At 40.7% G+C, this 72089-nt stretch overlaps 3 protein-coding genes and 1 long non-coding RNA gene across 4 annotated transcripts; 2 read left to right on the forward strand and 2 right to left on the reverse strand.

Annotated features, from left to right (window-relative positions):
- Window positions 1–11873: 11873 nt before the first annotated feature.
- On the reverse strand, window positions 11874–13255 carry LOC147336253 (uncharacterized). Its single transcript, XM_086285313.1, has one exon. The coding sequence runs from the start codon at window positions 13253–13255 to the stop codon at window positions 12068–12070; it is 1188 nt and encodes a 395-aa protein (XP_086141439.1). The 3' UTR covers window positions 11874–12067.
- Window positions 13256–33078: 19823 nt separating this feature from the next.
- Window positions 33079–34182, forward strand: LOC147336254 (uncharacterized). The gene is made up of 3 exons (XM_086286156.1): window positions 33079–33199; window positions 33244–33808; window positions 33949–34182. Exons 1-3 carry the CDS (start codon window positions 33079–33081, stop codon window positions 33995–33997), a joined length of 735 nt encoding a protein of 244 aa, XP_086142282.1. The 3' UTR covers window positions 33998–34182.
- Window positions 34183–34476: 294 nt separating this feature from the next.
- On the reverse strand, window positions 34477–35100 carry LOC147336255 (uncharacterized; the record flags this gene model as incomplete). Its single annotated transcript, XM_086286157.1, has 1 exon — window positions 34477–35100. A coding segment is annotated over exon 1 (624 nt), but the record flags the coding sequence as incomplete, so codon positions are not given.
- Window positions 35101–55749: 20649 nt separating this feature from the next.
- LOC147336256 (uncharacterized) lies at window positions 55750–58631 on the forward strand. Its single transcript, XR_015128259.1, has 3 exons — window positions 55750–56202; window positions 56553–56601; window positions 58066–58631. It is a non-coding gene; the product is annotated as an uncharacterized LOC147336256 (long non-coding RNA).
- Window positions 58632–72089: the final 13458 nt, after the last annotated feature.

Here is a 72089-nt window from a genome sequence, read left to right on the forward strand (position 1 = left end):
CGTGCACTGAAGTTTTAGATAAACTTGGCTGAAACCGTTAAATAACTAACCAGCCTGTACCAGCGATCTGTTTCAGCTGATCCCTGCAACCGTGCACTGAAGTTTTAGATAAACTAAGCTGAAACCATTAAATAACTAACCAGCCTGTGCCAGCGATCTGTGTCAGCTGATCCCTGCAACCGTGCACTGAAGTTTTAGATAAAATAAACCAAACCGAAACCATTAAATAACTAACCAGCCTGTGCCAGTGATCTGTGTCAGCTGATTCCTGCAACCGTGCACTGAAGTTTTAGATAAACTAAGTTGAAACCATTAAATAACTAACCAGCCTGTGCCAACGATCTGTGTCAGCTGATCCCTGCAACCGTGCACTGAAGTTTTAGATAAACTAAGTTGAAACCATTAAATAACTAACCAGCCTGTGCCAACGATCTGTGTCAGCTGATCCCTGCAACCGTGCACTGAAGTTTTAGATAAACTAAGCTGAAACCATTAAATAACTAACCAGCCTGTGCCAGCGATCTGTTTCAGCTGATTCCTGCAACCGTGCACTGAAGTTTTTTATGATAAACTAAGTTGAAACCATTTAAATAACTAACCAGCCTGTGACAGCGATCTGTGTCAGCTGATCCCTGCAACCGTGCACTGAAGTTTTAGATCAAATAAACTAAGCTGAAACCATTAAATAACTAACCAGCCTGTGCCAGAGATCTGTGTCAGCTGATCCCTGCGAACGTGGACTGAAGTTTTAGATCAAATAAACAAAGCTGAAACCATTAAATAACTAACCAGCGATCTGTGTCAGCTGATCCCTGCGACCGTGCACTGAAGTTTTTGATAAAATAAACTAAGCTGAAACCATTAAATAACTAACCAGCGATCTGTGTCAGCGGATCCCTGCGACCGTGCACTGAAGTTTAAGATAAAATAAACTAAGTTGAAACCATTAAATAACTAACCAGCCTGTGCAAGGGATCTGTGCCAGCGATCTGTTTCAGCTGATCTTTGCGAACGTGCACTGAAGTCTTAGATCAAATAAACTAACCTGAAACCATTAAATAACCAACCAGCCTGTGCGAGCGATCTGTGTCAGCTGATCCCTGCAACCGTGCACTGAAGTTTTAGATCAAATAAACTAAGCTGAAACCACTAAACAACTAACCAGCCTGTGCCAGCGATCTGTGTCAGCTGATCCCTGCAACCGTGCACTGAAGTTTTAGAGAAAATAAACTAAGTTGAAACCATTAAATAACTAACCAGCGATCTGTGTCAGCTGATCACTGCGACCGTGCACTGAAGTTTTAGATCAAATAAACCAAGCTGAAACGACTAAATAACTAACCAGCCTGTGCCAGCGATCTGTGTCAGCTGATCCCTGCAACCGTGCACTGAAGTTTTAGAGAAAATAAACTAAGTTGAAACCATTAAATAACTAACCAGCGTGTGTCAGGGATCTGTGTTAGCTGATCCCTGCAACCGTGCACTGAAGTTTTAGAGAAAATAAACTAAGTTGAAACCATTAAATAACTAACCAGCCTGTGCCAGGGATCTGTGTCAGCTGATCTTTGCGACCATGCACTGAAGTCTTAGATCAAATAAACTAACCTGAAACCATTTAAATAACTAACCAGCCTGTGACAGCGATCTGTGTCAGCTGATCCCTGCAAGCGTGCACTGAAGTTTTAGATCAAATAAACTAAGTTGAAACCATTAAATAACTAACCAGCCTGTGCAAGGGATCTGTGTCAGCTGATCCCTGCAACCGCGCACTGAAGTTTTAGATAAACTTGGCTGAAACCATTAAATAACTAACCAGCCTGTACCAGCGATCTGTTTCAGCTGATCCCTGCAATCGTGCACTGAAGTTTTAGATCAAATAAACTAAGTTAAAACCATTAAATAACTAACCAGCCTGTGCCAGCGATCTGTGTCAGCTGATCCCTGCAATCGTGCACTGAAGTTTTAGATCAAATAAACTAAGCTGAAACCATTAAATAACTAACCAGCCTGTGCCAACGATCTGTGTCAGCTGATCCCTGCAACCGTGCACTGAAGTTTTAGATAAACTAAGCTGAAACAATTAAATAACTAACCAGCCTGTGCCAGCGATCTGTTTCAGCTGATCTTTGCGAATGTGCACTGAAGTCTTAGATCAAATAAACTAAGCTGAAACCATTAAATAACTAACCAGCCTGTGCCAGCGATCTGTGTCAGCGGATCCCTGCGACCGTGCACTGAAGTTTTAGATCAAATAAACTAACCTGAAACCATTAAATAACCAACCAGCCTGTGCCAGAGATCTGTGTCAGCTGATCCCTGCGAACGTGGACTGAAGTTTTAGATCAAATAAACAAAGCTGAAACCATTAACTAACTAACCAGCGATCTGTGTCAGCTGATCCCTGCGACCGTGCACTGAAGTTTTAGATCAAATAAACTAAGCTGAAACCATTAAATAACTAACCAGCCTGTGCCAGGAATCTTTGTCAACTGATCCCTGCAACCGTGCACTGAATTTTTAGAGAAAATAAACTAAGTTGAAACCATTAAATAACTAACCAGCGTGTGCCAGGGATCTGTGTCAGCTGATCTTTGCGACCATGCACTGAAGTCTTAGATCAAATAAACTAACCTGAAACCATTAAATAACTAACCAGGCTGTGCCAGAGATCTGTGTCAGCTGATCCCTGCGAACGTGGACTGAAGTTGTAGATCAAATAAACAAAGCTGAAACCATTAAATAACTAACCAGCGATCTGTGTCAGCTGATCACTGCGACCGTGCACTGAAGTTTTAGATAAAATAAACTAAGTTGAAACCATTAAATAACTAACCAGCCTGTGCCAGCGATCTGTGTCAGCTGATCCCTGCAACCGTGCACTTACGTCTTAGATCAAATAAACTAAGCTGAAACCATTAAATAACTAACCAGCCTGTGCCAGCGATCTGGGTCAGCTGATCCCTGCGAACGTGGACTGAAGTTTTAGATCAAATAAACAAAGCTGAAACCATTAAATAACTAACCAGCGATCTGTGTCAGCTGATCCCTGCGACCGTGCACTGAAGTTTTAGATAAAATAAACTAAGTTGAAACCATGAAATAACTAACCAGCCTGTGCAAGGGATCTGTGCCAGCGATCTGTTTCAGCTGATCTTTGCGAACGTGCACTTACGTCTTAGATCAAATAAACTAAAATGAAACCATTAAATAACTAACCAGCCTGTGCGAGCGATCTGTGTCAGCTGATCCCTGCGAACGTGGACTGAAGTTTTAGATCAAATAAACTAAGCTGAAACCACTAAATAACTAACCAGCCTGTGCCAGCGATCTGTGTCAGCTGATCCCTGCAACCGTGCACTGAATTTTTAGAGAAAATAAACGAAGTTGAAACCATTAAATAACTAACCAGCCTGTGCGAGCGATCTGTGTCAGCTGATCCCTGCGAACGTGGACTGAAGTTTTAGATCAAATAAACTAAGCTGAAACCACTAAATAACTAACCAGCCTGTGCCAGCGATCTGTGTTAGCTGATCCCTGCAAATGTGCACTGAAGTTTTACAGAAAATAAACTAAGTTGAAACCATTAAATAACTAACCAGCCTGTGCCAGGAATCTTTGTCAACTGATCCCTGCAACCGTGCACTGAATTTTTAGAGAAAATAAACGAAGTTGAAACAATTAAATAACTAACCAGCCTGTGCCAGGGATCTGTGTCAGCTGATCTTTGCGACCATGCACTGAAGTCTTAGATCAAATAAACTAACCTGAAACCATTAAATAACTAACCAGCCTGTGCGAGCGATCTGTGTCAGCTGATCCCTGCAACCGTGCACTGAAGTTTTAGATCAAATAAACTAAGCTGAAACCATTAAATAACCAACCAGGCTGTGCCAGAGATCTGTGTCAGCTGATCCCTGCAACCGTGCACTGAAGTTTTAGATCAAATAAACTAAGCTGAAACCATTAAATAACCAACCAGCCTGTGCCAGAGATCTGTGTCAGCTGATCCCTGCGAACGTGGACTGAAGTTGTAGATCAAATAAACAAAGCTGAAACCATTAAATAACTAACCAGCGATCTGTGTCAGCTGATCCCTGCAACCGTGCACTGAAGTTTTAGATCAAATAAACTAACCTGAAACCATTTAAATAACTAACCAGCCTGTACCAGCGATCTGTTTCAGCTGATCCCTGCAACCGTGCACTGAAGTTTTAGATAAACTAAGCTGAAACCATTAAATAACTAGCCAGCCTGTGCCAGGGATCTGTGTCAGCTGATCCCTGCAACCGTGCACTGAAGTTTTAGATAAACTTGGCTGAAACCATTAAATAACTAACCAGCCTGTGCCAGTGATCTGTGTCAGCTGATCCCTGCAACCGTGCACTGAAGTTTTAGATAAAATAAACCAAACCGAAACCATTAAATAACTAACCAGCCTGTGCCAGCGATCTGTGTCAGCTGATTCCTGCAACCGTGCACTGAAGTTTTAGATAAACTAAGTTGAAACCATTAAATAACTAACCAGCCTGTGCCAACGATCTGTGTCAGCTGATCCCTGCAACCGTGCACTGAAGTTTTAGATAAACTAAGCTGAAACCATTAAATAACTAACCAGCCTGTGCCAGCGATCTGTGTCAGCTGATCCCTGCAACCGTGCACTGAAGTTTTAGATCAAATAAACTAAGCTGAAACCATTAAATAACTAACCAGCCTGTGCCAGCGATCTGTGTCAGCTGATCCCTGCGAACGTGGACTGAAGTTTTAGATCAAATAAACAAAGCTGAAACCATTAAATAACTAACCAGCGATCTGTGTCAGCTGATCACTGCGACCGTGCACTGAAGTTTAAGATAAAACAAACTAAGTTGAAACCATTAAATAACTAACCAGCCTGTGCCAGCGATCTGTGTCAGCTGATCCCTGCAACCGTGCACTGAAGTCTTAGATCAAATAAACTAAGCTGAAACCATTAAATAACTAACCAGCCTGTGCCAGCGATCTGGGTCAGCTGATCCCTGCGAACGTGGACTGAAGTTTTAGATCAAATAAACTAACCTGAAACCATTAAATAACCAACCAGCCTGTGCGAGCGATCTGTGTCAGCTGATCCCTGCAACCGTGCACTGAAGTTTTAGAGAAAATAAACTAAGTTGAAACCATTAAATAACTAACCAGCCTGTGCCAGGAATCTTTGTCAACTGATCCCTGCAACCGTGCACTGAATTTTTAGAGAAAATAAACTAAGTTGAAACCATTAAATAACTAACCAGCGTGTGTCAGGGATCTGTGTCAGCTGATCTTTGCGACCATGCACTGAAGTCTTAGATCAAATAAACTAACCTGAAACCATTAAATAACTAACCAGGCTGTGCCAGAGATCTGTGTCAGCTGATCCCTGCGAACGTGGACTGAAGTTTTAGATCAAATAAACTAAGCTGAAACCACTAAATAACTAACCAGCCTGTGCCAGCGATCTGTGTCAGCTGATCCCTGCAACCGTGCACTGAAGTTTTAGATCAAATAAACTAACCTGAAACCATTTAAATAACTAACCAGCCTGTGACAGCGATCTGTGTCAGCTGATCCCTGCAAGCGTGCACTGAAGTTTTAGATCAAATAAACTAAGCTGAAACCATTAAATAACTAACCAGCCTGTGCCAGCGATCTGTGTCAGCGGATCCCTGCGACCGTGCACTGAAGTTTTAGATCAAATAAACTAAGTTGAAACCATTAAATAACTAACCAGCCTGTGCAAGGGATCTGTGTCAGCTGATCCCTGCAACCGCGCACTGAAGTTTTAGATAAACTTGGCTGAAACCATTAAATAACTAACCAGCCTGTGCCAGCGATCTGTGTCAGCGGATCCCTGCGACCGTGCACTGAAGTTTTAGATCAAATAAACTAAGCTGAAACCATTAAATAACTAACCAGCCTGTGCCAGCAATCTGTGTCAGCTGATCCCTGCAAGCGTGCACTGAAGTTTTAGATCAAATAAACTAAGCTGAAACCATTCAATAACTAACCAGCCCGTGCCAGCGATCTGTGTCAGCGGATCCCTGCGACCGTGCACTGAAGTTTTAGATAAAATAAACTAAGTTGAAACCATTAAATAACTAACCAGCCTGTGCAAGGGATCTGTGTCAGCTGATCCCTGCAACCGTGCACTGAAGTTTTAGATAAACTAAGCTGAAACCATTAAATAACTAGCCAGCCTGTGCCAGCGATCTGTTTCATCTGATCCCTGCAACCGTGCACTGAAGTTTTAGATAAACTAAGCTGAAACCATTAAATAACTAACCAGCCTGTGCCAGCGATCTGTGTCAGCTGATTCCTGCAACCGTGCACTGAAGTTTTAGATAAACTAAGCTGAAACAATTAAATAACTAACCAGCCTGTGCCAGCGATCTGTGTCAGCTGATCCCTGCGAACGTGGACTGAAGTTTTAGATCAAATAAACCAAACCTAAACCATTAAATAACTAACCAGCCTGTGCCAGCGATCTGTGTCAGCTGATCCCTGCAACCGTGCACTGAAGTTTTAGATTAAATAAACCAAAGCTAAACCATTAAATAACTAGCCAGCCTGTACCAGCGATTCTGTGTCATCTGATCCCTGCAACCGTGCACTGAAGTTTTAGATAAACTTGGCTGAAACCATTAAATAACTAACCAGCCTGTACCAGCGATCTGTGTCAGCTGATCCCTGCAACCGTGCACTGAAGTTTTAGATAAACTAAGCTGAAACCATTAAATAACTAACCAGCCTGTGCCAGCGATCTGTGTCAGCTGATCCCTGCAACCGTGCACTGAAGTTTTAGATAAAATAAACCAAACCGAAACCATTAAATAACTAACCAGCATGTGCCAGCGATCTGTGTCAGCTGATTCCTGCAACCGTGCACTGAAGTTTTAGATAAACTAAGCTGAAACCATTAAATAACTAACCAGCCTGTGCCAGCGATCTGTGTCAGCTGATCCCTGCAACCGTGCACTGAAGTTTTAGATCAAATAAACTAAGTTGAAACTATTAAATAACTAACCAGCCTGTGCCAGCGATCTGTGTCAGCTGATCCCTGCAACCGTGCACTGAAGTTTTAGATCAAATAAACTAAGTTGAAACCATTAAATAACTAACCAGCCTGTGCCAGCGATCTGTGTCAGCTGATCCCTGCAACCGTGCACTGAAGTTTTAGATAAACTAAGCTGAAACCATTAAATAACTAACCAGCCTGTGCCAGCGATCTGTTTCAGCTGATCCCTGCGAACGTGGACTGAAGTCTTAGATCAAAATAAACTAAGCTGAAACCACAAAATAACTAACCAGCCTGTGCCAGCGATCTTTGTCAGCTGATCCTTGCAAACGTGCACTGAAGTTTTAGATAAAATTAACTAAGTTGAAACCATTAAATAACTAACCAGCGTGTGTCAGGGATCTGTGTTAGTTGATCCCTGCGACCGTGCACTGAAGTTTTAGATAAAATAAACTAAGTTGAAACCATTAAATAACTAACCAGCCTGTGCCAGGGATCTGTTTCAGCTGATCTTTGCGAACGTGCACTGAAGTCTTAGATCAAATAAACTAAGCTGAAACCATTAAATAACTAACCAGCCTGTGCCAGCGCTCTGTGTCAACTGATCCCTGCAACCGTGCACTGAATTTTTAGAGAAAATAAACTAAGTTGAAACCATTAAATAACTAACCAGCCTGTGCCAGGGATCTGTGTCAACTGATCCCTGCAACCGTGCACTGAATTTTTAGAGAAAATAAACTAAGTTGAAACCATTAAATAACTAACCAGCCTGTGCCAGCGCTCTGTGTCAACTGATCCCTGCAACCGTGCACTGAATTTTTAGAGAAAATAAACTAAGTTGAAACCATTAAATAACTAACCAGCTTGTGCCAGGGATCTGTGTCAGTTGATCCCTGCAACCATGCACTGAAGTTTTAGATAAACTTGGCTGAAACCATTAAATAACTAACCAGCCTGTACCAGCGATCTGTTTCAGCTGATCCCTGCAATCGTGCACTGAAGTTTTAGATCAAATAAACTAAGTTAAAACCATTAAATAACTAACCAGCCTGTGCCAGGGATCTGTGTCAGCTGATCCCTGCAACCGTGCACTGAAGTTTAATATAAAATAAACTAAGTTGAAACCATTAAATAACTAACCAGCCTGTGCAAGGGATCTGTGCCAGCGATCTGTTTCAGCTGATCTTTGCGAACGTGCACTGAAGTCTTAGATCAAATAAACTAAGCTGAAACCACTAAATAACTAACCAGCCTGTGCAAGGGATCTGTGTCAGCTGATCCCTGCAACCGCGCACTGAAGTTTTAGATAAACTAAGCTGAAACCATTAAATAACTAACCAGCCTGTACCAGCGATCTGTTTCAGCTGATCCCTGCAATCGTGCACTGAAGTTTTAGATCAAATAAACTAAGTTAAAACCATTAAATAACTAACCAGCCTGTGCCAGGGATCTGTGTCAGCTGATCCCTGCAACCGTGCACTGAAGTTTTAGATAAACTAAGCTGAAACCATTAAATAACTAGCCAGCCTGTACCAGCGATTCTGTGTCAGCTGATCCCTGCGAACGTGGACATGTGACACACACACACGCACGTATGACTTTGCCAGTTTCAGCTGAAACAATTTCAGTGTTTCAAACCATGTTCCAGAGTTTTTAGGTCACCGTTCATGAGGTTTCAAGAAGAAAATGAAAGACAGATCTGAATGTTTGAAAGTGTTTTGGAAAAACTATGTAAAGATTAGATGAACAATACTCAAAGGATAAATTCAACTGTTTTATTTTGTTAGATAAGTTGAAAAAAAAGTTAAACAAGCAAGTAAATAACGAAACAAGGTTAAATGAGGTAAGAACAAAAAGTTAACAAGTAAATAAAGAAACAAGGTTAAATGAAGTAAGAGCAAAAAGTTAACAAGCAAATAAAGAAACAAGGTTAAATGAGGTAAGAACAAAAAGTTAACAAGTAAATAAAGAAACAAGGTTAAATGAAGTAAGAGCAAAAAGTTAACAAGTAAATAAAGAAACAAGGCAGAGGAGAGAAACCCCAACAATCCCCTCTGAGCAAGCACTAGGCGACAGTGGGGAGGAAAAACTGCCTTTAAACGGGCAGAAACCTCCGGCAGAACCAGGCTCAGGAGGGGGCAGTCAACTGCCGGGACTGGTTGGGGGGGTGAACAGAGGTGGAGCAAGACGAGGCTACATCAGTTGAAGAAGCAGTATTGTCCCTCTTCCGGAAAAAGCTGAAGAATCTTTTCTTCTTTTTCATGGACTTTTCCACGAGCCCCTTTTTCTCCAGGATGAGGGTTCTCAACTCATGGATGGTTTCGGTGTTTTGCTCCTCAAGTTTCTTGCATGTTTGTTCCACCTGTTCTAATGTTGCTCGTGTTTCTTCAAGCTGTTCTTTGAGCTCTTTGGATGTTGCCTCCTGTGTCAGCTTTGCCTTCTGCAGGTCTGCATTTCTCACTTGATCTTCTTTGTGCAGGCCTTCTAGCTGCTCATTTCTTTTCTGGGTGTCGCGGAGCGTACACTGCAGGTCTTCATGCATTTTGTCTTGCTTTTGCTTTTGCGCCTGCATTTCTGTGTTTTCCCGCTTCAAGTTGTTGAATTCCAACAATATCCCCTTAATGAGCTCTGAGTTGTTTTTGGCCATTTGATCGATCCTTTTTTGCATCTGTGAGCATCGTTTTTCCAGAGTTTCCTTTTCTCCCTGCAGCTCACTTGTTTTGACCTTCAGTTCATTACAGAATCCTTGCAACTTTTGATTTTTACTCTCAAAGTCCTTGATAGTGCACTTTTCTTCTGACAGTCTTTCTTGCTGTTGCTCCTTCTCTTGAAGAAGGTCTTTATTTTTTTCTTCAGCTTCATCAAGCTTTCTTTGGAGCAGGTGATTCTGTTGGTCCATGTATTGGAGATCCCACTCTAGCTTATCAATCGTGGCTTTCCTGCCTTGAAGCTGCTCGGACATTTCTTTCACTTCAGCGCTCTTTTGCTTGTTTTCTTTGATGAGGAATACAATCTGCTCTCTGGCTTGAGCAAACTTGATCCCCCAGCCCTCATTAATAATGTTGATGTCGGGCTGGCGCTGTAGTGTTTCTTCCAGGTGTTTGTTTTGTGCTTCCATTTGTAAGCACTTCTTCTCCAGGTGAACTTTTTCTTTTTCAAGTTGTTGAATTTTGTTCTGGAGATGGTTGTTTTCACTCCTACTCTCCTGTAATGCCCTTTGGGTGGATAAGAGGCCATTTGGAGAAGTTGGCCGGCCACACAAGGAAGGAGAGGCGGCGTAATCGTTTTGTCTCGGTTGCCGTAATCTTGGATACATGCTGGCGTTTGTATCCGATGACTCTGAGAGGTTTCCGAATGTTTCTGTAGTGAACGTTTGAAAGCTGCGAACACGAAGGCTGCGAAGTAACGAACTAAAAATTGCTGTTTGTCACCCCTATTTAAGGAAAAACTTCCTTGTGACATCATCACTCCTAAGCCAATCAGGTTGTCACATGACATTCTGGAATGTGGAATGGGGATATATATTTTTTTTTAAACAGTTTTCAAATTTAACTTAATATTTAAGTGTTTCTTACTTGACCTGCTTAGTCGATTAAAAAGTTAATTGCCACGAACACCCCTAATGTTATATAACAGACCACAGAAAAAAGACAGCTTTTTTCTGCGTGACAGAGCTATAATAAATGTTTTGTTTTTTTAATGATCCTACTTTTTATAAAAGGGAACATTATTTAAAGAATATGTATTTAATTAAAAAACTCTGTATTCATCTAAAGGGTATAACAAGAAGGGTGAGCTTCCTGCTCCAAAATGAAATGACCAAAATAAATGTATTTCTCTGCAATTACAAACTCTGTGTAAACAGTCTTGGTGTCAAAATAAAGCTAACGCTGGTGAGATGTCATCAGAGCTGTAAATATTACTGCAGATGTTACTATGTCAAAGTTACTGTGACTCAAACATAGAAAAATGTCTTTTTCATTTCCCTCACCTAATTTTTCAAAGTATTTTATAGCATATAACACCTTTGAAAATATGCTTTGGTTCCCATTTAACTCCAGAACATCATAAATCAAAATATGGATATTACCTGTCCACAGATTCATGGTGACGTAACTGCTCTTTTAACTGTTTGGTGTCTTTGCTTTGTTTGGTGTTTGTAGAAATGGTTTACATGAGCTTTTAGCTGAGACTCAGAGGTTTCTGTGGACACTACTCATGTCAGCACTTATATTTCTGACCTCGTGTTATAATCGATTAAACGCGATCTCCTCCCTTTTGCCCCCATTTTTGATGGTGTGGGTACAAATGATCAGGCATGACATTCTCATAATAAATCAGATAAGATACTGCAAATAGTTAATCCTGCATTTGTGTGATTGAAAAGTGTGTGCAATGACACTGTTTTAAAGATTTAGCCTAAATCATTTTGGCGTGAATGAGCCTAAACATGATGACCGGACTAGTGACACCATATCACCTGTGACACACACACACGCACGTATGACTTTGCCAGTTTCAGCTGAAACAATTTCAGTGTTTCAAACCATGTTCCAGAGTTTTTAGGTCACCGTTCATGAGGTTTCAAGAAGAAAATGAAAGACAGATCTGAATGTTTGAAAGTGTTTTGGAAAAACTCTGTAAAGATTAGATGAACAATACTCAAAGGATAAATTCAACTGTTTTATTTTGTTAGATAAGTTGAAAAAAAAGTTAAACAAGCAAGTAAATAACGAAACAAGGTTAAATGAGGTAAGAACAAAAAGTTAACAAGCAAATAAAGAAACAAGGTTAAATGAGGTAAGAACAAAAAGTTAACAAGTAAATAACGAAACAAGGTTAAATGAGGTAAGAACAAAAAGTTAACAAGCAAATAAAGAAACAAGGTTAAATGAAGTAAGAACAAAAAGTTAACAAGCAAATAAAGAAACAAGGCAGAGGAGAGAAACCCCAACAATCCCCTCTGAGCAAGCACTAGGCGACAGTGGGGAGGAAAAACTGCCTTTAAACGGGCAGAAACCTCCGGCAGAACCAGGCTCAGGAGGGGGCAGTCAACTGCCGGGACTGGTTGGGGGGGTGAACAGAGGTGGAGCAAGACGAGGCTACATCAGTTGAAGAAGCAGTATTGTCCCTCTTCCGGAAAAAGCTGAAGAATCTTTTCTTCTTTTTCATGGACTTTTCCACGAGCCCCTTTTTCTCCAGGATGAGGGTTCTCAACTCATGGATGGTTTCGGTGTTTTGCTCCTCAAGTTTCTTGCATGTTTGTTCCACCTGTTCTAATGTTGCTCGTGTTTCTTCAAGCTGTTCTTTGAGCTCTTTGGATGTTGCCTCCTGTGTCAGCTTTGCCTTCTGCAGGTCTGCATTTCTCACTTGATCTTCTTTGTGCAGGCCTTCTAGCTGCTCATTTCTTTTCTGGGTGTCGCGGAGCGTACACTGCAGGTCTTCATGCATTTTGTCTTGCTTTTGCTTTTGCGCCTGCATTTCTGTGTTTTCCCGCTTCAAGTTGTTGAATTCCAACAATATCCCCTTAATGAGCTCTGAGTTGTTTTTGGCCATTTGATCGATCCTTTTCTGCATCTGTGAGCATCGTTTTTCCAGAGTTTCCTTTTCTCCCTGCAGCTCACTTGTTTTGACCTTCAGTTCATTACAGAATCCTTGCAACTTTTGATTTTTACTCTCAAAGTCCTTGATAGTGCACTTTTCTTCTGACAGTCTTTCTTGCTGTTGCTCCTTCTCTTGAAGAAGGTCTTTATTTTTTTCTTCAGCTTCATCAAGCTTTCTTTGGAGCAGGTGATTCTGTTGGTCCATGTATTGGAGATCCCACTCTAGCTTATCAATCGTGGCTTTCCTGCCTTGAAGCTGCTCGGACATTTCTTTCACTTCAGCGCTCTTTTGCTTGTTTTCTTTGATGAGGAATACAATCTGCTCTCTGGCTTGAGCAAACTTGATCCCCCAGCCCTCATTAATAATGTTGATGTCGGGCTGGCGCTGTAGTGTTTCTTCCAGGTGTTTGTTTTGTGCTTCCATTTGTAAGCACTTCTTCTCCAGGTGAACTTTTTCTTTTTCAAGTTGTTGAATTTTGTTCTGGAGATGGTTGTTTTCACTCCTACTCTCCTGTAATGCCCTTTGGGTGGATAAGAGGCCATTTGGAGAAGTTGGCCGGCCACGCAAGGAAGGAGAGGCGGCGTAATCGTTTTGTCTCGGTTGCCGTAATCTTGGATACATGCTGGCATTTGTATCCGATGACTCTGAGAGGTTTCCGAATGTTTCTGTAGTGAACGTTTGAAAGCTGCGAACACGAAGGCTGCGAAGTAACGAACTAAAAATTGCTGTTTGTCACCCCTATTTAAGGAAAAACTTCCTTGTGACATCATCACTCCTAAGCCAATCAGGTTGTCACATGACATTCTGGAATGTGGAATGGGGATATTTTTTTTTTTTTAAACAGTTTTCAAATTTAACTTAATATTTAAGTGTTTCTTACTTGACCTGCTTAGTCGATTAAAAAGTTAATTGCCACGAACACCCCTAATGTTATATAACAGACCACAGAAAAAAGACAGCTTTTTTCTGCGTGACAGAGCTATAATAAATGTTTTGTTTTTTTAATGATCCTACTTTTTATAAAAGGGAACATTATTTAAAGAATATGTATTTAATTAAAAAACTCTGTATTCATCTAAAGGGTATAACAAGAAGGGTGAGCTTCCTGCTCCAAAATGAAATGACCAAAATAAATGTATTTCTCTGCAATTACAAACTCTGTGTAAACAGTCTTGGTGTCAAAATAAAGCTAACGCTGGTGAGATGTCATCAGAGCTGTAAATATTACTGCAGATGTTACTATGTCAAAGTTACTGTGACTCAAACATAGAAAAATGTCTTTTTCATTTCCCTCACCTAATTTTTCAAAGTATTTTATAGCATATAACACCTTTGAAAATATGCTTTGGTTCCCATTTAACTCCAGAACATCATAAATCAAAATATGGATATTACCTGTCCACAGATTCATGGTGACGTAACTGCTCTTTTAACTGTTTGGTGTCTTTGCTTTGTTTGGTGTTTGTAGAAATGGTTTACATGAGCTTTTAGCTGAGACTCAGAGGTTTCTGTGGACACTACTCATGTCAGCACTTATATTTCTGACCTCGTGTTATAATCGATTAAACGCGATCTCCTCCCTTTTGCCCCCATTTTTGATGGTGTGGGTACAAATGATCAGGCATGACATTCTCATAATAAATCAGATAAGATACTGCAAATAGTTAATCCTGCATTTGTGTGATTGAAAAGTGTGTGCAATGACACTGTTTTAAAGATTTAGCCTAAATCATTTTGGCGTGAATGAGCCTAAACATGATGACCGGACTAGTGACACCATATCACCTGTGACACACACACACGCACGTATGACTTTGCCAGTTTCAGCTGAAACAATTTCAGTGTTTCAAACCATGTTCCAGAGTTTTTAGGTCACCGTTCATGAGGTTTCAAGAAGAAAATGAAAGACAGATCTGAATGTTTGAAAGTGTTTTGGAAAAACTCTGTAAAGATTAGATGAACAATACTCAAAGGATAAATTCAACTGTTTTATTTTGTTAGATAAGTTGAAAAAAAAGTTAAACAAGCAAGTAAATAACGAAACAAGGTTAAATGAGGTAAGAACAAAAAGTTAACAAGCAAATAAAGAAACAAGGTTAAATGAAGTAAGAACAAAAAGTTAACAAGCAAATAAAGAAACAAGGTTAAATGAAGTAAGAACAAAAAGTTAACAAGCAAATAAAGAAACAAGGTTAAATGAAGTAAGAACAAAAAGTTAACAAGTAAATAAAGAAACAAGGTTAAATGAGGTAAGAACAAAAAGTTAACAAGTAAATAACGAAACAAGGTTAAATGAGGTAAGAACAAAAAGTTAACAAGCAAATAAAGAAACAAGATTAAATGAAGTAAGAGCAAAAAGTTAACAAGTAAATAAAGAAACAAGGTTAAATGAGGTAAGAACAAAAAGTTAACAAGCAAATAAAGAAACAAGGTTAAATGAGGTAAGAGCAAAAAGTTAACAAGCAAATAAAGAAACAAGGTTAAATGAGGTAAGAACAAAAAGTTAACAAGTAAATAAAGAAACAAGGTTAAATGAGGTAAGAACAAAAAGTTAACAAGTAAATAAAGAAACAAGGTTAAATGAGGTAAGAACAAAAAGTTAACAAGCAAATAAAGAAACAAGGTTAAATGAGGTAAGAACAAAAAGTTAACAAGTAAATAAAGAAACAAGGTTAAATGAAGTAAGAGCAAAAAGTTAACAAGTAAATAAAGAAACAAGGCAGAGGAGAGAAACCCCAACAATCCCCTCTGAGCAAGCACTAGGCGACAGTGGGGAGGAAAAACTGCCTTTAAACGGGCAGAAACCTCCGGCAGAACCAGGCTCAGGAGGGGGCAGTCAACTGCCGGGACTGGTTGGGGGGGTGAACAGAGGTGGAGCAAGACGAGGCTACATCAGTTGAAGAAGCAGTATTGTCCCTCTTCCGGAAAAAGCTGAAGAATCTTTTCTTCTTTTTCATGGACTTTTCCACGAGCCCCTTTTTCTCCAGGATGAGGGTTCTCAACTCATGGATGGTTTCGGTGTTTTGCTCCTCAAGTTTCTTGCATGTTTGTTCCACCTGTTCTAATGTTGCTCGTGTTTCTTCAAGCTGTTCTTTGAGCTCTTTGGATGTTGCCTCCTGTGTCAGCTTTGCCTTCTGCAGGTCTGCATTTCTCACTTGATCTTCTTTGTGCAGGCCTTCTAGCTGCTCATTTCTTTTCTGGGTGTCGCGGAGCGTACACTGCAGGTCTTCATGCATTTTGTCTTGCTTTTGCTTTTGCGCCTGCATTTCTGTGTTTTCCCGCTTCAAGTTGTTGAATTCCAACAATATCCCCTTAATGAGCTCTGAGTTGTTTTTGGCCATTTGATCGATCCTTTTCTGCATCTGTGAGCATCGTTTTTCCAGAGTTTCCTTTTCTCCCTGCAGCTCACTTGTTTTGACCTTCAGTTCATTACAGAATCCTTGCAACTTTTGATTTTTACTCTCAAAGTCCTTGATAGTGCACTTTTCTTCTGACAGTCTTTCTTGCTGTTGCGCCTTCTCTTGAAGAAGGTCTTTATTTTTTTCTTCAGCTTCATCAAGCTTTCTTTGGAGCAGGTGATTCTGTTGGTCCATGTATTGGAGATCCCACTCTAGCTTATCAATCGTGGCTTTCCTGCCTTGAAGCTGCTCGGACATTTCTTTCACTTCAGCGCTCTTTTGCTTGTTTTCTTTGATGAGGAATACAATCTGCTCTCTGGCTTGAGCAAACTTGATCCCCCAGCCCTCATTAATAATGTTGATGTCGGGCTGGCGCTGTAGTGTTTCTTCCAGGTGTTTGTTTTGTGCTTCCATCTGTAAGCACTTCTTCTCCAGGTGAACTTTTTCTTTTTCAAGTTGTTGAATTTTGTTCTGGAGATGGTTGTTTTCACTCCTACTCTCCTGTAATGCCCTTTGGGTGGATAAGAGGCCATTTGGAGAAGTTGGCCGGCCACGCAAGGAAGGAGAGGCGGCGTAATCGTTTTGTCTCGGTTGCCGTAATCTTGGATACATGCTGGCGTTTGTATCCGATGACTCTGAGAGGTTTCCGAATGTTTCTGTAGTGAACGTTTGAAAGCTGCGAACACGAAGGCTGCGAAGTAACGAACTAAAAATTGCTGTTTGTCACCCCTATTTAAGGAAAAACTTCCTTGTGACATCATCACTCCTAAGCCAATCAGGTTGTCACATGACATTCTGGAATGTGGAATGGGGATATTTTTTTTTTTTTAAACAGTTTTCAAATTTAACTTAATATTTAAGTGTTTCTTACTTGACCTGCTTAGTCGATTAAAAAGTTAATTGCCACGAACACCCCTAATGTTATATAACAGACCACAGAAAAAAGACAGCTTTTTTCTGCGTGACAGAGCTATAATAAATGTTTTGTTTTTTTAATGATCCTACTTTTTATAAAAGGGAACATTATTTAAAGAATATGTATTTAATTAAAAAACTCTGTATTCATCTAAAGGGTATAACAAGAAGGGTGAGCTTCCTGCTCCAAAATGAAATGACCAAAATAAATGTATTTCTCTGCAATTACAAACTCTGTGTAAACAGTCTTGGTGTCAAAATAAAGCTAACGCTGGTGAGATGTCATCAGAGCTGTAAATATTACTGCAGATGTTACTATGTCAAAGTTACTGTGACTCAAACATAGAAAAATGTCTTTTTCATTTCCCTCACCTAATTTTTCAAAGTATTTTATAGCATATAACACCTTTGAAAATATGCTTTGGTTCCCATTTAACTCCAGAACATCATAAATCAAAATATGGATATTACCTGTCCACAGATTCATGGTGACGTAACTGCTCTTTTAACTGTTTGGTGTCTTTGCTTTGTTTGGTGTTTGTAGAAATGGTTTACATGAGCTTTTAGCTGAGACTCAGAGGTTTCTGTGGACACTACTCATGTCAGCACTTATATTTCTGACCTCGTGTTATAATCGATTAAACGCGATCTCCTCCCTTTTGCCCCCATTTTTGATGGTGTGGGTACAAATGATCAGGCATGACATTCTCATAATAAATCAGATAAGATACTGCAAATAGTTAATCCTGCATTTGTGTGATTGAAAAGTGTGTGCAATGACACTGTTTTAAAGATTTAGCCTAAATCATTTTGGCGTGAATGAGCCTAAACATGATGACCGGACTAGTGACACCATATCACCTGTGACACTCACACACGCACGTATGACTTTGCCAGTTTCAGCTGAAACAATTTCAGTGTTTCAAACCATGTTCCAGAGTTTTTAGGTCACCGTTCATGAGGTTTCAAGAAGAAAATGAAAGACAGATCTGAATGTTTGAAAGTGTTTTGGAAAAACTCTGTAAAGATTAGATGAACAATACTCAAAGGATAAATTCAACTGTTTTATTTTGTTAGATAAGTTGAAAAAAAAGTTAAACAAGCAAGTAAATAACGTAACAAGGTTAAATGAGGTAAGAACAAAAAGTTAACAAGCAAATAAAGAAACAAGGTTAAATGAGGTAAGAACAAAAAGTTAACAAGTAAATAACGAAGCAAGGTTAAATGAGGTAAGAACAAAAAGTTAACAAGCAAATAAAGAAACAAGGTTAAATGAAGTAAGAACAAAAAGTTAACAAGCAAATAAAGAAACAAGGTTAAATGAGGTAAGAACAAAAAGTTAACAAGTAAATAAAGAAACAAGGTTAAATGAGGTAAGAACAAAAAGTTAACAAGTAAATAACGAAACAAGGTTAAATGAGGTAAGAACAAAAAGTTAACAAGCAAATAAAGAAACAAGGTTAAATGAAGTAAGAGCAAAAAGTTAACAAGTAAATAAAGAAACAAGGTTAAATGAGGTAAGAACAAAAAGTTAACAAGCAAATAAAGAAACAAGGCAGAGGAGAGAAACCCCAACAATCCCCTCTGAGCAAGCACTAGGCGACAGTGGGGAGGAAAAACTGCCTTTAAACGGGCAGAAACCTCCGGCAGAACCAGGCTCAGGAGGGGGCAGTCAACTGCCGGGACTGGTTGGGGGGATGAACAGAGGTGGAGCAAGACGAGGCTACATCAGTTGAAGAAGCAGTATTGTCCCTCTTCCGGAAAAAGCTGAAGAATCTTTTCTTCTTTTTCATGGACTTTTCCACGAGCCCCTTTTTCTCCAGGATGAGGGTTCTCAACTCATGGATGGTTTCGGTGTTTTGCTCCTCAAGTTTCTTGCATGTTTGTTCCACCTGTTCTAATGTTGCTCGTGTTTCTTCAAGCTGTTCTTTGAGCTCTTTGGATGTTGCCTCCTGTGTCAGCTTTGCCTTCTGCAGGTCTGCATTTCTCACTTGATCTTCTTTGTGCAGGCCTTCTAGCTGCTCATTTCTTTTCTGGGTGTCGCGGAGCGTACACTGCAGGTCTTCATGCATTTTGTCTTGCTTTTGCTTTTGCGCCTGCATTTCTGTGTTTTCCCGCTTCAAGTTGTTGAATTCCAACAATATCCCCTTAATGAGCTCTGAGTTGTTTTTGGCCATTTGATCGATCCTTTTCTGCATCTGTGAGCATCGTTTTTCCAGAGTTTCCTTTTCTCCCTGCAGCTCACTTGTTTTGACCTTCAGTTCATTACAGAATCCTTGCAACTTTTGATTTTTACTCTCAAAGTCCTTGATAGTGCACTTTTCTTCTGACAGTCTTTCTTGCTGTTGCTCCTTCTCTTGAAGAAGGTCTTTATTTTTTTCTTCAGCTTCATCAAGCTTTCTTTGGAGCAGGTGATTCTGTTGGTCCATGTATTGGAGATCCCACTCTAGCTTATCAATCGTGGCTTTCCTGCCTTGAAGCTGCTCGGACATTTCTTTCACTTCAGCGCTCTTTTGCTTGTTTTCTTTGATGAGGAATACAATCTGCTCTCTGGCTTGAGCAAACTTGATCCCCCAGCCCTCATTAATAATGTTGATGTCGGGCTGGCGCTGTAGTGTTTCTTCCAGGTGTTTGTTTTGTGCTTCCATTTGTAAGCACTTCTTCTCCAGGTGAACTTTTTCTTTTTCAAGTTGTTGAATTTTGTTCTGGAGATGGTTGTTTTCACTCCTACTCTCCTGTAATGCCCTTTGGGTGGATAAGAGGCCATTTGGAGAAGTTGGCCGGCCACGCAAGGAAGGAGAGGCGGCGTAATCGTTTTGTCTCGGTTGCCGTAATCTTGGATACATGCTGGCGTTTGTATCCGATGACTCTGAGAGGTTTCCGAATGTTTCTGTAGTGAACGTTTGAAAGCTGCGAACACGAAGGCTGCGAAGTAACGAACTAAAAATTGCTGTTTGTCACCCCTATTTAAGGAAAAACTTCCTTGTGACATCATCACTCCTAAGCCAATCAGGTTGTCACATGACATTCTGGAATGTGGAATGGGGATATATATATTTTTTTAAACAGTTTTCAAATTTAACTTAATATTTAAGTCTTTCTTACTTGACCTGCTTAGTCGATTAAAAAGTTAATTGCCACGAACACCCCTAATGTTATATAACAGACCACAGAAAAAAGACAGCTTTTTTCTGCGTGACAGAGCTATAATAAATGTTTTGTTTTTTTAATGATCCTACTTTTTATAAAAGGGAACATTATTTAAAGAATATGTATTTAATTAAAAAACTCTGTATTCATCTAAAGGGTATAACAAGAAGGGTGAGCTTCCTGCTCCAAAATGAAATGACCAAAATAAATGTATTTCTCTGCAATTACAAACTCTGTGTAAACAGTCTTGGTGTCAAAATAAAGCTAACGCTGGTGAGATGTCATCAGAGCTGTAAATATTACTGCAGATGTTACTATGTCAAAGTTACTGTGACTCAAACATAGAAAAATGTCTTTTTCATTTCCCTCACCTAATTTTTCAAAGTATTTTATAGCATATAACACCTTTGAAAATATGCTTTGGTTCCCATTTAACTCCAGAACATCATAAATCAAAATATGGATATTACCTGTCCACAGATTCATGGTGACGTAACTGCTCTTTTAACTGTTTGGTGTCTTTGCTTTGTTTGGTGTTTGTAGAAATGGTTTACATGAGCTTTTAGCTGAGACTCAGAGGTTTCTGTGGACACTACTCATGTCAGCACTTATATTTCTGACCTCGTGTTATAATCGATTAAACGCGATCTCCTCCCTTTTGCCCCCATTTTTGATGGTGTGGGTACAAATGATCAGGCATGACATTCTCATAATAAATCAGATAAGATACTGCAAATAGTTAATCCTGCATTTGTGTGATTGAAAAGTGTGTGCAATGACACTGTTTTAAAGATTTAGCCTAAATCATTTTGGCGTGAATGAGCCTAAACATGATGACCGGACTAGTGACACCATATCACCTGTGACACACACACACGCACGTATGACTTTGCCAGTTTCAGCTGAAACAATTTCAGTGTTTCAAACCATGTTCCAGAGTTTTTAGGTCACCGTTCATGAGGTTTCAAGAAGAAAATGAAAGACAGATCTGAATGTTTGAAAGTGTTTTGGAAAAACTCTGTAAAGATTAGATGAACAATACTCAAAGGATAAATTCAACTGTTTTATTTTGTTAGATAAGTTGAAAAAAAAGTTAAACAAGCAAGTAAATAACGAAACAAGGTTAAATGAGGTAAGAACAAAAAGTTAACAAGTAAATAAAGAAACAAGGTTAAATGAGGTAAGAACAAAAAGTTAACAAGTAAATAACGAAACAAGGTTAAATGAGGTAAGAACAAAAAGTTAACAAGCAAATAAAGAAACAAGGTTAAATGAAGTAAGAACAAAAAGTTAACAAGCAAATAAAGAAACAAGGCAGAGGAGAGAAACCCCAACAATCCCCTCTGAGCAAGCACTAGGCGACAGTGGGGAGGAAAAACTGCCTTTAAACGGGCAGAAACCTCCGGCAGAACCAGGCTCAGGAGGGGGCAGTCAACTGCCGGGACTGGTTGGGGGGGTGAACAGAGGTGGAGCAAGACGAGGCTACATCAGTTGAAGAAGCAGTATTGTCCCTCTTCCGGAAAAAGCTGAAGAATCTTTTCTTCTTTTTCATGGACTTTTCCACGAGCCCCTTTTTCTCCAGGATGAGGGTTCTCAACTCATGGATGGTTTCGGTGTTTTGCTCCTCAAGTTTCTTGCATGTTTGTTCCACCTGTTCTAATGTTGCTCGTGTTTCTTCAAGCTGTTCTTTGAGCTCTTTGGATGTTGCCTCCTGTGTCAGCTTTGCCTTCTGCAGGTCTGCATTTCTCACTTGATCTTCTTTGTGCAGGCCTTCTAGCTGCTCATTTCTTTTCTGGGTGTCGCGGAGCGTACACTGCAGGTCTTCATGCATTTTGTCTTGCTTTTGCTTTTGCGCCTGCATTTCTGTGTTTTCCCGCTTCAAGTTGTTGAATTCCAACAATATCCCCTTAATGAGCTCTGAGTTGTTTTTGGCCATTTGATCGATCCTTTTCTGCATCTGTGAGCATCGTTTTTCCAGAGTTTCCTTTTCTCCCTGCAGCTCACTTGTTTTGACCTTCAGTTCATTACAGAATCCTTGCAACTTTTGATTTTTACTCTCAAAGTCCTTGATAGTGCACTTTTCTTCTGACAGTCTTTCTTGCTGTTGCTCCTTCTCTTGAAGAAGGTCTTTATTTTTTTCTTCAGCTTCATCAAGCTTTCTTTGGAGCAGGTGATTCTGTTGGTCCATGTATTGGAGATCCCACTCTAGCTTATCAATCGTGGCTTTCCTGCCTTGAAGCTGCTCGGACATTTCTTTCACTTCAGCGCTCTTTTGCTTGTTTTCTTTGATGAGGAATACAATCTGCTCTCTGGCTTGAGCAAACTTGATCCCCCAGCCCTCATTAATAATGTTGATGTCGGGCTGGCGCTGTAGTGTTTCTTCCAGGTGTTTGTTTTGTGCTTCCATCTGTAAGCACTTCTTCTCCAGGTGAACTTTTTCTTTTTCAAGTTGTTGAATTTTGTTCTGGAGATGGTTGTTTTCACTCCTACTCTCCTGTAATGCCCTTTGGGTGGATAAGAGGCCATTTGGAGAAGTTGGCCGGCCACGCAAGGAAGGAGAGGCGGCGTAATCGTTTTGTCTCGGTTGCCGTAATCTTGGATACATGCTGGCGTTTGTATCCGATGACTCTGAGAGGTTTCCGAATGTTTCTGTAGTGAACGTTTGAAAGCTGCGAACACGAAGGCTGCGAAGTAACGAACTAAAAATTGCTGTTTGTCACCCCTATTTAAGGAAAAACTTCCTTGTGACATCATCACTCCTAAGCCAATCAGGTTGTCACATGACATTCTGGAATGTGGAATGGGGATATATATATTTTTTTAAACAGTTTTCAAATTTAACTTAATATTTAAGTGTTTCTTACTTGACCTGCTTAGTCGATTAAAAAGTTAATTGCCACGAACACCCCTAATGTTATATAACAGACCACAGAAAAAAGACAGCTTTTTTCTGCGTGACAGAGCTATAATAAATGTTTTGTTTTTTTAATGATCCTACTTTTTATAAAAGGGAACATTATTTAAAGAATATGTATTTAATTAAAAAACTCTGTATTCATCTAAAGGGTATAACAAGAAGGGTGAGCTTCCTGCTCCAAAATGAAATGACCAAAATAAATGTATTTCTCTGCAATTACAAACTCTGTGTAAACAGTCTTGGTGTCAAAATAAAGCTAACGCTGGTGAGATGTCATCGGAGCTGTAAATATTACTGCAGATGTTACTATGTCAAAGTTACTGTGACTCAAACATAGAAAAATGTCTTTTTCATTTCCCTCACCTAATTTTTCAAAGTATTTTATAGCATATAACACCTTTGAAAATATGCTTTGGTTCCCATTTAACTCCAGAACATCATAAATCAAAATAGGGATATTACCTGTCCTGTTTCAGCTGATCCCTGCAACCGTGCACTGAAGTTTTAGATCAAATAAACTAAGTTGAAACCATTAAATAACTAACCAGCGTGTGTCAGGGATCTGTGTCAGCTGATCTTTCCGACCATGCACTGAAGTCTTAGATCAAATAAACTAACCTGAAACCATTTAAATAACTAACCAGCCTGTGACAGCGATCTGTGTCAGCTGATCCCTGCAACCGTGCACTGAAGTTTTAGATCAAATAAACTAAGCTGAAACCATTAAATAACTAACCAGCCTGTGCCAGCGATCTGTGTCAGCGGATCCCTGCGACCGTGCACTGAAGTTTTAGATAAAATAAACTAAGTTGAAACCATTAAATAACTAACCAGCCTGTGCAAGGGATCTGTGTCAGCTGATCCCTGCAACCGTGCACTGAAGTTTTAGATAAACTTGGCTGAAACCATTAAATAACTAACCAGCCTGTACCAGCGATCTGTTTCAGCTGATCCCTGCAATCGTGCACTGAAGTTTTAGATGAAATAAACTAAGTTAAAACCATTAAATAACTAACCAGCCTGTGCCAGCGATCTGTTTCATCTGATCCCTGCAACCGTGCACTGAAGTTTTAGATAAACTAAGCTGAAACAATTAAATAACTAACCAGCCTGTGCCAGCGATCTGTTTCAGCTGATCTTTGCGAATGTGCACTGAAGTCTTAGATCAAAATAAACTAAGCTGAAACCATTAAATAACTAACCAGCCTGTGCCAGCGATCTGGGTCAGCTGATCCCTGCGAACGTGGACTGAAGTTTTAGATCAAATAAACAAAGCTGAAACCATTAAATAACTAACCAGCGATCTGTGTCAGCTGATCCCTGCGACCGTGCACTGAAGTTTTAGATAAAATAAACTAAGCTGAAACCATTAAATAACTAACCAGCGATCTGTGTCAGCTGATCCCTGCGACCGTGCACTGAAGTTTTAGATCAAATAAACTAACCTGAAACCATTTAAATAACTAACCAGCCTGTGCCAGCGATCTGTGTCAGCTGATCCCTGCAACCGTGCACTGAAGATTTAGATCAAATAAACTAAGTTGAAACCATTAAATAACTAACCAGCCTGTGCAAGGGATCTGTGCCAGCGATCTGTTTCAGCTGATCTTTGCGAACGTGCACTGAAGTCTTAGATCAAATAAACTAACCTGAAACCATTAAATAACCAACCAGCCTGTGCGAGCGATCTGTGTCAGCTGATCCCTGCAACCGTGCACTGAAGTTTTAGATCAAATAAACTAACCTGAAACCATTTAAATAACTAACCAGCCTGTGCCAGCGATCTGTGTCAGCTGATCCCTGCAACCGTGCACTGAAGATTTAGATCAAATAAACTAAGCTGAAACCATTAAATAACCAACCAGGCTGTGCCAGCGATCTGTGTCAGCTGATCCCTGCAACCGTGCACTGAAGATTTAGATCAAATAAACTAACCTGAAACCATTTAAATAACTAACCAGCCTGTGCCAGCGATCTGTGTCAGCTGATCCCTGCGACCGTGCACTGAAGATTTAGATCAAATAAACTAACCTGAAACCATTTAAATAACCAACCAGCCTGTGCGAGCGATCTGTGTCAGCTGATCCCTGCGACCGTGCACTGAAGTTTTAGATAAAATAAACTAAGTTGAAACCATTAAATAACTAACCAGCCTGTGCCAGCGATCTGTGTCAGCTGATCCCTGTGACCGTGCACTGAAGTTTTAGATAAAATAAACTAAGTTGAAACCATTAAATAACTAACCAGCCTGTGCAAGGGATCTGTGTCAGCTGATCCCTGCAACCGCGCACTGAAGTTTTAGATAAACTTGGCTGAAACCATTAAATAACTAACCAGCCTGTACCAGCGATCTGTTTCAGCTGATCCCTGCAACCGTGCACTGAAGTTTTAGATAAACTTGGATGAAACCATTAAATAACTAACCAGCCTGTACCAGCGATCTGTTTCAGCTGATCCCTGCAACCGTGCACTGAAGTTTTAGATAAACTAAGCTGAAACCATTAAATAACTAACCAGCCTGTGCCAGCGATCTGTGTCAGCTGATCCCTGCAACCGTGCACTGAAGTTTTAGATAAACTTGGCTGAAACCATTAAATAACTAACCAGCCTGTACCAGCGATCTGTTTCAGCTGATCCCTGCAACCGTGCACTGAAGTTTTAGATAAACTAAGCTGAAACCATTAAATAACTAACCAGCCTGTGCCAGCGATCTGTGTCAGCTGATCCCTGCAACCGTGCACTGAAGTTTTAGATAAACTTGGCTGAAACCATTAAATAACTAACCAGCCTGTGCCAGCGATCTGTGTCAGCTGATCCCTGCAACCGTGCACTGAAGTTTTAGATAAAATAAACCAAACCGAAACCATTAAATAACTAACCAGCCTGTGCCAGGGATCTGTGTCAGCTGATCCCTGCAACCGTGCACTGAAGTTTTAGATAAACTAAGCTGAAACCATTAAATAACTAGCCAGCCTGTGCCAGCGATCTGTTTCATCTGATCCCTGCAACCGTGCACTGAAGTTTTAGATAAACTAAGCTGAAACCATTAAATGACTAACCAGCCTGTGCCAGCGATCTGTGTCAGCTGATTCCTGCAACCGTGCACTGAAGTTTTAGATAAACTAAGTTGAAACCATTAAATAACTAACCAGCCTGTGCCAACGATCTGTGTCAGCTGATCCCTACAACCGTGCACTGAAGTTTTAGATAAACTAAGCTGAAACCATTAAATAACTAACCAGCCTGTGCCAGCGATCTGTATCAGCTGATCCCTGCAACCGTGCACTGAAGTTTTAGATCAAATAAACTAAGCTGAAACCATTAAATAACCAACCAGCCTGTGCCAGGGATCTGTGTCAGCTGATCCCTGCGAACGTGGACTGAAGTTTTAGATCAAATAAACTAAGTTGAAACCATTAAATAACTAACCAGCGATCTGTGTCAGCTGATCACTGCGACCGTGCACTGAAGTTTTAGATAAAATAAACTAAGTTGAAACCATTAAATAACTAACCAGCCTGTGCCAGCGATCTGTGTCAGCTGATCCCTGCGACCGTGCACTGAAGTTTTAGATAAAATAAACTAAGCTGAAACCATTAAATAACTAACCAGCGATCTGTGTCAGCTGATCCCTGCGAACGTGGACTGAAGTTTTAGATCAAATAAACTAAGCTGAAACCACTAAACAACTAACCAGCCTGTGCCAGCGATCTGTGTCAGCTGATCCCTGCAACCGTGCACTGAAGTTTTAGAGAAAATAAACTAAGTTGAAACCATTAAATAACTAACCAGCCTGTGCCAGGGATCTTTGTCAGCTGATCCCTGCGAACGTGGACTGAAGTCTTAGATCAAATAAACTAACCTGAAACCATTAAATAACTAACCAGCCTGTGCCAGCGATCTGTGTCAGCGGATCCCTGCGACCGTGCACTGAAGTTTTAGATAAAATAAACTAAGTTGAAACCATTAAATAACTAACCAGCCTGTGCAAGGGATCTGTGTCAGCTGATCCCTGCAACCGCGCACTGAAGTTTTAGATAAACTTGGCTGAAACCATTAAATAACTAACCAGCCTGTACCAGCGATCTGTTTCAGCTGATCCCTGCAATCGTGCACTGAAGTTTTAGATCAAATAAACTAAGTTAAAACCATTAAATAACTAACCAGCCTGTGCCAGGGATCTGTGTCAGCTGATCCCTGCAACCGTGCACTGAAGTTTTAGATAAACTAAGCTGAAACCATTAAATAACTAGCCAGCCTGTGCCAGCGATCTGTTTCATCTGATCCCTGCAACCGTGCACTGAAGTTTTAGATAAACTAAGCTGAAACCATTAAATAACTAACCAGCCTGTGCCAGCGATCTGTGTCAGCTGATCCCTGCAACCGTGCACTGAAGTTTTAGATAAAATAAACCAAACCGAAACCATTAAATAACTAACCAGCCTGTGCCAGCGATCTGTGTCAGCTGATTCCTGCAACCGTGCACTGAAGTTTTAGATAAACTAAGTTGAAACCATTAAATAACTAACCAGCCTGTGCCAACGATCTGTGTCAGCTGATCCCTGCAACCGTGCACTGAAGTTTTAGATAAACTAAGCTGAAACAATTAAATAACTAACCAGCCTGTGCCAGCGATCTGTTTCAGCTGATCTTTGCGAATGTGCACTGAAGTCTTAGATCAAAATAAACTAAGCTGAAACCACGAAATAACTAACCAGCCTGTGCCAGCGATCTGTGTCAGCTGATCCCTGCAACCGTGCACTGAAGTTTTAGATCAAATAAACTAAGCTGAAACCACGAAATAACTAACCAGCCTGTGCCAGCGATCTGTGTCAGCTGATCCCTGCGAACGTGGACTGAAGTTTTAGATCAAATAAACAAAGCTGAAACCATTAAATAACTAACCAGCGATCTGTGTCAGCTGATCCCTGCGACCGTGCACTGAAGTTTTAGATAAAATAAACAAAGCTGAAACCATTAAATAACTAACCAGCCTGTGCAAGGGATCTGTGCCAGCGATCTGTTTCAGCTGATCCCTGCAACCGTGCACTGAAGTTTTAGAGAAAATAAACTAAGTTGAAACCATTAAATAACTAACCAGCCTGTGCCAGGGATCTGTGTCAGCTGATCCCTGCAACTGTGCACTGAAGTTTTAGATAAACTAAGCTGAAACAATTAAATAACTAACCAGCCTGTGCCAGCAATCTGTTTCAGCTGATCTTTGCGAACGTGCACTGAAGTCTTAGATCAAAATAAACTAAGCTGAAACCACGAAATAACTAACCAGCCTGTGCCAGCGATCTGTGTCAGCTGATCCCTGCAACCGTGCACTGAAGTTTTAGATCAAATAAACTAAGCTGAAACCATTAAATAACTAACCAGCCTGTGCCAGCGATCTGTGTCAGCTGATCCCTGCAACCGTGCACTGAAGTCTTAGATCAAATAAACTAAGCTGAAACCATTAAATAACTAACCAGCCTGTGCCAGCGATCTGTGTCAGCTGATCCCTGCGAACGTGGACTGAAGTTTTAGATAAAATAAACTAAGCTGAAACCATTAAATAACTAACCAGCCAGTGCCAGCGATCTGTGTCAGCTGATCTTTGCGATCATGCCCTGAAGTCTTAGATCAAATAAACTAACCTGAAACCATTAAATAACTAACCAGCGATCTGTGTCAGCTGATCACTGCGACCGTGCACTGAAGTTTTAGATAAAATAAACTAAGTTGAAACCATTAAATAACTAACCAGCCTGTGCCAGCGATCTGTGTCAGCTGATCCCTGCAACCGTGCACTGAAGTCTTAGATCAAATAAACTAAGCTGAAACCATTAAATAACTAACCAGCCTGTGCCAGCGATCTGTGTCAGCTGATCCCTGCGAACGTGGACTGAAGTTTTAGATCAAATAAACAAAGCTGAAACCATTAAATAACTAACCAGCGATCTGTGTCAGCTGATCCCTGCGACCGTGCACTGAAGTTTTAGATAAAATAAACTAAGTTGAAACCATTAAATAACTAACCAGCCTGTGCAAGGGATCTCTGCCAGCGATCTGTTGCAGCTGATCTTTGCGAACGTGCACTGAAGTCTTAGATCAAATAAACTAAGCTGAAACCATTAAATAACTAACCAGCCTGTCCCAGCGATCTGTGTCAGCTGATCTTTGCGACCATGCCCTGAAGTATTAGATCAAATAAACTAACCTGAAACCATTAAATAACTAACCAGCCTGTGCCAGCGATCTGTGTCAGCTGATCCCTGCAACCGTGCACTGAAGTTTTAGATCAAATAAACTAAGCTGAAACCATTAAATAACCAACCAGGCTGTGCCAGAGATCTGTGTCAGCTGATCCCTGCGAACGTGGACTGAAGTTGTAGATCAAATAAACTAAGCTGAAACCATTAAATAACTAACCAGCGATCTGTGTCAGCTGATCCCTGCAACTGTGCACTGAAGTTTTACAGAAAATAAAGTAAGCTGAAACCATTAAATAACTAACCAGCCTGTGCCAGCGATCTGTGTCAGCGGATCCCTGCGAACGTGGACTGAAGTTTTAGATCAAATAAACTAAGCTGAAACCATTAAATAACTAACCAGCCTGTGCCAGCGATCTGTGTCAGCTGATCCCTGCAACCGTGCACTGAAGTTTTAGATAAAATAAACTAAGCTGAAACCATTAAATAACTAACCAGCGATCTGTGTCAGCGGATCCATGCGACCGTGCACTGAAGTTTTAGATAAAATAAACTAAGCTCAAACCATTAAATAACTAACCAGCGATCTGTGTCAGCGGATCCCTGCGACCGTGCACTGAAGTTTAAGATAAAATAAACTAAGTTGAAACCATTAAATAACTAACCAGCGATCTGTGTCAGCTGATCCCTGCAACTGTGCACTGAAGTTTTACAGAAAATAAAGTAAGCTGAAACCATTAAATAACTAACCAGCCTGTGCAAGGTATCTGTGCCAGCGATCTGTTTCAGCCGATCTTTGCGAACGTGCACTGAAGTCTTAGATCAAATAAACTAACCTGAAACCATTAAATAACCAACCAGCCTGTGCGAGCGATCTGTGTCAGCTGATCCCTGCAACCGTGCACTGAAGTTTTAGATCAAATAAACTAAGCTGAAACCATTAAATAACCAACCAGGCTGTGCCAGAGATCTGTGTCAGCTGATCCCTGCGAACGTGGACTGAAGTTTTAGATCAAATAAACTAAGCTGAAACCACTAAATAACTAACCAGCCTGTGCCAGCGATCTGTGTCAGCTGATCCCTGCAACCGTGCACTGAAGTTTTAGAGAAAATAAACTAAGTTGAAACCATTAAATAACTAACCAGCCTGTGCGAGCGATCTTTGTCAACTGATCCCTGCAACCGTGCACTGATTTTTTAGAGAAAATAAACTAAGTTGAAACCATTAAATAACTAACCAGCGTTTGTCAGGGATCTGTGTTAGCTGATCCCTGCAACTGTGCACTGAAGTTTTACAGAAAATAAACTAAGCTGAAACAATTGAATAACTAACCAGCGTGTGCCAGGGATCTGTGTCAGCTGATCTTTGCGACCATGCACTGAAGTCTTAGATCAAATAAACTAACCTGAAACCATTAAATAACTAACCAGCCTGTGCGAGCGATCTGTGTCAGCTGATCCCTGCAACCGTGCACTGAAGTTTTAGATCAAATAAACTAAGCTGAAACCATTAAATAACTAACCAGCGATCTGTGTCAGCTGATCCCTGCGACCGTGCACTGAAGTTTTAGAGAAAATAAACTAAGCTGAAACCATTAAATAACTAACCAGCCTGTGCCAGGGATCTGTGTCAGCTGATCTTTGCGACCATGCACTGAAGTCTTAGATCAAATAAACTAACCTGAAACCATTTAAATAACTAACCAGCCTGTGACAGCGATCTGTGTCAGCTGATCCCTGCAACCGTGCACTGAAGTTTTAGATCAAATAAACTAAGCTGAAACCATTAAATAACTAACCAGCCTGTGCCAGCGATCTGTGTCAGCGGATCCCTGCGACCGTGCACTGAAGTTTTAGATAAAATAAACTAAGTTGAAACCATTAAATAATTAACCAGCCTGTGCAAGGGATCTGTGTCAGCTGATCCCTGCAACCGTGCACTGAAGTTTTAGATAAACTTGGCTGAAACCATTAAATAACTAACCAGCCTGTACCAGCGATCTGTTTCAGCTGATCCCTGCAACCGTGCACTGAAGTTTTAGATAAACTTGGCTGAAACCATTAAATAACTAACCAGCCTGTACCAGCGATCTGTTTCAGCTGATCCTTGCAATCGTGCACTGAAGTTTTAGATCAAATAAACTAAGCTGAAACCATTAAATAACTAACCAGCCTGTGCCAGGGATCTGTGTCAGCTGATCCCTGCAACCGTGCACTGAAGTTTTAGATCAAATAAACTAAGCTGAAACCATTAAATAACTAACCAGCCTGTGCCAGCGATCTGTGTCAGCTGATCCCTGCAACCGTGCACTGAAGTTTTAGATAAACTAAGCTGAAACCATTAAATAACCAACCAGGCTGTGCCAGCGATTCTGTGTCAGCTGATGCCTGCAACCGTGCACTGAAGTCACTATTAGTCACTATGAACTCACTATTTGTTACATTATGCAGAGCTTATCCTTCACTTTGGACCACACATTCGTTTGTGGACCCTTAGGTTTGAGAGCAAGCACTCGTATTTCAAAGCATGTACAAGAACAGTGCACAACTTCGTCAACTTATGCAAGACTCTGACAGAACGGCATCAGTTACTGCAGTCCTACCTCTCAGTGGGCCAATTGTTTCCACCTACAGTTCAAATCATTGGAGAAGCAAGTGATTACAATCATCATCTTTACAACGCTGTCATTCAAGAAGCTGTGGCAAAAGCCGGCTGCACTAATCAGACCACTTTGGATGTGTCAGCAGTTGTCCACAAAGGTACCAAGTATGTGAAAGGCTATGTTTCCATTGTAGATGACAGTGATGATGGCTTGGTTTTTGGGAAGATAGCTGTTATACTTGTTAATGATTCTGGATTGTACTTTGTGCTCGAGTTGCATCAATCCGTACTTCTCATTGACCTTGGACTTCACTGCTTGCGTTGCCCTCCAGAAAGAAGTGTGTGTGTAAATGCTGACAGTCTGATGGATTATTACCCACTACCACTTTATAACATGGCAGGTCTTTTTGTTGTCTCCCTACACCATTCAGTTTCCTCTTAATTCTTTTTCAGGGATGGAAATTGAAGAGGAACTCACAAGGCTCCTGCCGGCAGTAGACAGAGAGAAAATAATCTGCATTGTAGAACATCTGACGGACGTTATTGGTGTACAACAAAAAAGTGATCTTTTGTTTGTGGAGGCAGAAGATCTCAAACCCTTTCTCACACCAATTCAAATACGTAAACTACTTCTTGCATTTAAAGGAGGTTTGTGTAGGTTCTGTATAAATCATAGACTTGAGTCTATGATTTGAAGGTCACTCATAGACTCATATGTCACTGATTAGCTTGATTAGCTTTTTTGTTCTCTTCACCATACTACACATGTACTTTGACAGTATAATATTGAAGAGCGTTTTGGGGCTCACATTGTCCGGTAGATAATTAACACGGAAAACATAAACAAAAGTAGACACTAAATCTAACACCATTAACCTTTCATTGGTAGTGGTACAACTAAGGGTTTGAAATTGTGACATGCTGTAAAACATATTGACTCAAGGTCTTTTCAATGCAAGACCTTGAGTTTGTAGTTCTTTTGCAGTCCTGGGATTGCTTCTTTTCATCTTCAGACAAGGTCCCCAAAACTGCCTTGCCGTTACTACTCAATCCTAATTGAAGGGTTCATCTTTTAGTGAGGACATATTTGTTGACATAGTAGCTTTTTAAGGTAGCTTTTCCAATGATCTTTATTTATTTATTTTTTTTTAGATGGCAACAGACCAGAGAACCTGAATGACACCATTACTCTGGAGCCTTGCCCTGCTGCATCAGCTGAAACATCAAGCCATCCACCTCACCCCTCCTCCTCCACGTCCACCACTATGTACAACCATTACTCCAGCTCTTGGGTCTCACACTTCCAGATTCCTTGGGAAAGATTTCCACTCCGACTGTCGCATGCAATCACAAGAGGAGACAGAGCTCATCCAGAGGACAGGAGAAGTATGGTCAGAAAGACTGGGTTGTGGACATTATTCACTACTAAGAAGCATCAAATCGTCTTCGTCAAACAAAGAGAACCAGGAATGAGGAAGACTGCAGTCCCAACAGTAGTGCAACCCCACCTAAAAAAGTTAGATGCCTTGTTGATAGCTATGGTTGTATAAATTGGCAGCCAGTTGAACTTCCTGAGGGGGAAACGCCAACTTCTTTAGAGGAAAAGAAACACATCTTGTTAACAATTTTCAATTCACAAGGACCTGGAGCTGTGGAGAGACCTGATGTGGATGACTTCATGTGCCTCACATATATTTCTCAGCGGCAGCTTATCAACAGTTGTCCCTCACCTTCAGTAGCTGAAATTCAGGAGCAGTGGCCATTCTTGTTTACTCGGAAAGGTCTTTCGAACCACTTTTACAAACTCACAGGCATCGATATCAGTGAGCGCTTAGGTCAGGCCCTCATAACCAAAGGCAGAAGGATTATTAACTATTTCTCCAGCCAGAAGCTCAAATGGAACCTTGGTATAAGGACACTCATCCAGCAGATAGAAAGTGAGGGAGTTTTGACCAACAACAAGGTTGGCACAGCAGCCATACTTCTCATGATGAAGTATGTCAATGGAAAATTTTACTTAGTAGTCAGTATAGTCTTTTAATGATATAAGTTTGCATATGGTAGAATACTGCATGTAATCATTTGTGTGTAGAAGTATATAGTTGGTGGCATATTGAAAGAATGTCTCATCCTAGGAGGTCTGTAACATTCCAGGGTGTTCTGGCGTTCACCCCCACATCCTAGGAGCATGAGAGAGGTCGTACCTCGTCTTATTGTTTTACGGTAGGATTAACGTAGCTATGTCAGTTTTAGTTTAAGTGCTTCTTTATATATAGATGAACTGTTGGATTTTTCCTTCACCATTTATGAGGTTTCAAGAAGAAGATAAACGACAGATATGAATGTTTGAAAAAGGTATAGATGAAAAATACTCAAAGGATAAATTCAATTGTTTATTGTTTTATAAATAAGTTGAAAAAGAAAGAGTTAACAAGTAAATAATGAATCAAGGTAAAATGAAGTAAGAACAAAAAGTTAAGTAAATAATGAAACAAGGTAGAGGAGAGAAATCCCCAACAATCCCCTCTGAGCACGCACTAGGCGACAGTTGGGAGGAAAAACTGCCTTTAAACGGGCAGAAACCTCCGGCAGAACCAGGCTCAGGAGGGGACAGTCAACTGCCGGGACTGGTTGGGGGGGTGAACAGAGGTGGAGCAAGACGAGGCTACACCAGGTGAGGAAGCAGTAGAGTTCCTCCTCCAGGGCCAGCGGAAGCGTTTGTTCTTCTTTTTCATGCAGTTTTCTACAAGAGCTTTTTTTTCCAGGATGAGGGTTCTCAACTCATCGATGGTTTCTACGTTTTGTTTCTCAAGCTTCTTGCATGTTTTCTCCACCTCTTCCAATGTTGCTTGTTTTTCTTCAAGCTTTTCCTTGAGCTCTTTGGATGTTTCCTCCTGCATTATCTTGTCCTTGTGCATGTCTGTGTTTCTCTGTTGTACTTCTTTGTACATGTCTTGTAGCTCCTCATTTCTTCTGTGGATATCTTGGAGCGTACGCTGCAGGTCGCCATGTATGTTGTCTTGTTCTTGCTTTTGCGCCTGCATTTCAGTGTGTTTGCGCTTCAAGTTGTTGTATTCCAACAATATCCCCTTAGTGAGCTCGGAGTTGTTTCTCGCCATTTGATCCATCCTTTTCTGCATGTGTGAGCATTGTTTGTCCAGTTTTTCTTTTTCCCCTTCTAGTTGCTTTTTCTCTTGAAGAAGGTCTTTATTTTGGCGCAGAGTATCATCCACCTTTTCTTTCAGCATTGTGTATTTTTCCTCCGTGACTTTGAGTTTGTGCTCCATGTCTCTTTGCTTTTTCTCCTGTTCTTCCTTCTGTGTTGGAGGATTTCTTTATTTTTTTTCACAGCTTCATCGAAGTTTGTTTGGAGCAGCCGATTCTTTTGGTCCATATATTGGAGATCCCATTCTGTCTTCTCAACCGTAGCTTTGCTGTCTTTAAGCTGGTTGGACATCTCCTTTAGTTCCGCGCTCTTTTGCTTGTCTTCCTTAATTAGGAAGACAATCTGGTCTCGGGCTTGTCCAAACTTGATTCCCCAACCGTCATTAATAATATTTATGTCGGGCTGGCGTTGTTGTCTTTCTTCCAGGTTTTTATATTTCACTTCCATCTGTCTACACTTCTCCTCCAGTTGAAGTTTCTCATCTTCAATCTGTTGAATTTTATTCTGGAGATGGTAGTTTTCCTTCTTACTGTCATGTAATGCCCTTTGGATGGCTAAGAGGTCATTTGGCCGGCCACGACAGGAAGGAGAAGCGGCGTAATCTTTTTGCCAAAGGGTTGAAAACAGACCCCACTGAGTAGATATAAATATAAAAAGTACGAAATAAAGATAAACAAAGGGAAAATTACAGTAGAAATTATCTTTAGAGTATTTGAAATTAATAATAGCAAGGATAACAACCTGTAAAGTGATATTATCAATGAAACACAGTTGGCATGATGACCATGCCCACAATGTATAAAATGGATATAAAGCAAATAATTCACACGAAAATATTTTAATAACATAAATAAAGTATATTAAGGCTGTGTCACTGTTCAGCCAAGGACAGTGTGTGAAAAGGTAACTGTCTCCACCTTGGGAAAAGGATGATACTGCAGGTCATCTGAAGCCCTTGATGGATACAAAATAAAATATAAATAATATATTATAATAGAACTGCCTGGTCTGCCATGCAACAGAGAGAACAAATGTGACCGCAGATTGGATGAATTCTAAATTATCTGTTTGCTAAATAAGATGATCCTAACTATCAAATTGGCTCAGTAGTAGTATAGTGGTACACACTAATAAAATATTATAATATGCTATTGCTGTTATATAAGACAAAGAGGATAATATTAACAATGACATAATGTTAATATGAAGAGGCACCTTAGTCGGTTATGATGTGAGGTGGATAATTGTTAAGCAGTAGTCTGCATCAAGCTTAAGGTTTGCTAAAACTCAGTGTAATGACATGTGAGATGAAGACAATACAGAGAATAACTAACTAATGAAGTGCATAGAGGCACTTGACCAGCTTCACAGCTATCATTCTAGCATGACACATTGCTGAGATATAGAGCACACCTATAATAACAACCAATAAGCAAAACCCTGTAGACAACAGCTAAAACTACAGGATTGAGAAGCTGAATTAAATATGTAGACACTGCTAAGCTGATGAGCATGTTACACATTTTCTTTTATTTTTATTTATTTGTTTCTTTTAGAGCAGAAGCTGCATGCTATTAAAAGCCAACATATGCAGACTTCTGCCTTGTTCGGGTGGCAGCATTTTTCTTTTTTCTTTTGTGTCCTGACACGTTTATGTTTTTGTTTGATTATTTTGTTGGTTTTGGAAACGAATTTAAACGAACTTGTGACAATACTTGAGAATCACAGTGACACATGGTGATTAGGCATATGATTGAAAAATGCCTAGGTTTAGAGCTATGAGCTATGAGCAATGCAAAGTTAAATATATATATATATATATGTATAAATGGGAAACAACTTGAAAGTTTGAAATGTGTGAGATCCATGATTTGTTTGAAAACTAGAAATTATTTCAAACTGCCTTAAGTGAAAATGTAGTGTTGCATCTATTCTCCCAAACCAAGACAAAAAAAAGAAGAAGCATTCTGTAACTTAAAAATAAGGCTGACGTGTTGACAATAGACTAAAACACTAATCCGCAGGTGGCTATCAGGAACAGAGAGGCGAGCAAAGTCACAAACACCAAGGCTGCAGACAGTCACGCAGAAACAGCAGATAACATAGAGACAACGCCTGCTAGAACCGTGGAGAGGAAGGTCACTTCACACGAGATTGTAGGAGTAGGCCACAGAGAAATAATGCAAAACAGTTTTGAGGCAGCCACTTAAGAACTTATTTGACCTTACAGCACAGGCCGAAATTGTGTAGGTTACGCAGTAACCACAGATAGTAGGATAATAGAAGCAAAACCACTTTCTTCTTCATATTCTGCACAGAGCGCTGAGCTGATAGCTGTGATTCGCGCATGTGAAATACACAAAGATAAACAAATAAACATTTATACAGACAGCCAGTATGTTTTCTCTGCTGTGCATCATTTTGCAGAATATTTGGCAAAACAGAGGAATGATTACATCAACCACATCCACCGGTTCAGCATGCCAGCCTGCTACAACGCCTACTGACTGTAATACATTTACCACAACAACTCGCATTGTGTAAATGTGCAGCACACAAAACTGATGGCTCTTTCATTACTACAGGCAATAACTTTGCTGACAGAGCAGCAAAACAGGCGGCACAAACGACAAACATCACATTGATGGCAGTAGACACACATCAGATTCCACTGGATGTGTTGAAAAATGAACAAAAAGCAGCAAGCACAGCCGAGCAGGCAAAATGGCTAAAACACGGTGCAGTTCTGACAAACGACTTAATGATGTGTTATGGCAAGCCAGTGTTGCCAAAATCCCTCCACAAAATGGCGGCGTTAGTGACTCATGGCTGTACGCATTTGTCAACGGGGGCAATGACCTGTATTGTCAACTCTCATTTCTACACTGTAAATTTTGGAACTTCAGCAAAACAATTTGTCAGAACATGCATGGCGTGTCAAAAATAGAATGCTCAGGGGAACCTGAGACCAAAAAGAGGCCGTTTTCCCACACCACCTTATCCTTTTCACACAATTCATATGGACTTTATTGAGCTAAATGAATGCCAAGGGTCGAAATACGCCCTAGTGGTCATAGACGTGTTCTCAAAGTGGCCGGAAATCTACCCAGTGAAAAAGGCAGATACAATTTCAGTAGCAAAATGTATGTCTAAGTTGTAGGAAAATAAAGAGATGATTGTAAATAACGAAGAATGTAATGATGTCTATCAAGTGTCTTGCAGATTACAGCCCAGTGTCTGGGTTCTGATCAAGGTGCTCCAAAGGAAAAACTGGAGCACACCCAGGTGGGAGGGACCACATCAGGTTCTCCTCACCACGCCCACCGCTTGCAAAATTGCGGAACGACCATCCTGGATCCATCAGAGTCACTGCAGGCGAGTAAGTGAAGCCATCTAAACTCAGCCGACACAGGCTCGCCCAATCGTTGTGATCTCGCCCGGTGGAGGGGTCAGCCTTCCTGGCCGGGGGGTCTACTCACGACAGGAGGGTGTGTCCTGTTGTCATGAGGTGGTGGCTCCTAATAGCTGCAGCGGCCCTGACCCTGACCGGGCTCCTCATCTTTGCTTCCGTGAGGGACAACAAGTCACGCTATATGAAGAAAAGGCAGACACTGTATGACAAAGGAAAGTACACCAAGTTTCCCCATGGCTACGCCACTAATTTCTGGTGGCAGTTTATGAACACTACAGCTCACCTGAATAATAAAACTGACTGCTTTGCATGTACCCATATGCCCCTATCCTCACAGACGTTTGGCCTGTGGCCGTACAGCATACCTGAAGATCGCAGTTGGTGCCTGTTGGGCCTGGCAACACATCCAGGCTACGGTACTCTTTGGTCCAAGGCCAACTACAGCATCCCAGCAAAAGCAACCTGGAGGTCATCATGACCCACAAATGTGAACTGTTCCGGACAGACCTAGCTACTGACCTGGCCCCAAGTCTCAGACCCACTGCCTGATGTAATTCTACTGAACAAACTGCACGCAGCACAACTGCCAGTATGTGTGATGAACAATGGATCGCGGGCAGTGGGGGAGCTGCCTACTCACCTATCTACCGGATGCCACTACAAACAAAGACTCAGTACCAGACAGGATGTGCACGGACGGCACCAAGCAGTAAAGGAACCAGAGTTTCACATCTGAGGAGGAGTGAAATTCTTACAGAGCTTGATCCCCGGCATTGGAGTTGCCGAGGTGCGGGATCACGTGGAAATCAACCGATATGCTCTGCTACGACACATCAACTTAACTAAGACCCTGGGAACGGCCTTAGCAGGAGAACAGAAGGCCATCAGAATGATGGTGCTGCAGAACAGACTGACACTAGACCTGCTAACAGCATCACAAGGAGGAGTTTGTAAGCTGATCGGGGAGACATGTTGCACTTTTATCCCTGATGGATACGAAGCTGGAGGAGACATTTATTAAGTTTTGCAGAATTTGACCGTTCTGCAAAAATATGTCACTGACCACACACCTACAATGACTGCTTATGTTGCCGTGTCTCAAAAAGAACAGCATCCCGTTGCAATTCTGTTAGAGGACAACTTGTAATAGCTGCTAATAAATGACGTGGTGATTAAAAATGACTTGTCAAGTGATCATGCACTGATTAACACATTAGTAGTTTATGCAGGTACAATATAAGGTTTTATCCTTTTATTTTTTGTAGTTTTAGTTTTATTGTTTTCTCTTGATTATTCCTGTTGCTATTTTATTTACTATACTTTTCTTTGTTCTTTTTATTATTTTATTTGTTTCATTCTTTAGACCACATGATTTACATTTATGCTATGCTGACATTTTGACAATTAAAAAATTGCTAAAGATACTTAATAAATAACCTTTACAGACAATTGTTGTATACATTTAAAATAAGTTAAAACAGGAGGGAATATGTTAGTGGAAAATGATTCTATGTTTCTTTACCTTCTTTTAAATGTACAAAGATGCCCTTTGTCTATGGTTAGATTAGTTTAGAATTATCCTTTTAGACTTTCCCAGCGAAGACATATTGTTTTGGGACATATTGTTTTAGATTATTTTATCTTTCTCCCAGCTCTCTGCTGACGAGACTAGCGCCACATATGGAGTTGTTTATTTTATCTGTTTATTATTTTCTTATCCTGTTCTCACCGTCTCTGTGATTTGTGCCTATAAAAATGCCAAGCCTCTGTTCATGGGTGTGAGTTGTTCTTAACAGCTTACCCGTGTGCACGTTAAAGCATAAAAAGTAACTTTGTCTCATTGTGTCTTTATTTCTCCTGGGTTTTTGCAGAGCTTTCCCCCAACAGTTGGTGTCTTGTTGGATACATGTTGAAGGTTGTACACGACAACTCTGCAAAGGTTTCCAAAAGTTTCTGTGGTGAACGTGTGAAGGCTGCAAACACAAATGCTGCGAAGACACGAACTAAAAAACTGCTGTTTCTCACCCCTGTTTAAGGAAAAACTTCAAAAGATCAAAGTGTAGTGACATCATAACTCCGTGAGCCAATGAGATTGTCATGTGACATTTTGGAATGGGGATGTTTTTTTTTAAACCGTTTTCAAATTTAACTTAATATTTGACTGTTTCTTAACTGACTTGTTTAGCTGATTAAGAAATGAATTGAAACGAGCATCACTAACGTTATATAACAGACAACAGAAAAAAAACAGGGTTTTTTTCTAAGTGATAGAGGTATAATACGTTTTTTTTATTTTTTTATTTAATTATCCTACTTCTTATAAGAGGGAACATTATTTAAAGAATATGTATTTAATTGGAAAACTCTCTATTCAGATAAAGGCTATAACAAAAAAGGTGAGCTTCCTGCTCAAAAATGAAATGACCAAAATAAATGGAGCATTTCTCTGCAATTACAAACTCTGTGTAAACAATCTTGGTTTCAAAATAAGGCTAATGCTTGTGAGATGTCATCACAGGTGTAAATATTACTGCACATGTTACTATGTCAAAGTCTCACAACTGTCTTATGTTTATTTATGTAGGCAAGACCTACTTTTCACTTTTTTGCTTTGCTATATGCTCTTGAGTTTATTAGTTCGCCAGCAGCACGAACATGTATTAGTGTCAATAATAATAGTACGGTGGATTAGAAAACCTGCTCACAAGTTGAATAAACACCCAGGATTGTTGCATAATTTTCATTCAAAACCAATATTTGAGTCAAAATGAGAAAGTTGTTTGTGCTGTCTGATAAAGAAGAAGCAAAATAAAGTGCAGTTTTGATGTAGATGATGTTGTATACAAACTAGAAGAGGAAGATAGTAGGATCTCTGTATCATGTTTTGTCACTTTGTACCATGTAATTCTTTCTATTTCCACCAGGGGGTGTTTTCAGAGATGGTAGGTGGTAAAAGAAGAGGTCAGCAGGAAGATGGCGAAGAGCGACCAAAGACCAAGAAAAAGAGGCAGTCAGGCAAAGATGAAGAGTATTATATCCCTTACAGACCTAAAGACTTTGACTCTGACAGAGGGTGCAGCCCTCACCTCCTTCCTCAATATTCTCATAGTGGGAACGTCTCCCTCGTTAAAAGCAAGTTTCCTTTTAAGTATCAGATCCTTAATATCTTTAGAGAGCCACGGTTTGTTATTAGGGAAAGTCTTAAATTCTCTGACTGGAATCACAGAGTCTTTGCTACACACCACATCAGTGAGTTCATCCAAATCAGAAGTGCTCTCTTGAAACAAGGACCAATCAGTGCAATCAAAACACCCCTGAAGGGCAACACAACTGTCTTTTGTCCAGACATTAGTCCGCTTCACACAGGCCTTCTCCCTCCTAATCACAGATCTGTAAGCAGGGAGGAGATGAATAACATTGTGATCCGAAGAACCTAGCGCAGGTCCGTCCACAGACTTATATGCCCCCTGCTCCCCTTCGGGGCAGCCCCAGACCCCGGGGGTCCCAAAGTACCCCACCCTCAGTAGAGACAGGTGAATGAGAATGAAAAAAACAGAACGATCATTTGGGGTCGAAGAGTGCCCCAGAGCGATTCTAATGGGTTCGTCAGGGGATCGGGAAAGAAAACGTAGCACTTGGGGGCCACGCACAGGCGCTGCTGCGGCAGCGTGGGGGTCATTGATACCCCAGTACATAAAAATGAAGCATAATCACAACAATCTGACTTTATTGGAGGATATTTACACCAGCAACACTGTTTAGTTTGATATGACGGATTAACAGCATGCGCTGTGATATCCAGTTCATCTGTAATAGATACTGGATCTAATCAGTCAGCAGATATTTGATCACCTTAAATATAACTATAGTAGAAAAAATACAACTGTGTTGGTGATTCATGCAAACTTGCATATCAGCCTTTTAAGGTTTTGTAGTATTGAGAACAAAGAGGTTGTGTTAGGGCTGAAAAGCCCGACTTGTTCTCCTCTGCAGGTCATCAAATGCACCACAGGCATTTGTATTTGCACAAACCTGTATATGTTTGATGGCTTTATTATTCTCTGTTCAAAGACAATAAATGTGGAAAATGTCTCATGTAGTATCAGCTTCATTTAAAAATTACTGCAAACATTTAGAGAACATGTGCTGCTGTTTGTCCTACATTTCCAACACTGAATGAACCCTGAAAACGTGATGGCAGGTGGCATATTGGAGTTCACATGAAATATCGGCTGTAGACTGGAAAATATAGATGATAAAAATATGCAGCCAAACATTTGCGGACATGGATAAACTATCTGATCCAAAAAGCAGGAAGTGACACAGCTAGAAAATGAAAGTGTGTAACAGCTGAAGTCAAATGTAATGCAGAGTTGAATCTGCACTTGGATCCATCTGTGAAAGGTCCACATGTAGAGATTACATGAGTCATGATGTTTGTCAGTGCAGCTTGATAACTCTGGGCTGGTAGCTCCATAGTGTTGGAAAGAAACTATTAAATGTGCATATTTTAAAATCAGAGGCTCTTCTAACACAGGAGCCATGTTGAGTTTGGATTCCAGCCGACCACCGGCAGTCTGAAATGGAATGAACAGTGTTGGGAAGGTTACTTTTAAAATGTATTCCACTAGAGATTACAGAATACATGCCCCAAAATGTATTTTGTAACGTATTCCGTTACGTTACTCAATGAGAGTAACGTATTCTGAATACTTTGGATTACTTAATATATTATCATGCTGTTTACAACTACATGAATGTGATTTATTACTATTACTGAAGCTCCGCAGCTCCGAACCGTAGTAAAGGGACCTCTGGCTAATACGTCGGGGTCCGTGTCGGGCTCGGAGCCGAAAAATTACTTTGTTGACTGGGTCAAGTTTGCTAGCGAGAGACAGAGAGAGGCGTTGAAAGGCTGCTCCAACGGAGCTTATTGTTTCGGAGGAAAACACGAACACAGCGTACAGTCGAGTCTTAATAGCTCATTACAACTGGGCTCGTCAGGCACTCTTCTTGGCTGCAGTGGTTATTATTATATTTACATGCTTCCAGCTCCCGTTTCTGCTCGATGACAACTCGTAGTTTTCCACTCTCCTTTTTCTCCCTCCTCGCGCTCACAGACGGGTATGGCAGTCCATTCTCCCTGCAGCACGGACTACACTGCCCATGAGGCTACATTCGTTAGGGCTATGCCTGTAGCATTCTGCCTGTTAGCTTAGCACAACAACAACAACAACAAAAATATTTGTATTTTAAATATGTAACGGCGGTACATGTACTCCGTTACTCCCCAACACTGGGAATGAAGCCCATTGACAGCGAGCAGGTCTGAACAGGAATGGAACGCATCCATGGATAATACACCACTTTATTTGAAGACATCTGTAGCACTGCCTCAGTTCTGGATGTTTCCACAGACTCCTCTGGCCTCTGTGCACCTAAAGAAAAGGTCAAAGGTCAGCAGCACATGTAGTTGGGACAATTCTTAATTTACAAACAACAGTTGCACAAACGATACAATTATTTTCCTCCAATCACGACTTTTCACTTGCAGAAATGGTCCTGTGTGATTTCTAGGCTGTGATATGAAAAACTAGTTCCTAATGGCAGCGATTCACTCAGTAAACATGTGTTTCCTCCTCAGAGGTCAGACTGGGCCACTGGATTCAACAATGAGCCAATGATCATCAAGTAGTGACTAAAGCAGAGCCCTGACGTTCTGACATTCATCACACAGTTAGAACAAATGTCTGCTGATGACTTCATCTCATGAAACGACTGATAGATCAGCTGAGCTGCTGCTGCTGATCTTCTTCATCGTGCACAGAAACATTCAGCTCGTTTCAATCAGTAAATAACTTTGAACTGTTCCCACTCAAAATGCTGTCAGAACAATGATCATTGTTACTCCCCTCGAGTCTTAATAAAGCTCAACTTGTTCTTTGTGTTTAAACTGACATTTATTTCGGACAGGAGGATTCTTCCACATGTCTTAACATGTAATGATGTCCAACCACAGCCGATACAATGCCGTCAGAACTAAAAGGAAATACAAACTTAAATGAATATTCTTACTAAAGTCCTTAAGCATTATATACAACGAAACATTCCAACAAAATGATCAATAAAGTACACATTACACTTCACACTGCGGCTATTGCACTTGAATACCATGCAAAACTCGTGCATTTACATACAACGATAATAAACAAAACATTTACCTCATTGGCCTCACTCAAAGGGAATAAACTTTCATTTTTACTCGGTGGGGATGTCCAGAAAAGGCACTCTTTATTTATCTTTCTGCAGACGTGCAAACCTCGTGGCTCGTCTCTTAATTAGCTTGCTGAGTGTGACAGCCAAAAAATGCCCTCTTAGCCACAACACAACTTTAGAAAAGGTTCCTCTATAATTGCACAATTAGCACAAATAACACATTTAAACATATAAATCTAATCAACAAACATGGATTACTATTTATTTCTTATGTATTATTTCTTAATATTTCAACTACTTATTGTTTCAAACTTAACTATCTAATAAAATGAACTGAAAAAGCAACAGAAGAGTGAAAACATTTCGTGTTTCTAGAAAGATCTTTCAGCTCATAGCTGCTCACAGACTGTATTTACAAGTGACAAACTGCAACTCTACAGTACATCTACAGTATATATCAAATATATTCTGTATTCAAATCTATTGAGTGATGTTTGAAAGTCTTTCCAGGTGAGTTTGATCCAGGAGGGTCTGAAGCCAGAGTCAGACAGAGACTGTGCAGAGACTGTAGAAGGACAGCGCAGCAGCAGAGCAGTCCAGATACACTGATGATCCTCTGTCAGATCCAGAGGGACACACAGGGATGATGCTGGACTCTACATTGTGTCTGACAGTGGAGCTGTTCTCAGAGCAGTTCACTCTGCAGCACTGACAGTCATCTGCACTTCTTCTCATTCCTCTGTCAGTCACTGCTGGATGAAGCTCTCCTCTCCACCTCCCAGTAACATGGCCCAGTCAGAGCGTCTCTACACACAAGCTGCTGCTGCTTCAACCTCTCTGGATCATCAGGACACAGCTCCTCCTCTCTCAGCACACACACCGTCCTGTTTACCATCATATCCTCCACCTGCAGAGAGAAGAAGGAAGAGCAGAGGAGATAAACGAGTGTTTCCAGAGACTCTTCATCAGCTGTCAGTCAGTGATGCAGCACATCCAGTATAAAGAGCAGCAGGGACTTCAGCGCTGGGACTGTACTAGGACTCATTGTTGCTTCACTTTTTCTAATCTTTGGATTTTTATTGAAGTTGATGAAAATGTTTTTCCCTCCTAGTTTGAGTTTGGACTTTCATTCATTAGAAGAACCTTGGTGTGTCCACTCTGAGCTCTGTAGGAACCCCAACAACAAGCCCAACAATCCAGATGGACAGTTCCAGCTGTTAACTGGAGGAATTCCATCCAAACATCTGCTCTCACTAAATTCTTCCTCACCTACAGACTGTGTTCTTCACTGCTTTAAACTTGGAAATGAATGCAGTCATTGGTCTGCGTGCTGCTTTGTTCAGAGAGCTGATTGGCTGTTGACAGTGTTTGATCAGAGCGTGTCAGCCATTACTATGGTGACCATAAAGGTCAGAAACAGGAAGTGTTTGTGTCCAATCCTGAAGCCTGTCACCATTCTCCTCTCACAGCTTCACTGAGAAGCGGCAGCTTTACAGGAAACACTGGATCTTTGTTTCATACTGACTGTGTTTAGTACAGTACTGCTGACAGCACCACCCACTCACTCCATCACTCTACTGACCTCAGAGTCTCCAGTCTGTAGTCTGGACTCTGAAGATCAGACAGCTGCTTCACATCTGGATCCTTCAGGTTGTTGTCCCACAGGTCCAGCTGTCTCAGATGGGAGGGGTTGGACTTCAGTGCTGCTGCCAGATAATCACAGCTGATCTCTGACAAACCACAGCGACTAAATCTGTATAAAGAATGAAAGATGTAAGTTTATTAGACAAAGTGTGAGCTTGAAATCATTCAGTGTTTCATCATCTGTTCAGAGCTGAAGAAGGTTCAGAATGTAGAAGTTTAGAAAATGGAAACTCCAAACAGCTGAAGCCAACAGGAAGCAGCTTCAAACAGGAAACTGTGCAGAGTTTCAGACTATATGTCCTGATGCAGCCAGTTGGATTTTGGAGATTTGAATCTCTGTTCTGTGACTAAGTCCTTGAATCATTTCTTCCAGTTGGTCCAACAAGACAGACTAAGTGTTGGACATGTGTTGTGGCTCCATTAGGGGAGCTTCTAAATGTGATGTGATGGCCCCTCTGGGTCTGTCAGGTCACAGCACTGAAGAGAGCTCAAACTGGGCACACAGTTGTTCCAGTCTGGACCAAAGACTCTATACTGGGACTGAGGGACTGCTTTGACTGCACCCACTGGGACTTTATAAAGGCTCATGTTCTCACTTAGATCATCGATTTCTACTTACATTTCTTTCTGGGAAAAATGGGGAGTACTTTGAAAACAGGAAGTATTTTCCCCAATAAGCAGCCCTGGATTAGTAAATCACTCCAACATGTTCTCAGGCAGAAGAAGCTGTCTTGTTATGAGGGAGAAAAGAAAAAGATTGAGGCACAGAAACTTGTTGAAAGAGAGATAAAGCAGCTAAAATCAGGTGTAAAAGTAAAGCAGAGGATGAGCTGAATAAAGGACACTCAAGGCTGGCTTGGAAAGGAATGAAGTCCATGGTGGGGATGCAGAACAAGGAGCAAAGATGAATGTGATGCTGAATCAGCAGAAGACTTGGACTCATTTGATTCCAGCTTTGATATCATTGATTTCAATGAAGAGCTTTGTGATTGCAGCAAAGGGCTGGTAGCTCTGAGAGTCCCACTGATGAGGTGTTTGTGTGGAAATCTCTTAGTGGGACCAAAGAGAGAAAAAGCCCTGGTCCTGATGCTGTGGGAGGGAAATGATTGAAGTGTGCTGTGAGGAACTGACTGGGAGATTTTCACACATTTTCCAGTCCTCCTTGGAACAACAGGAAGTTCCCAGCATATGGAAACAAAGGTTAAGTGTCCTATGGCACTCAGTGATGATGGTGCTGTGGCCCCACCACCTCCACCTCTTTGTAAAGGAACTAACTGTAATCTGAAGCTTCAAATGGAACTAAGACTTCCTCCACTAGGTGGCAGTGTCTGATGAGAAAGTGTTAGTGGAGCTGGCCTGGAGTCAGAAACAGGAAGATGCAGGATTTGGGCTGAAATGGGGAAAAGTGGTTCGCACTAGTGCCTTAAAGCAAGAAGGTTGTAGGTTGAAGCTTGTTGGCCTTTCTGTGGAGGTTGGATGTTCTCCCACAGTCCAATGAAATGCTACTTAGGTTCATTGGTGCTTCTAAATTGGCTGTAGGTGTGGATGTGAGAGAGTGCTTCTCTGTCTCTCTCTGTTGGCCCTGTGATGGACTGCTCACCTGTGCAGGTGGACCACGCCTCTTGCCCTATGACAGCTAGGGCACAGGCTGCAGCTCTTTGAGCCTAAGCTGAATAAACAGTTAGCAAAAATGATCCATAGATGGCCTGAAATCCCCCAATTAGCAGTTTGGTAGATAGCTATGACATGCTAATCCCATCCAGCAGCTGTAGAATAGAATAGAATAGAATAGAATAGCCTTTATTGTCATTGTACAGAGTACAACGAAATTGGAGTGCCACTCCCTTGGTGCAAGTTTCAATAATAAATATAAATGTAAGATATAAAAAGTACAAAAAAACCCAATCATAAGTACTCAAACAATAGTATGTACAATATATACAGGATAGCAGCATTAATATAATGACAGTATGAATAGCAGCATAATATAATGACAGTATGAATAGCAGCATAATATAATGACAGTATGAATAGCAGCATAATATAATGACAGTGACGGTATGGAATAGGTTCAATTGTTTTTGTGCTTATTTACTACGGTGATAGCTCTGGGAAAGAAGTCAACCCCGAATCTGTTTGTCCTGGTTTTATGTGACCTGTACCGTCGGCCTGACGGTAATAGTTCAAACAGTTGGTTGCTGGGGTGAGAGTGGTCCTTGATGATATTACCAGCTCTGCTGAGGTACCGAGAGTTTGCAGTGACCTCCAGGCTGGGCAGAGAGCAGCCAGTGATCTTCTGGGCTGTGTTGATGACCCTCTGCAGTACTTTCCTGTCCACAGCTGAGCACCCTGCATACCATGTTGTTACGCCGTACGTTAGGATGCTCTCTATGGTGGCTCTGTAAAATGTCACCAGCAGCCTCTCCTCCAGGTTGTTCCTCCTGAGCACTCTCAGAAAGTGGAGACGCTGCTGGGCCTTTTTAACCACCGCTGTAGTATTTGCAGTCCAGGAGAGGTCATCAGATATCTGCACACCCAGAAACCTCATGGAGTGTACCCTCTCCACACAGCTCCCGTGAATGTAAAGTGGGGCCGGGTCTGCTCTGCCCTTCCTGAAGTCCAAGATAAGTTCTTTAGTTTTCGTGGTGTTCAGTTGGAGGTTGTTAACTGAACACCACTCAGTCAGTCTGTTGACCTCATCTCTGTAGTCCGACTCATCCCCCCTTGAGATGAGTCCAACCACTGTGGTGTCATCCGCGAACTTTATGATGGTGTTTGAGAGATGGGTAGGGGAGCAGTCGGATGTGTAGAGCGTAAACAGGAGGGGACTCAAAACACATCCTTGTGGAGACCCGGTGCTGAGTGTGATGGTGCTGGACCGGTGGGGGGCGGGTCTGACAGACTGTGGTCTATTTGTCAGGAAGTCACTGTCACTGTTCATAGACATAAACTACACCTTTATTGGTGCTATTTCCAAGCACATTGTGCGCTGTCGGTCCTGCTTGCTACACAAGAACATTCAATATTTAGTATTTACTGCTGTTTACACTTAGCTAGATTAACGTGATGGTCAGTGGCGGTCCTAGCCTGTTTGGCGCCCTGGGCAAACACTCTCTATGGTGCCCCCCCCTCCCCCCCTCCCCCACACACAAACACACACACACACATAAAACATATTAAGGATTGTATGTTAACATAAAACTGTTGTCGAAATTCACCAGAGAAACACACACACATGAAGAGAGAGAGAGAGTATGCATTGTATGCAGACGGCTACCAAACAGCCATCGTAATTCGTCACACAATGAGAACAGGACAAATCACAAATTGACAATGACTAATTAATGTTTTAAACTGTATTTGTTAACAATTTGAAAAATAAAATTTGCTGAATGAATGATCAACAGTTGTTGTTGCTGTGCAGCAGTGGGAATACTGACAACTGTCACTGGATCATTTAATGTTGAAGAAATATATTAAACCAGAGGACGACTTTTTTTTTTCTTTAATTCTCCGCTTTTCCAGTCTCTTCAATTTGTCTTTTAGAACACTCTACTCACCATATCAGGAAATGCTAAGATTTGACTAATGACTGCTTGAGAATCACTGGGCATAAAATAGTATTTTTTCCTGCCAAACTGTGTTACATTTTGAATTTTTGTAGATTAATTTAAAGAATTAAGAACAAATGATCTGTTTTGTGACAGGCTATTAATAACAAGCACCTAAAGATAATTTAAAATTAATTATTTGCAACATTGTCTGTTTTTTGTACACACAACATGGTTGATTCTTTTGAGTTAAGCACTTTTTTGTAACGGTGACAGTGTAGAAGTGAAAAAACACTGCCATCATCAGGTCAAACTTGAAATTTCAAAATTACTCTACAAATTTTATCCTGCAAATTGTCACTGAGGTTCTGTAATGACAGGAAAAAAATTTATGGAATGTTTATTTCCTTGAAAGTGGATCAAAGCCAAAGTAAAATGTATTTCTGTAGCTGTTGACCAAAGTGACCTGCTCTCCCTCTTGAGCTACAGCAACTCCTAATGTAACATTAAGTAAGATAAATACCACCTAGAACCTCTTGTACTATACAGTGTTTGTGTAGATAAAGAACTCTATGAATGTTTCTTAATCACTTTAAATAAATAATCATAAACAACCTCCAAAAATTCTGCTTGATCTGCTTGCAAACTGTCAGGGGTTAGTACTTAAAAAATTTATATATGAATGTACTACACAAAGGGAGTTCATTTGGATTTTTATGAACCCCAATTTTACAGGGAGTGCAGAATTATTAGGCAAATGAGTATTTTGTCCACATCATCCTCTTCATGCATGTTGTCTTACTCCAAGCTGTATAGGCTTGAAAGCCTACTACCAATTAAACATATTAGGTGATGTGCATCTCTGTAATGAGAAGGGGTGTGGTCTAATGACATCAACACCCTATATCAGGTGTGCATAATTATTAGGCAACGTCCTTTCCTTTGGCAAAATGGGTCAAAAGAAGGACTTGACAGGCTCAGAAAAGTCAAAAATAGTGGGATATCTTGCAGAGGGATGCAGCAGTCTCAAAATTGCAAAGCTTCTGAAGCGTGATCATCGAACAATCAAGCGTTTCATTCAAAATAGTCAACAGGGTCGCAAGAAGCGTGTGGAAAAACCAAGGCGCAAAATAACTGCCAATGAACTGAGAAAAGTCAAGCATGCAGCTGCCAAGATGCCACTTGCCACCAGTTTGGCCATATTTCAGAGCTGCAACATCACTGGAGTGCCCAAAAGCACAAGGTGTGCTATTGCACACCTTGTGATGTCAGAGACATGGCCAAGGTAAGAAAGGCTGAAAGACGACCACCACTGAACAAGACACACAAGCTGAAACGTCAAGACTGGGCCAAGAAATATCTCGACTGATTTTTCTAAGGTTTTATGGACTGATGAAATGAGAGTGAGTCTTGATGGGCCAGATGGATGGGCCCGTGGCTGGATTGGTAAAGGGCAGAGAGCTCCAGTCCGACTCAGACGCCAGCAAGGTGGAGGTGGAGTACTGGTTTGGGCTGGTATCATCAAAGATGAGCTTGTGGGGCCTTTTCGGGTTGAGGATGGAGTCAAGCTCAACTCCCAGTCCTACTGCCAGTTTCTGGAAGACACCTTCTTCAAGCAGTGGTACAGGAAGAAGTCTGCATCCTTCAAGAAAAACATGATTTTCATGCAGGACAATGCTCCATCACACGCGTCCAAGTACTCCACAGCGTGGCTGGCAAGAAAGGGTATAAAAGAAGAAAAACTAATGACATGGCCTCCTTGTTCACCTGATCTGAACCCCATTGAGAACCTGTGGTCCATCATCAAATGTGAGATTTACAAGGAGGGAAAACAGTACAACTCTCTGAACAGTGTCTGGGAGGCTGTGGTTGCTGCTGCACGCAATGTTGATGGTGAACAGATCAAAACACTGACAGAATCCATGGATGGCAGGCTTTTGAGTGTCCTTGCAAAGAAAGGTGGCTATATTGGTCGCTGATTTGTTTTTGTTTTGTTTTTGAATGTCAGAAATGTATATTTGTGAATGTGGAGATGTTATATTGGTTTCACTGGTAAAAATAAATAATTGAAATGGGTATATATTTGTTTTTTGTTAAGTTGCCTAATAATTATGCACAGTAATAGTCACCTGCACACACAGATATCCCCCTAAAATAGCTAAAACTAAAAACAAACTAAAAACTACTTCCACAAACATTCAGCTTTGATATTAATGAGTTTTTTGGGTTCATTGAGAACATGGATGTTGTTCAATAATAAAATTATTCCTCAAAAATACAACTTGCCTAATAATTCTGCACTCCCTGTAGACTGGTCAAGTTCTTCTATACCAAACTCGCTCATACATGTCTTTCTAGACCCTTCTTTGTGCGCTGCTGCACAGTCATGTTGGAACAGGAAGGGGTCATCTCCAAACTGTTTCCACAAAATTGGGAGCATGAAACTGTCAAAAATGTCTTGGTATGTCTGCGTGTATTTCAAAACATGTAGCTCTCCGACTTTATATCCTGTACGAGAGTTTGTCTTGTATTATGTTCAAATGTTTAATAAAAACGTGTATCACTCATTGATAAAGAAGAAAACTTTGAAGAAAACTCTGAAATTATCCCGATTAGTGAAGAGTGTGTCGTTTCCGCAGCACTATTCTTTGTTTCTATTTAATGTATTTAAATCTAGTATTGTGTAGATTCACAATGGTCAGAGGGCCCGGTGGCGCCAGTGTCCGGCAGCCTCGCCTCTGTCAGTGCGCCCCAGGGTGGCTGTGGCTACAATGTAGCTTGCCATCACCAGTGTGTGAATGTGTGTGTGAATGGGTGGATGACTGGATATGTAAAGCGCTTTGGGGTCCTTAGGGACTAGTAAAGCGCTGTATAAATACAGGCCATTTACCACTCAATGAGAATGATCATCACGTGTTCTTACATGATATTGTAAGAACTGTATTTAAATAATGTAATGGAGAGCAGAGGATCATCACACTTTTTTCATATAAATGGTAAATGGCCTGTATTTGTATAGTGCTTTACTAGTCCCTAAAGACCCCAAAGCGCTTTACACATCCAGTCATCTACACACACATTCACACACTGGTGATGGCAGCTACATTGCAGCCACAGCCACTCTGGGGCGCACTGACAGAGGCGAGGCTGCCAGACACTGGTGCCACTGGTTTCACCCAAAACCTCTGGTGATAATGACCCACACTTTTTTTCACACCTTGGCTCATGTTATGAAGCACATGATTAATAGTGGTCAGCAATGCACTCAAATACACTAATAGTATTTTAGTGTGATTTAAAATGGGGTAGCACAGTTACCTGCAAGAAGGTCCTGAGTTCAATTCCACTATCAAGCCGGGATCTTTCTGTGTGGAGTTTGCATGTTCTCCCCATGTTTGTGTGGGTTCTCTCCGGGTACTCCGGCTTCCTCCCACCGTCCAAAGACATGCAGTTAGAGGGGATAGGTCAATTGAAAAATCTAAATTGCCCATAAGTGTGAATCCATGAGTGAATGTGAGTACGGATGGTTGTTTGTCTCTGTGTGGTAGCCCTGCGACAGACTGGCAACCTGTCCAGGGTGTACCCTGCCTCTTGCCCTAAGATAGCTGGGATAGGCTCCAGTGCCCCCCGCAACCCTGAAAAGGATAAGCTGAAGCAAATGGATGAATTTAAAATGGTCTAAAATAATTTTTAGACCATTTCACTCATTGGATTTATTTCATTTTTCTGACAAATAATATTTTGATGAGACAAAATGTTCTGATGAACAGAAAATACTTCTTTCTGTAATATTTATTCTGTATAAACAGATTATACAGGAAACACTTGGGCTGATGGATTGTAGGTTTCCAGGTTTGGCAACTAGATCAAAACGTGGCACAGCTGGCAACCTAACAAACTTTTATCCACACTCCTAAAAGGTTGATTCTGTTCATCTGGCTGAGATTTTCATCAGTAATCTGGGACATTTAAAAGTTGATGTGTACCGTAAACCTACGCATACAGATCAGAATTTAATGTTTGACTCTCTTCATCCACTGAAGCATATACTGGGTGTCACCAGGACGCTGCAACATAGAGTGAACACCATCCCTACAGACACAGTGGCCAGGGAAGCAGAAGAACATCACATCAAGAAGGCCCAGAGTAAATGTGATTCAAGATTCTTTATTTGTCACGTGCATGGCTATACAGGTATAACACACAGTGAAATGTGACCTGATACACTCCTCGACTGTGCAACGAAAAAAAGAGAAAGACAGAACTTTATATACAGTGAATGAGTATATACAAAGAGGACATTATGTGTTGCAAGTGGGTGAGTTATGTACATTATATAAATAGAAATAAAATAAAATAAAACAATATGGAAAATTACATCTTGTGCACATTGTGTGGGAAGGGTGTTAAAATGTCATGTGCTATAGTGAGGCCAGAAGAATCAGGATGATATGAGAATATATGCACTGCACTACACACTGTATATAAATGCCACTTGTTTTGCACATATTCAACTCTGTATATTTTATATATTTTATTATTTTTATTATTTATTTATTTTTACTATTTAATTTGTAAAAATGTGTATACACACACACACACACACACACACACACACTCGTAGGAAAATATTTAGTATACACATCCAGAAATGCATACACTATTATATATTGTACATATATTTATTAGTTTCAGGTTGGCCATTCTTGTATTTTGCTCGTTTGTGTTGTTGTGTTTGCACATCTCTGTTGCTTGTGGGGCTCGCACACAAGAATTTCACTCGCATGTGCTGTGCCAGTGTGCCTGCACATGTGATGTGACAATAAAAGTGATTTGATTTGATTTGATTTGAATATGATAATGAGTCCTGTCTCAGTCACTTAAGGATAATAGGGGGGTGGGGGGCACCCGTCCCATCCCAGCAACAGATGGGATGGGTCCTTCAAAATCTCTCACATCTCTCCACAGCACCTGTATAGAAAGTCCTGAGGATCACTGGAGAGACCCTGAACTTCCTCAGTTGTCGTAGGTTGTACAGGCACTGCCTAGCCTTTTTGGTCTGGACCTGAATGTGGGCAGACCATGTCAGGTCTGAGGAGATGTTGACACCGAGATACTTGAAGGACTGCACGCTCTCCACTGGAGCTCCATTAATGATAATGGAGGCTATCCCAGCTGGACATATATATATATATATATACATATATATATATATATATATATATATACATATACATATATATATATATACATATATATATATATACATATATATATATATACATATATATATATATGTATATATATATATATGTATATATATATATATATATGTATATATACATATATATATATATACATATATATATATATATATACATATATATATATATATATATATATATACATATATATATATATATACATATATATATACATATACATATATATATATATATATACATATATATATACATATACATATATATATACATATATATATATATATATACATATATATACATATATATATACATATATATATACATATATATATACATATATATATACATATATATATACATATATATATATATATACATATATATATATATATACATATACATATATATATATATATACATATATATATATATATATATATACACAGGCCTTTGGAGCCGAGGATCGCAAGTTTCATTCCCGCCTGGGATGTCTGTATCCAGTAAGGGTCCTGAGGCTAGACCCCCTATGCTAAGTGAGCCTACTGCAGACATGAGCGAGACAGATTTTTTTTTATAGATATATATAACATATCAGAGGGGCTTTTAATAAGATATATATATAAAAAAACCCTCTTTACATCTGCTAATGAAAGTGAAAATGAATGAAAATAAAATGCTAGAGAAAGGGCTGTGTGGAGAGCTGTTATAAATGCATGATCTGTTGATCTGTTAGAGTTTAAGTTGAGTTTAAACTACATACATCTTATGTAATACTCAATACAAATACACTATGAACACCTTCATCTTGTTGAATTTAATATGCTGTGTGTATTATATTCTGACAAGATGAAATGTAAATGTAACTGATTTTGTTCAATAATGAGTTTGAGTGGGTTTTATTTCTTTTATGTCATTTTTGATTTCGTTGTTAGTTATTATTTTGTTTTGTTTATGACTTTGAATAAATAAAGTTTGGAGGAAAAAACACCAGTGGTTGTTATCCTGCTGGGATTTGTGGTTCATTAAATACTTGGTGTTGATTTTTAAATTCACTTCTGGAACCTTATGAAGTGGAGTCAGCTTTGGATACCATGGGAACCATTGGTGCATCTCTCAGAGTTCAGTGAAGGCAAGCATTAAGCAGGACCAAAACAAATGTCCCTCACATGCCAAGGGTAAGAAAAAAACTGGTGGTCAGTGGTAGTTTTAGTAAATCAAAGGACATTCAGTGTTTTTTTTTCCTTTTAATTGTGTTATTTTCAATTGAATTCATGTTTCAGGTCCAGTTTATCTTTAAAACTAGGCACAAACACGAGACGAAATGTCTGTAAATTTGTAGTATCTAACTTGATTATCTTTCTTATTGCTACTTTAAAGTATTTAATCATATTTTCAAGCTAAATTTTAAAGGTACATATGTTGTTTTTCATTTATGTGCTTGGATGAGAAGTCTTAACATCATTGTTGTTTTTAAGGCAGTATTTGGATAATTTTTCTCTAAACTTATTATCTTTATGTTTGTCAGAGCTGATTCACTGAGTAACACCAGCAGCCAAATGCTCACAGTGGCAGAGGTAAGTCACTTTAACGTGACACATTAGATAAGGAAGAGACATGGCATTCCAAGTGTAACCCACCTAAAATTGCCTCATGAAAATTAACTGCTGATCCCGAGGAATGTCAGGTAGGTGGCACTATGAGATTATGTAGTGCTTGTGAATTTAAATAGCGAAGGAAAACGACGTTAAGGCTGTATCCCAATTCGGGGTCTGCAGCTTTAAAGTACGCAGCCTTAACGGTCCTCAAGGTCCGCGTACTCAAAGACCGTTAAGGCCGGAAGTGCGAGGCTTGGAAACGTTTCATACAGCTTTGTTTGACAGAAATGAAGGAGAACATATTTTGTACATTTGTTTCTACATGAGCTCTGTGTGATTTGATAAGAATCTGAGGCTGAGACCACAGGACTGTACAAACATGATTGTTGGGCTTCATTTCTGTACTGAACAGTCATTTTAAGATTAGCTAGTAAATAACAATTAGATAGTGTTGTTCATGAGACTAAAATCATCTCACTTTGGTAATGTAACTATAATATGGCCAATATTATAGTTATTATATTAATCATTATTAGTTATTACAGCAGTGAGTTTGAACTCTGTGTCAAATACTGAGCTTCAGTAAAGATTCAAGTTGCAGTTATTTATTTATATCACCTTAAATCTTCACTCAAAGACAAGTATCTGTTACAGTGTATATATAGATGTATCATACATAAGAGACAAATGTTGTTCTTTTAATGTGTTGGCATTACTAAATTTGGCTCAGTGCTTACATATATGTGTAAAAAGAAAATGTACGAGCTGTGATAACTGTTTCTGATAGAATGAAGAGTAGACTTTGCTGCTCTTAACTTTTTACTGTCCACTTTCTGCTGTGAACAAACAAATTTCCTATGTGTGGGACTAATAAAGGTTTATCTTATCTTATCTTATGTGAAGGTGAAAGGTAAACTTCACAGTGACATAAAAATGTTCCCAAAGGGGCCAGGGGAACAGTTAATTTAGCATTTTTGGCATTACAGGTACAGCCAGGATATATTTTTACTTACCTTTCACTAAAATTGCAGTTTCCCTGCTGACTCCAATTATGGAATCAGATGGGGAAGCACAGAGTTTCCGTTGTTGAATAGTGGGTTTGTGTTTGCATTTGGTGACGTGTGAACAGGATTACTTTGCTTACTTGTAAATAGCCTGTTTAAGTTACATATAAATGGGTAAAAAACATGTATAATTAATATGCAAAATATTGTTGGGGTAATGAGCATGCTGACTGCATCAAAACATCTTCTGACTACAAACACATTTTTCATCCCTCACCTGGCGGGAGGAGTTTATGAAAGAAGGACACAACAACTCTTCAGTAATTTCCCATTTCCACTTTTTCACAACACCTCAGTCTTTGTAAGGAGGAAGTCTATCAGATCAAATGGTTGTAGATTGTTGTTACTCTGTCCATCTCTTCTTTCTCTTTATATACAGACCGGGAAAATGCAAAGAAGACCTCACCATAAGAAGGGGGTAGATTCAACTGAAGAACAGCTGGATCTGCGCACAAAAGTTCACACCAAACGATACCTCTGTGAGCAGTGTGGGAAAATGTTCAAAACACTATTAAGTTTGAAGGTCCATCAGCGTCTGCACACTGGACAAAAACCCTATTCTTGTGATCAGTGTGGCCAGAGCTTTGCCCAGTTAGTTCATCTTCAGGTGCATCAGTTTGGGCACAGTGGAAAAAAACCATTCCTCTGTGAAGAGTGTGGAAAGACCTTCACTCACCGAAGTCCTTTGAAAAGACACCAATACACCCACACAGGAGAAAAACCATTCCCCTGTGATGAGTGTGGAAAAAGGTTCTCTCACTTAGGGAACTTGAAAATGCACCAGCGTATTCACACAGGAGAAAAACCATTCCCCTGTAATAACTGTGGAAAACGCTTCGTCCAAGCAATTCATTTACAGAAACACAAGTGCATGCCACAGGTGTAGGAAGCATCCTGCCCTACATCGGCACTTCCACAAATGTTTATCAACCCATTAAAATAATTTGCAAGCATATTAACATGTTGTCATTCTAATTTCATTTTCAAATGAAAGCCAATGACAGGGAGATGTTTTCTTTCTGTGCCAGCGATCTGTGTCAGCTGATCCCTGCAACCGTGCACTTACGTCTTTGATCAAATAAACTAAGCTGAAACCATTAAATAACTAACCAGCCTGTGCCAGCGATCTGGGTCAGCTGATCCCTGCGAACGTGGACTGAAGTTTTAGATCAAATAAACAAAGCTGAAACCATTAAATAACTAACCAGCGATCTGTGTCAGCTGATCCCTGCGACCGTGCACTGAAGTTTTAGATAAAATAAACTAAGCTGAAACCATTAAATAACTAACCAGCGATCTGTGTCAGCGGATCCCTGCGACCGTGCACTGAAGTTTAAGATAAAATAAACTAAGTTGAAACCATTAAATAACTAACCAGCCTGTGCAAGGGATCTGTGCCAGCGATCTGTTTCAGCTGATCTTTGCGAACGTGCACTGAAGTCTTAGATCAAATAAACTAACCTGAAACCATTAAATAACCAACCAGCCTGTGCCAGCGATCTGTGTCAGCTGATCCCTGCAACCGTGCACTGAAGTTTTAGATCAAATAAACTAAGCTGAAACCACTAAACAACTAACCAGCCTGTGCCAGCGATCTGTGTCAGCTGATCCCTGCAACCGTGCACTGACGTTTTAGAGAAAATAAACTAAGTTGAAACCATTAAATAACTAACCAGCGTGTGTCAGGGATCTGTGTCAGCTGATCCCTGCGACCATGCACTGAAGTCTTAGATCAAATAAACTAACCTGAAACCATTAAATAACTAACCAGCCTGTGCGAGCGATCTGTGTCAGCTGATCCCTGCAACCGTGCACTGAAGTTTTACAGAAAATAAAGTAAGCTGAAACAATTAAATAACTAACCAGCCTGTGCCAGGGATCTGTGTCAGCTGATCCCTGCGACCATGCACTGAAGTCTTAGATCAAATAAACTAACCTGAAACCATTAAATAACTAACCAGCCTGTGCGAGCGATCTGTGTCAGCTGATCCCTGCAACCGTGCACTGAAGTTTTAGATCAAATAAACTAAGCTGAAACCATTAAATAACCAATCAGGCTGTGCCAGAGATCTGTGTCAGCTGATCCCTGCGAACGTGGACTGAAGTTGTAGATCAAATAAACAAAGCTGAAACCATTAAATAACTAACCAGCGATCTGTGTCAGCTGATCACTGCGACCGTGCACTGAAGTTTTAGATCAAATAAACTAAGCTGAAACCACTAAATAACTAACCAGCCTGTGCCAGCGATCTGTGTCAGCTGATCCCTGCAACCGTGCACTGAAGTTTTAGAGAAAATAAACTAAGTTGAAACCATTAAATAACTAACCAGCGTGTGTCAGGGATCTGTGTTAGCTGATCCCTGCAACTGTGCACTGAAGTTTTAGAGAAAATAAACTAAGTTGAAACCATTAAATAACTAACCAGCCTGTGCCAGGGATCTGTGTCAGCTGATCTTTGCGACCATGCACTGAAGTCTTAGATCAAATAAACTAACCTGAAACCATTTAAATAACTAACCAGCCTGTGACAGCGATCTGTGTCAGCTGATCCCTGCAAGCGTGCACTGAAGTTTTAGATCAAATAAACTAAGTTGAAACCATTAAATAACTAACCAGCCTGTGCAAGGGATCTGTGTCAGCGGATCCCTGCGACCGTGCACTGAAGTTTAAGATAAAATAAACTAAGTTGAAACCATTAAATAACTAACCAGCCTGTGCCAGGGATCTGTGTCAGCTGATCCCTGCAACCGTGCACTGAAGTTTTAGATAAACTAAGCTGAAACCATTAAATAACTAGCCAGCCTGTGCCAGGGATCTGTGTCAGCTGATCCCTGCAACCGTGCACTGAAGTTTTAGATAAACTTGGCTGAAACCATTAAATAACTAACCAGCCTGTACCAGCGATCTGTTTCAGCTGATCCCTGCAATCGTGCACTGAAGTTTTAGATCAAATAAACTAAGTTAAAACCATTAAATAACTAACCAGCCTGTGCCAGGGATCTGTGTCAGGTGATCCCTGCAACCGTGCACTGAAGTTTTAGATAAACTAAGCTGAAACCATTAAATAACTAACCAGCCTGTACCAGCGATCTGTTTCAGCTGATCCCTGCAACCGTGCACTGAAGTTTTAGATAAACTAAGCTGAAACCATTAAATAACTAACCAGCCTGTGCCAGCGATCTGTGTCAGCTGATCCCTGCAACCGTGCACTGAAGTTTTAGATAAAATAAACCAAACCGAAACCATTAAATAACTAACCAGCCTGTGCCAGCGATCTGTGTCAGCTGATTCCTGCAACCGTGCACTGAAGTTTTAGATAAACTAAGCTGAAACCATTAAATAACTAGCCAGCCTGTGCCAGGGATCTGTGTCAGCTGATCCCTGCAACCGTGCACTGAAGTTTTAGATAAACTAAGCTGAAACCATTAAATAACTAACCAGCCTGTACCAGCGATCTGTTTCAGCTGATCCCTGCAACCGTGCACTGAAGTTTTAGATAAACTAAGCTGAAACCATTAAATAACTAACCAGCCTGTGCCAGCGATCTGTGTCAGCTGATTCCTGCAACCGTGCACTGAAGTTTTAGATAAACTAAGTTGAAACCATTAAATAACTAACCAGCCTGTGCCAGCGATCTGTTTCAGCTGATTCCTGCAACCGTGCACTGAAGTTTTTTATGATAAACTAAGTTGAAACCATTTAAATAACTAACCAGCCTGTGACAGCGATCTGTGTCAGCTGATCCCTGCAACCGTGCACTGAAGTTTTAGATCAAATAAACTAAGCTGAAACCATTAAATAACTAACCAGCCTGTGCCAGAGATCTGTGTCAGCTGATCCCTGCAACCGTGCACTGAAGTTTTAGATCAAATAAACTAAGCTGAAACCATTAAATAACCAACCAGCCTGTGCCAGAGATCTGTGTCAGCTGATCCCTGCGAACGTGGACTGAAGTTTTAGATCAAATAAACAAAGCTGAAACCATTAAATAACTAACCAGCGATCTGTGTCAGCTGATCACTGCGACCGTGCACTGAAGTTTTAGATAAAATAAACTAAGTTGAAACCATTAAATAACTAACCAGCCTGTGCCAGCGATCTGGGTCAGCTGATCCCTGCAACCGTGCACTGAAGTCTTAGATCAAATAAACTAAGCTGAAACCATTAAATAACTAACCAGCCTGTGCCAGCGATCTGGGTCAGCTGATCCCTGCGAACGTGGACTGAAGTTTTAGATCAAATGAACAAAGCTGAAACCATTAAATAACTAACCAGCGATCTGTGTCAGCGGATCCCTGCGACCGTGCACTGAAGTTTTAGATAAAATAAACTAAGCTGAAACCATTAAATAACTAACCAGCGATCTGTGTCAGCTGATCCCTGCGACCGTGCACTGAAGTTTTAGATAAAATAAACTAAGCTGAAACCATTAAATAACTAACCAGCGATCTGTGTCAGCGGATCCCTGCGACCGTGCACTGAAGTTTTAGAGAAAATAAACTAAGTTGAAACCATTAAATAACTAACCAGCCTGTGCCAGGAATCTTTGTCAACTGATCCCTGCAACCGTGCACTGAAGTTTTAGATAAAATAAACCAAACCGAAACCATTAAATAACTAACCAGCCTGTGCCAGCGATCTGTGTCAGCTGATTCCTGCAACCGTGCACTGAAGTTTTAGATAAACTAAGTTGAAACCATTAAATAACTAACCAGCCTGTGCCAACGATCTGTGTCAGCTGATCCCTGCAACCGTGCACTGAAGTTTTAGATAAACTAAGCTGAAACCATTAAATAACTAACCAGCCTGTGCCAGCGATCTGTTTCAGCTGATTCCTGCAACCGTGCACTGAAGTTTTTTATGATAAACTAAGTTGAAACCATTTAAATAACTAACCAGCCTGTGACAGCGATCTGTGTCAGCTGATCCCTGCAACCGTGCACTGAAGTTTTAGATCAAATAAACTAAGCTGAAACCATTAAATAACCAACCAGCCTGTGCCAGAGATCTGTGTCAGCTGATCCCTGCGAACGTGGACTGAAGTTTTAGATCAAATAAACAAAGCTGAAACCATTAAATAACTAACCAGCCTGTGCCAGCGATCTGTGTCAGCTGATCACTGCGACCGTGCACTGAAGTTTTAGATAAAATAAACTAAGTTGAAACCATTAAATAACTAACCAGCCTGTGCCAGCGATCTGTGTCAGCTGATCCCTGCAACCGTGCACTGAAGTCTTAGATCAAATAAACTAAGCTGAAACCATTAAATAACTAACCAGCCTGTGCCAGCGATCTGGGTCAGCTGATCCCTGCGAACGTGGACTGAAGTTTTAGATCAAATAAACAAAGCTGAAACCATTAAATAACTAACCAGCGATCTGTGTCAGCTGATCCCTGCGACCGTGCACTGAAGTTTTAGATAAAATAAACTAAGTTGAAACCATTAAATAACTAACCAGCCTGTGCAAGGGATCTGTGCCAGCGATCTGTTTCAGCTGATCTTTGCGAACGTGCACTGAAGTCTTAGATCAAATAAACTAACCTGAAACCATTAAATAACCAACCAGCCTGTGCCAGCGATCTGTGTCAGCTGATCCCTGCAACCGTGCACTGAAGTTTTAGATCAAATAAACTAAGCTGAAACCACTAAACAACTAACCAGCCTGTGCCAGCGATCTGTGTCAGCTGATCCCTGCAACCGTGCACTGAAGTTTTAGAGAAAATAAACTAAGTTGAAACCATTAAATAACTAACCAGCGTGTGTCAGGGATCTGTGTTAGCTGATCCCTGCAACTGTGCACTGAAGTTTTACAGAAAATAAAGTAAGCTGAAACAATTAAATAACTAACCAGCCTGTGCCAGGGATCTGTGTCAGCTGATCCCTGCGACCATGCACTGAAGTCTTAGATCAAATAAACTAACCTGAAACCATTAAATAACTAACCAGCCTGTGCGAGCGATCTGTGTCAGCTGATCCCTGCAACCGTGCACTGAAGTTTTAGATCAAATAAACTAAGCTGAAACCATTAAATAACCAATCAGGCTGTGCCAGAGATCTGTGTCAGCTGATCCCTGCGAACGTGGACTGAAGTTTTAGATCAAATAAACTAAGTTGAAACCATTAAATAACTAACCAGCCTGTGCAAGGGATCTGTGTCAGCGGATCCCTGCGACCGTGCACTGAAGTTTTAGATAAAATAAACTAAGTTGAAACCATTAAATAACTAACCAGCCTGTGCAAGGGATCTGTGTCAGCTGATCCCTGCAACCGCGCACTGAAGTTTTAGATAAACTTGGCTGAAACCATTAAATAACTAACCAGCCTGTACCAGCGATCTGTTTCAGCTGATCCCTGCAATCGTGCACTGAAGTTTTAGATCAAATAAACTAAGTTAAAACCATTAAATAACTAACCAGCCTGTGCCAGCGATCTGTGTCAGCGGATCCCTGCGACCGTGCACTGAAGTTTAAGATAAAATAAACTAAGTTGAAACCATTAAATAACTAACCAGCCTGTGCCAGGGATCTGTGTCAGCTGATCCCTGCAACCGTGCACTGAAGTTTTAGATAAACTAAGCTGAAACCATTAAATAACTAGCCAGCCTGTGCCAGCGATCTGTTTCAGCTGATCTTTGCGAACGTGCACTGAAGTCTTAGATCAAATAAACTAACCTGAAACCATTAAATAACCAACCAGCCTGTGCGAGCGATCTGTGTCAGCTGATCCCTGCAATCGTGCACTGAAGTTTTAGATCAAATAAACTAAGCTGAAACCATTAAATAACCAATCAGGCTGTGCCAGAGATCTGTGTCAGCTGATCCCTGCGAACGTGGACTGAAGTTGTAGATCAAATAAACAAAGCTGAAACCATTAAATAACTAACCAGCGATCTGTGTCAGCTGATCACTGCGACCGTGCACTGAAGTTTTAGATCAAATAAACTAAGTTGAAACCACTAAATAACTAACCAGCCTGTGCCAGCGATCTGTGTCAGCTGATCCCTGCAACCGTGCACTGAAGTTTTAGAGAAAATAAACTAAGTTGAAACCATTAAATAACTAACCAGCCTGTGCCAGGGATCTGTGTCAGCTGATCCCTGCAACCGTGCACTGAAGTTTTAGATAAACTAAGCTGAAACCATTAAATAACTAGCCAGCCTGTGCCAGCGATCTGTGTCAGCTGATCCCTGCAACCGTGCACTGAAGTTTTAGATAAAATAAACCAAACCGAAACCATTAAATAACTAACCAGCCTGTGCCAGCGATCTGTGTCAGCTGATTCCTGCAACCGTGCACTGAAGTTTTAGATAAACTAAGCTGAAACCATTAAATAACTAGCCAGCCTGTGCCAGGGATCTGTGTCAGCTGATTCCTGCAACCGTGCACTGAAGTTTTAGATAAACTAAGCTGAAACCATTAAATAACTAGCCAGCCTGTGCCAGGGATCTGTGTCAGCTGATCCCTGCAACCGTGCACTGAAGTTTTAGATAAACTAAGCTGAAACCATTAAATAACTAGCCAGCCTGTGCCAGGGATCTGTGTCAGCTGATTCCTGCAACCGTGCACTGAAGTTTTAGATAAACTAAGCTGAAACCATTAAATAACTAGCCAGCCTGTGCCAGCGATCTGTGTCAGCTGATCCCTGCAACCGTGCACTGAAGTTTTAGATAAAATAAACCAAACCGAAACCATTAAATAACTAACCAGCCTGTGCCAGCGATCTGTGTCAGCTGATTCCTGCAACCGTGCACTGAAGTTTTAGATAAACTAAGTTGAAACCATTAAATAACTAACCAGCCTGTGCCAGCGATCTGTGTCAGCTGATCCCTGCAACCGTGCACTGAAGTTTTAGATAAACTAAGCTGAAACCATTAAATAACTAACCAGCCTGTGTCAGCGATCTGTTTCAGCTGATTCCTGCAACCGTGCACTGAAGTTTTTTATGATAAACTAAGTTGAAACCATTTAAATAACTAACCAGCCTGTGACAGCGATCTGTTTCAGCTGATCCCTGCAATCGTGCACTGAAGTTTTAGATCAAATAAACTAAGTTAAAACCATTAAATAACTAACCAGCCTGTGCCAGCGATCTGTGTCAGCTGATTCCTGCAACCGTGCACTGAAGTTTTAGATAAACTAAGCTGAAACCATTAAATAACTAGCCAGCCTGTGCCAGCGATCTGTTTCATCTGATCCCTGCAACCGTGCACTGAAGTTTTAGATAAACTAAGCTGAAACCATTAAATAACTAACCAGCCTGTGCCAGCGATCTGTGTCAGCTGATCCCTGCAACCGTGCACTGAAGTTTTAGATAAAATAAACCAAACCGAAACCATTAAATAACTAACCAGCCTGTGCCAGCGATCTGTGTCAGCTGATTCCTGCAACCGTGCACTGAAGTTTTAGATAAACTAAGTTGAAACCATTAAATAACTAACCAGCCTGCGCCAGCGATCTGTGTCAGCTGATCCCTGCAACCGTGCACTGAAGTTTTAGATAAACTAAGCTGAAACCATTAAATAACTAACCAGCCTGTGCCAGCGATCTGTTTCAGCTGATTCCTGCAACCGTGCACTGAAGTTTTTTATGATAAACTAAGTTGAAACCATTTAAATAACTAACCAGCCTGTGACAGCGATCTGTGTCAGCTGATCCCTGCAACCGTGCACTGAAGTTTTAGATCAAATAAACTAAGCTGAAACCATTAAATAACTAACCAGCCTGTGCCAGCGATCTGTGTCAGCTGATCCCTGCAAGCGTGCACTGAAGTTTTAGATCAAATAAACTAAGCTGAAACCATTAAATAACTAACCAGCCTGTGCCAGCGATCTGTGTCAGCGGATCCCTGCGACCGTGCACTGAAGTTTTAGATCAAATAAACTAAGTTGAAACTATTAAATAACTAACCAGCCTGTGCCAGCGATCTGTGTCAGCTGATCCCTGCGAACGTGGACTGAAGTTGTAAATCAAATAAACTAAGCTGAAACCATTAAATAACTAACCAGCGATCTGTGTCAGCTGATCCCTGCGACCGTGCACTGAAGTTTTAGAGAAAATAAAGTAAGCTGAAACCATTAAATAACTAACCAGCCTGTGCCAGGGATCTGTGTTAGCTGATCCCTGCAACTGTGCACTGAAGTTTTACAGAAAATAAAGTAAGCTGAAACCATTAAATAACTAACCAGCCTGTGCCAGGGATCTGTGTCAGCTGATCTTTGCGACCATGCACTGAAGTTTTAGATCAAATAAACTAAGCTGAAACCATTAAATAACTAACCAGCCTGTGCCAGCGATCTTTGTCAGCTGATCCCTGCGAACGTGGATTGAAGTTTTAGATAAAATAAACTAAGCTGAAACCATTAAATAACTAACCAGTCTGTACCAGCGATCTGTGTCAGCTGATCCCTGCGAACGTGGACTGAAGTTTTAGATCAAATAAACCAAACCTAAACCATTAAATAACTAACCAGCCTGTGCCAGCGATCTGTGTCAGCTGATCCCTGCAACCGTGCACTGAAGTTTTAGATTAAATAAACCAAACCTAAACCATTAAATAACTAACCAGCCTGTGCCAGCGATCTGTGTCAGCTGATCCCTGCAACCGTGCACTGAAGTTTTAGATAAACGAAGCTGAAACCATTAAATAACTAACCAGTCTGTACCAGCGATTCTGTGTCAGCTGATCCCTGCAACCGTGCACTGAAGTTTTAGATTAAATAAACCAAACCTAAACCATTAAATAACTAACCAGCCTGTGCCAGCGATCTGTGTCAGCTGATCCCTGCAACCGTGCACTGAAGTTTTAGATAAACTAAGCTGAAACCATTAAATAACTAACCAGCCTTTGCCAGCTATCTTTGTCATCTGATCCCTGCAACCGTGCACTGAAGTTTTAGATAAACTTGGCTGAAACCATTAAATAACTAACCAGCCTGTACCAGCGATCTGTGTCAGCTGATCCCTGCAACCGTGCACTGAAGTTTTAGATCAAATAAACTAAGTTGAAACCATTAAATAACTAACCAGCCTGTGCCAGCAATCTGTGTCAGCTGATCCCTGCAACCGTGCACTGAAGTCTTAGATAAACTAAGCTGAAACCATTAAATAACTGACCAGCCTGTGACAGCGATCTGTTTCAGCTGATCCCTGCGAACGTGGACTGAAGTCTTAGATCAAAATAAACTAAGCTGAAACCACAAAATAACTAACCAGCCTGTGCCAGCGATCTGTGTCAGCTGATCCCTGCAACCGTGCACTGAAGTTTTAGATAAAATAAACTAAGCTGAAACCATTAAATAACTAACCAGCCTGTGCCAGCGATCTGTGTCAGCTGATCCCTGCAACCGTGCACTGAAGTTTTAGATAAAATAAACTAAGCTGAAACCATTAAATAACTAACCAGCATGTGCCAGCGATCTGTGTCAGCTGATTCCTGCAACCGTGCACTGAAGTTTTAGATAAACTAAGCTGAAACCATTAAATAACTAACCAGCCTGTGCCAGCGATCTGTGTCAGCTGATCCCTGCAACCGTGCACTGAAGTTTTAGATCAAATAAACTAAGTTGAAACTATTAAATAACTAACCAGCCTGTGCCAGCGATCTGTGTCAGCTGATCCCTGCAACCGTGCACTGAAGTTTTAGATCAAATAAACTAAGCTGAAACCATTAAATAACCAACCAGGCTGTGCCAGAGATCTGTGTCAGCTGATCCCTGCGAACGTGGACTGAAGTTGTAAATCAAATAAACTAAGCTGAAACCATTAAATAACTAACCAGCGATCTGTGTCAGCTGATCCCTGCGACCGTGCACTGAAGTTTTAGAGAAAATAAACTAAGTTGAAACCATTAAATAACTAACCAGCGTGTGTCAGGGATCTGTGTTACCTGATCCCTGCAACTGTGCACTGAAGTTTTACAGAAAATAAAGTAAGCTGAAACCATTAAATAACTAACCAGCCTGTGCCAGGGATCTGTGTCAGCTGATCTTTGCGACCATGCACTGAAGTTTTAGATCAAATAAACTAAGCTGAAACCATTAAATAACTAACCAGCCTGTGCCAGCGATCTTTGTCAGCTGATCCCTGCGAACGTGGACTGAAGTTTTAGATAAAATAAACTAAGCTGAAACCATTAAATAACTAACCAGTCTGTACCAGCGATCTGTGTCAGCTGATCCCTGCGAACGTGGACTGAAGTTTTAGATCAAATAAACCAAACCTAAACCATTAAATAACTAACCAGCCTGTGCCAGCGATCTGTGTCAGCTGATCCCTGCAACCGTGCACTGAAGTTTTAGATTAAATAAACCAAACCTAAACCATTAAATAACTAACCAGCCTGTACCAGCGATTCTGTGTCAGCTGATCCCTGCAACCGTGCACTGAAGTTTTAGATAAACTTGGCTGAAACCATTAAATAACTAACCAGCCTGTACCAGCGATTCTGTGTCAGCTGATCCCTGCAACCGTGCACTGAAGTTTTAGATAAACTTGGCTGAAACCATTAAATAACTAACCAGCCTGTACCAGCGATCTGTGTCAGCTGATCCCTGCAACCGTGCACTGAAGTTTTAGATAAACTAAGCTGAAACCATTAAATAACTAACCAGCCTGTGCCAGCGATCTGTGTCAGCTGATCCCTGCAACCGTGCACTGAAGTTTTAGATAAAATAAACTAAGCTGAAACCATTAAATAACTAACCAGCCTGTGCCAGCGATTCTGTGTTAGCTGATCCCTGCAACCGTGCACTGAAGTTTTAGATTAAATAAACCAAACCTAAACCATTAAATAACTAACCAGCCTGTGCCAGCGATCTGTGTCAGCTTATCCCTGCAACCGTGCACTGAAGTTTTAGATAAACTAAGCTGAAACCATTAAATAACTAACCAGCCTGTGCCAGCGATCTTTGTCAGCTGATCCCTGCGAACGTGGACTGAAGTTTTAGATAAAATAAACTAAGCTGAAACCATTAAATAACTAACCAGTCTGTACCAGCGATTCTGTGTTAGCTGATCCCTGCAACCGTGCACTGAAGTTTTAGATTAAATAAACCAAACCTAAACCATTAAATAACTAACCAGCCTGTGCCAGCGATCTGTGTCAGCTGATCCCTGCAACCGTGCACTGAAGTTTTAGATAAACTAAGCTGAAACCATTAAATAACTAACCAGCCTGTACCAGCGATCTGTGTCAGCTGATCCCTGCAACCGTGCACTGAAGTTTTAGATAAACTAAGCTGAAACCATTAAATAACTAACCAGCCTGTGCCAGCGATCTGTGTCAGCTGATCCCTGCAACCGTGCACTGAAGTTTTAGATAAAATAAACCAAACCGAAACCATTAAATAACTAACCAGCATGTGCCAGCGATCTGTGTCAGCTGATTCCTGCAACCGTGCACTGAAGTTTTAGATAAACTAAGCTGAAACCATTAAATAACTAACCAGCCTGTGCCAGCGATCTGTGTCAGCTGATCCCTGCAACCGTGCACTGAAGTTTTAGATCAAATAAACTAAGTTGAAACTATTAAATAACTAACCAGCCTGTGCCAGCGATCTGTGTCAGCTGATCCCTGCAACCGTGCACTGAAGTTTTAGATCAAATAAACTAAGTTGAAACCATTAAATAACTAACCAGCCTGTGCCAGCGATCTGTGTCAGCTGATCCCTGCAACCGTGCACTGAAGTTTTAGATAAACTAAACTGAAACCATTAAATAACTGACCAGCCTGTGCCAGCGATCTGTTTCAGCTGATCCCTGCGAACGTGGACTGAAGTCTTAGATCAAAATAAACTAAGCTGAAACCACAAAATAACTAACCAGCCTGTGCCAGCGATCTGTGTCAGCTGATCCCTGCAACCGTGCACTGAAGTTTTAGATAAAATAAACTAAACTGAAACCATTAAATAACTAACCAGCCTGTGCCAGCTATCTTTGTCAGCTGATACTTGCAAACATGCACTGAAGTTTTAGATAAAATTAACTAAGTTGAAACCATTAAATAACTAACCAGCGTGTGCCAGCGATCTGTTTCAGCTGATCTTTGCGAACGTGCACTGAAGTTTTAGATAAAATAAACTAAGTTGAAACCATTAAATAACTAACCAGCCTGTGCCAGCGATCTGTTTCAGCTGATCTTTGCGAACGTGCACTGAATTTTTAGAGAAAATAAACTAAGTTGAAACCATTAAATAACTAACCAGCCTGTGCCAGGGATCTGTGTCAGCTGATCCCTGCAACCGTGCACTGAAGTTTTAGATCAAATAAACTAAGCTGAAACCATTAAATAACCAACCAGGCTGTGCCAGGGATCTGTGTCAGCTGATCCCTGTGAACGTGGACTGAAGTCTTAGATCAAATAAACTAAGCTGAAACCATTAAATAACTAACCAGCCTGTGCCAGCGATCTGTGTCAGCGGATCCCTGCGACCGTGCACTGAAGTTTTAGATCAAATAAACTAAGCTGAAACCATTAAATAACCAACCAGGCTGTGCCAGAGATCTGTGTCAGCTGATCCCTGCAACCGTGCACTGAAGTTTTAGATAAACTAAGCTGAAACCATTAAATAACTGACCAGCCTGTGCCAGCGAACTGTTTCAGCTGATCCCTGCGAACGTGGACTGAAGTCTTAGATCAAAAAAATTAAGTTGAAACCACTAAATAACTAACCAGCCTGTGCCAGCGATCTGTTTCAGCTGATCCCTGCGAACGTGGACTGAAGTCTTAGATCAAAATAAACTAAGCTGAAACCACAAAATAACTAACCAGCCTGTGCCAGCGATTTGTGTCAGCTGATCCCTGCAACCGTGCACTGAAGTTTTAGATAAAATAAACTAAGCTGAAACCATTAAATAACTAACCAGCATGTGCCAGCGATCTGTGTCAGCTGATTCCTGCAACCGTGCACTGAAGTTTTAGATAAACTAAGCTGAAACCATTAAATAACTAACCAGCCTGTGCCAGCGATCTGTGTCAGCTGATCCCTGCAACCGTGCACTGAAGTTTTAGATCAAATAAACTAAGTTGAAACTATTAAATAACTAACCAGCCTGTGCCAGCGATCTGTGTCAGCTGATCCCTGCAACCGTGCACTGAAGTTTTAGATCAAATAAACTAAGTTGAAACCATTAAATAACTAACCAGCCTGTGCCAGCGATCTGTGTCAGCTGATCCCTGCAACCGTGCACTGAAGTTTTAGATAAACTAAGCTGAAACCATTAAATAACTAACCAGCATGTGCCAGCGATCTGTGTCAGCTGATTCCTGCAACCGTGCACTGAAGTTTTAGATAAACTAAGCTGAAACCATTAAATAACTAACCAGCCTGTGCCAGCGATCTGTGTCAGCTGATCCCTGCAACCGTGCACTGAAGTTTTAGATCAAATAAACTAAGTTGAAACCA

Source organism: Aulonocara sp. 'chitande type north' Nkhata Bay, linkage group LG3, assembly GCF_057382095.1.
Source record: "Aulonocara sp. 'chitande type north' Nkhata Bay isolate Kocher_YH1m ecotype deep benthic linkage group LG3, A_spYH_male_GT1.1, whole genome shotgun sequence".
NCBI classification, from domain to species: Eukaryota; Metazoa; Chordata; class Actinopteri; order Cichliformes; family Cichlidae; genus Aulonocara; species Aulonocara sp. 'chitande type north' Nkhata Bay.

What these genes read in the sequence shown, in the direction of transcription:
- LOC147336253 (XM_086285313.1), bottom strand. Translation starts at nt 13,255, where the DNA reads ATGTATCCAAGATTACGGCAACCGAGACAAAACGATTACGCCGCCTCT.
- LOC147336254 (XM_086286156.1), top strand. Translation starts at nt 33,079, where the DNA reads ATGTACAACCATTACTCCAGCTCTTGGGTCTCACACTTCCAGATTCCT. An exon ending in TCATCCAGAGGACAGGAGAA is followed by an intron (nt 33,200 to 33,243) that starts GTATGGTCAGAA and finishes TTCACTACTAAG; the next exon opens with AAGCATCAAATCGTCTTCGT. An exon ending in GCCATACTTCTCATGATGAA is followed by an intron (nt 33,809 to 33,948) that starts GTATGTCAATGG and finishes GTCTCATCCTAG; the next exon opens with GAGGTCTGTAACATTCCAGG.